The sequence below is a fragment of the Nicotiana tomentosiformis genome, chromosome 5, assembly GCF_000390325.3.
Source record: "Nicotiana tomentosiformis chromosome 5, ASM39032v3, whole genome shotgun sequence".
NCBI lineage: Eukaryota > Viridiplantae > Streptophyta > Magnoliopsida > Solanales > Solanaceae > Nicotiana > Nicotiana tomentosiformis.
The window spans coordinates 27,019,187-27,091,275 of NC_090816.1; the positions used below are offsets into that span (position 1 = coordinate 27,019,187).

The following is a 72,089-nucleotide window of genomic DNA, read 5'->3' on the forward strand; positions in this document are numbered from 1 at the left end:
TATCCATAGACTGTATATGCATCATAATAATATTGTAGTGAGGTAAATCTTCTTGATCTATCTACTCAAGAAAACCTTCTAAAACAACAAAAAGAAAGATAGAGAAAGGCTATCTGCATGAAAAGAGGAAGGAAATAGAGCGATAACTTTAACACAATATTTGGTTGATAATGAAAAAAAATAGTATTTGAAGTTGAAGTTGAAAAATTGTATTTGAGAGCTGATTTTGTACATAAATTTCGCTTGAAATACTCCTCAAACAAGTATTTCTGAGCAAATACTAATAAAACTCCTTTTTCACTTCAATATTTCACAAGTATTTCACATAACGAGGTTCTAACATATACAAATATTGAAGTTCAATATTTACAAATACTAATGGACAAATGAGACTATATTTCTACTTATACTGAAATATGAAGAGAGTAAAATGAAGGAATCATCACCTTGATAAACTCAAGGGGAAAAAGGGATCTAAGAGAAGTAAGAAGATTTGCCATTTCTTGCCTTCTATGCCTTTCAACATTTCTGTGCACAACTTTCTTGGAATCATCATTACTACTTATAGTAATTTCTTGCCTTCTATTGACAGAAGACGGAGTTGTTGGGACTGAGGCGTAATTATTATTGTTGTTGAATGAAGAAATTTCGCGAGGACCACCTATAAGATCTTGATTAGGGATTTGGTCTTGTTGGCAAAATCCATTTAATTGGAAATTAGGAATCTGAAGTAGCTGGTGATGATGATGATCATGATCTTGTTCAATATTTTGTTTACAACTAAAGATCTCCCAAAGATAATTATCCATTGAACTAAACCTATGGCTTTTCCTCTTTTGGGTATTCTAATGGAAGATGTTAAAGAACAAGATACGTTAGTTAGGGTTCTGAGATCTCCACAATATCTTCATAATAAAGGAGATGACACACTGACCTACGCTAACCACACTAATTGTTTATTCAAATTTTCTAATGGTTACTATTCTTATCTACGCTCCTAAAGTTCTAGTCCCACCATTTGCTTTCACACTAGCCTTTTAGTTTAGTGCTTCATTTTTAATAGTTATTATATATATAGAATGATCGTGTAAAAGGATTTTATACTAGCTTCTCTATAACAAAATTAATGTATAACAACCCCTCATTATAAAAGCTAAGTGTATCTCGAAACCGATCTTTTATATTATGTTATAATATATGTCATCTATAACAGCACTTCATTATAACATCCAAAAAATATCAAAACATATACGGTTATTATAGAGGTTTGATTGTATCAAGCAAGGACGGAGCTAGAGGGGTGGAGGGGAGTCTCAACCCCCTTAGTCAAAAAATTACAATACATATCTCATTGCTATCACATTATTTAGCGCATTACAAGTTATGCTGGATTAGTAACCTAAAAAATAAGACAGGTTGCCTGCTAGCTGATTAAAATATATTGGTAGTGCACATATGAATAAATTCCATTTTCAATTATTTGTTGAGAGATTGTCTTATTTTATTTGTTTATGTATTTTGGCTAGTCATTTCCACCTACATCGGAAAAAACCTCCTCGTGGTCAAAGTCGCATCGTGTTGGTTTATTTTTTTTATGAAAAATAAAAGAAGAATTAACCCAAATAGCCATCCAATTAATTGCTTTAAAAAAAAATAGCCGGTGAAGGTATAATATATGCATAATTTATGTATTATATGTGTATAATTGTGTATAATCAATGTATAAATCATGTATATGGCTAGAAAAAGTAAATAATGAATATGGACGGCTATTTGTGTAAAATCCCAAAATAAAAAGCTAATCGCAATTCGTGGTTTTTTAAGTCAACAAGATTAAATAGACATTATTTGATTGTTTCTTTTCATTTTTGGAGACTTTTCATTATTTTTTTTTGCTCAAGCAGAAATAATATAGTAAAAAAAATAGTTATTATAAGTACTGTTGTATGTCGGGTTTCATATGGCATTTAATATGAAAATTTAGCTCTTTCAATAACATATCCGTTCAAAAAATAAAAAACAACAAGATCAAATATTTTCTAGAAGATAACATTGCATGTGTACTATTTCTTATTATGTCACGCATACCTGGGACATGAGTTTGGTCATAATAGGATGAGATCAAATACCTGAGTTTGACAACCTTTTTCAGACATTTTGTTCCAAGTTAGAGACAGAGGTAGAGCCAGGATTTCAAGCTTATGGGTTCGAGATTCTAATCGTTTTAAGTTATTGAGTTTTAAATTAATAATTTATATATTGAATAAATTTTTAAAGACAAATACATGGTACCGCTCCGCACCTGGTTAGAGAGTCATTTCATAATATGGTGGGTCTGCAAATTATCTCATATCTGGCCTATTGCATTACAATCTTGCTGTCCAATTCTTTTTAGTCAGTGATATAAGCTTATGTCCTAACGTGTTCCCCAACTTCCGGATTGTGAAAATTTGGGTAATTTCTTTTTTAAATAATAGTGGACTAGTGGTTTCTGGATCAGCTTTTACCACTACTTAAAAAATAAGAATTAGTGATAATTTATCAAAAAATTATGTTAGTTACGAGCAATTTAGCGATAAATTAGCGATAAAATTCGTAGCTAATTTATTTTTGGAATGTATGTACTTTGTTACTTTTCACCATTTATCTCTATCCACCAAAAATTGTACAAATGAAATTGTGAGTAAGTTTCAATTACCGACACTTTTATAGCACCTAACCAAATCTTGGGAATCTAAAATGTCTAATATGAATTTATGAAGACTTAATTTTGATTCTATGGATATGATTTTACTAGCCCTAAAACAGACCACCCGTCGTTACAAGGTATATCAATCACAATATATTTTTTTTCCCAAAGAAAAATAGATAAAGGTTGGGTGTCGATATTTAAGTTAATTGTTTAAGTTGATCCAAAAGCAAACGATCCTCTAATTGATTAAGTCTTCCGCCAAATAGTAAGATCAACACCACTACTATGTTTTGGGTAGTTTTCCTTCTAATGTATCCTTTTATATTTATGCAGAATCAATATCCACAAAAATCTTTTAAAAAAAGAAAATAAAAGAAGAAGCCAAAAAGAAAGCATTTTTTTAGAAAAAAGACCAAAATATCCTTCAAATAGATCTGTATACTATATAGATTGTCTTATGTACAGGTGTAAGGGAAAAGACTGTTCCTAGAGAGATATGATAAGAGAATAACAGTCCAAAAAATAGCAAAATCATGACATGTTTCGCTCGGACCTTCATAAAATATAATATGGTTAATTAATGAACAATTTTAGTGATAATTTTAAGCTTTGAATAACCTTTTCTTTTGACGACAAATATGGATAAAATTTTCGAAATCGGGTATATAACTTGAATCTTCTAACACACACACACACACACACACATATATATATATATATATATATATATATATATATATATATATATATATATGTGCTACCTTTTAGTCTTTGGTATTTATGGTTAAATAGGAACCAGAATTCTTTCAAAAATTAACTATAAAGAACTTGTAGCTACATTATACTACTACTCCGAAGCAATCGAGTTTAGACTTTGGCCACTGTGGGAAATAATTAAAGAAGACTTCAAAAGCTAGTTGGTAAAAGGACTAATGCAAATTTTGTGGGAATCACCAATAATGACATGCTTTTATAATTCTAGAATTTCATAACATTTTTATGACCATAAGATTCAAAAATGATTCTTTTCCTTCGTGTACAAGTCATACCTAAAGCTATGCCTCTTTTACATCTTTTATCTAAGGAGACACTATATTTGCACACATTGTCACGAAAGAGTAGTAAGTATAATGATGTTTTTCATTCCTACTGATTTAAAATCCTGAATCCGCTTAGTAGATAAATACTTTTAAACCTTGATTATAAGTCCATTTTTGCTTTAGTTCATTACAAGTGAAACTATAGCGACCAAGGATAGTATGTATTACAAATCACATAATTTCATCACGGGGAAATGTGCATTTTTTACAATATTGATCCAGAAAACTTACACAACCCATAAAATTAAAATTTCGATTCCGCCTTTATTAGTCTAGAATCTAAATAGAGCATTGAATTGCAGGGATTCATCAATCATCAGATGATATGTTGTACGCTCAGAGCCATTTTTGAATATACATGCAAATTCTAACCAATTTATATATCCTTCAGTTATTTTTAAACCATCAAAGATGACATGAGTTTACCCTCAATTTTAGAAAGGTTAACTTATAAACATTTAACCCTCTCTATAACAACCTCGTTTGTTCCAATATTTTTTGGCTTTTATAATAAATGACTGTTATACACCTATAACAACATTTGATGTTTAAATATTTTTTGGCTGTTATAGATAAAAATCATTCAAAAATCAATTATTTTTCTTTTTTTAATGTTACATTTAAAAGATAAAAAAATTATTCAAATTTAAAATCTCAAAAGATATAAATATTGCACTAGTTAAATATTGAAGAAAGCTAATACATTGTTAATAAATTCATAACTAAAAGTATAAAAACTTAAACTCTAAAGCAGATATTTTAAAGCTACCTAAAAAATAAATTTTTTTCACGATTGATGGAAAAACTTTATAATTATAGCTTGTTTCGTAGATTTCATTCTCTTACTAGCGATATAACGCTTGAATTGACGAAAATTCATGTCCAAATTTTCAGCAAAAAAGTATCCTATAGTTTTTCCTTGAAGACGATCTAAGAGCTTATAACAGTTAAATTTTCTATCTAAATATTTTTTGGAATTTATCCAACGAAAAATATATCATATACAAATCTTCAAATCTTATGCAAGATAGAAACTTTGTTTAATGAAAAAGATTGTGTGCATCAGTGGCGGATCTAGGAATTTAAGTTCGTGGATACTTAGCTTTTTTAACATAAAGTTATTAGCAATCATATGACATAAATGCATAACTATTTGAACACGGTGATGAAAAAAGTTAACGAAAAAACTCATAGTATTAATATTATGGACGCCGTAAAACTGTGATGGATAACGTAGCTGACAAGAAAAGAGATTGATGATTTTGTCCCTTTGGGAGGAATTGCTCGTCTTCAGAAGGGCCGAACTTTGGAGTCCTTTTTCTTTTTCTTTCTTTATAGTGAGTTACATTTTGTAAAATAAGAAGAGATAAAACAAAGTCAGATTCGAACCCTCACCCATTCAATTTTTGTAAACTTCTAGCATCCTCCCTTAACCAAAGCACCCATTAAACTTTTTGTCTCATGGGTGCTTTAATTTCTGCTCTTTTATATTCATTTCCTCAAATTTTCTATACAATTATATATATTCGGAGCTGAGGTTAATGGGTGTTCGAGCACCCAAATTCAATGAGTAGATCCGTCCTTGGTGTGCATATTTTTAGAATTATTATTAGTAATCTTAAATATTCTATATGGCTGTTATAGAGGGGTAATTTTACAAAGAGTGTTCTGCTATAAATATGGTTGTTGTTGTTATAGGTAAAAAATTATTATAGAGAGGTAAAATATAACTTTAAACATCCGCTAAAGCCCATGCACGGGATAAGGTTTGCAGATGCGATCATGAATCGAACCAGATCGAAACATTCAGCTATCGACGGACAAAGCCGCAACGTCGATCGCAAACAAAGGATGGCAAGGTCCCGGTTCCCAAATTGTCAATCCCTGGGCTTGGCCAAAGACATGAGAAGAGAGTTTCGAAGGTCATATCAGGTTGCCTTGGCTGGTAAAGCTTGTGTTCCAGGTCAATAAAGACTACAAATTAAACTAGTACTACTTGGCTTTTATAATGAATGATTATTATATAGAGATGTTGTTATAGAGAGGTTTGACTGTACATTGATAATGAAAAGAATGTTTACACTATTTTAGCATATTGTAACAAGTTATCTAAATTATCTTCCATGTTAATAATCCCTCTTATTATGAACGCTACAGTTACTTGTAATTAGTAGAAAATCTCAGGTCTTGGAATAAAGTTTTAGTAGAAACCAATACCTAGTAATCTGAAGTTACTCATGAACCACCCATAATGACAACAAAAACCCAGTGTAATCAAACAAGTGAGATATGAGGAGAGAGTAGTGCGTACGTAGACCTTACCCTTACCTTGTGAATATGGTAGTGAAGAAGCCATGAAAAAAGAAACCAATAACAATAGCAAGATAATAAGATTATCGAAACAAAAGAAACAACTGGTAGTAAAAGAAATCTAAGAATAAAAAAATACGAGAATAATACTAATATTACTGGTATGCAAAAGAAATATGCTCGAGTACCTATTAATCTTCTACCCTAATTTTCGATTTCATATTTTTAAGTGTAGTGTCCTCGGTAAGTTGAATATATGACATGACTTGCGTAACCACCTCTTCCCAATACTTCTTCTGCCTACCCCTACCTGTTCTTATGCTCACCATTGCCACCATTACTCATGAACCTCCTCTTAAGACAAATTAAGCATCATCTCGGCTAGCTTTTCTTCAAGTGTAGATACATCCATGCATGAAACATCGGTATCCTGCAAAGATCAATTGTAATCCAGGCGAAATATTAATTAATGAGATAAAGACAGCCACATACCTAAACCCTGGATTGAGTGAATTTCTATTTTTACTATACTAACTCGTTGTAACAAGTATTCTGCCTTATTTTCAAGTTACTAAATCTTACTTTTTTATGGATACTACCTATAGTTATCTTTTAAATGACATGATAGTTAATACAAGAATGAAACTTTTTGCCACCAATATTTTCGCTTGATAAATTTTGAATTTGGTCCATGCAACAAGAACTAATGTTGTTGTTAAGGGCTAAGTTAACACAACAAAACATGTTATATTAATCATGTCTTCTTGTTAAAAAGTCATGTAATTGTGGCTTATAAAAGCATTTTGCAAAAAATAAAATAAAATTGTATGTCATCTTTGTTTTTTTCAAAACAAATGTGCTCATTGCATAGTATATATATACCTCAACCTGAATTTTGTGGAGGGATGTTTCATCTACTGTAGTAGAAACACAAGTAACAACATTTAATTTTCTCTTCATGAGTTCTTCAAGCACTTTTGAAAGAGGAAGCCCTTCTTTTCCAAACTTGTTTTTGATCAAAATCTCCAGACCATCTTGACAAGAATTCACTGTCACATGCTCTTCTAAATTATATTTATGGATGCTTTCCTTATCCTCCCTGTTGGAATAATGGGCAAAAAGATTCAGCTTGTCTCTCTTTTTTTCAAAATCATTAATATTATTCTCAAGGTGTTGGATGTAATTCATAGCTTGTTCCAAATGATCTGATGCCGAAGGTTTTCCCTAATTAAATAAATAAATAAAAAAGGTTAGATCAACATATATAGCTAGGTTTTATGCAAGAAGTTATGCACAAGCGATATCGACATATTCTTATAATTCAGCTTGTAACTTTCTTTCTTGTACTGCACAAACGGTGTTGGTATAAAAAGGGTGGCCCGGTGCACAAGGTATTCCGCGTTCACGCAGAGTCTGGGGAAGGACCGCAACCCAAGTGATGTAGACAATCTAACCTAATGCAAGCATTAGTGACTGCTTCCACCAGTGGCGAAGCCAGTTATTTCATTTAGGGTGTTCAAACTTGAAATAAGTAAAAATAATTCCCGATAAAGAGTGTTCACTATATGTTATATACCATTAAAATCTAATATTTTATTTATATATACAGTGTAATTTTTCGACGAAGGGTGGTCAGTTGACCACCCTTAGGGGCTATGTACCTTCGCCCCTGTCTTCCACGGTTCGAACCCGTGACTTATAGGTAATACGAAAACAACTTTACAGTTGCTCTAAGGTTACCCGTCTCTATATTATTTTCTAGCAGTGTCGGATGACAGCCCATATAGTATATAAATTTTTAACACCATAAACTCTCTCTAGCAAGAGTGATAATTAAAGAGAAAATAGGGACTTAGATAATTACCTTGAGAAATTCAAGAGGAAGATGTGATCTAAGAGAAGCATAAAGATGAGCCATTTCTTGCCTCCTTTGTCTTTCAATATCTCTATGTGCAATTCTTTTTATGAGCTTGTTTTGATCCATGATCTCATTACTAGTACTGTCTTTTGAAACACTTGATAATAATCTTCTTGATCTTTTCTTTTTATTAGTATCATTTCTTGCCAAGGAATTAGTGCCAACCTTGACCAAATCTTGTTGGGGTATTTGACATGGAGTAGAGGGGATCTGAATCTCCTGATGATAAAGATCATAATCTTGGATTTCATGAAAAGAGAAGATTTCTGAGAGAGGATCCATATAGACTTTTTATTTTTCCTAATTTTCTTTATATAAAGCAAAAGATATGTTGGTTAGGGTTTGAGATCTTCAGTGGGGCTATATATATATATATATATATATATATATATATATATATAGTAGTACTATTTTCCATAAACAAAGAAAAAAACAAATGATGTGATATGTAGTACTGGTCATTATTCTGTTCCAAGTTCACTTCAATATCGCAGTTCACACTTTGGAGGAGCAGTTTTCTTCTTTCAAATAATAAAAAATATTATTATTAGGGGAGAATGAACCCTCATAAAAAGGAGTTGCAAAATCCGAGGTTTATGAGTTCTTAAAGCGATTTTAAGTTAATGTACAATAATAAATTAGGTTCACAATTAAATATTTATAATTTTTATTAAATTTATCAATATAAATATAGAGTCGGAAAAGATATTAATGTGATTCATATAAGATTGATCTACCCCTGCCCATGAATAGGACGAAGGGGAAGAAATTAAGAGGATGATGCCTTTGGTAAGATTTGAACCCTATCCAAATTGATGCAACTTATTACTATAAACTTTTGATTTAGGTATTATTTACTAAGCTTTAATTTCTTTCGGTTCGCGTATTAAACTATACGTATGTAATTATGTATGTATATCTACTAGTATTGGAACAAGCGCGTTACGCATGTATCCTATATTAATTAGTAAATAATTTAATATATCACATAAATATTAATATAAAAAAATATTTAAGCTATAAATAAAAATAAAAAAATATAAAGGAAGAAACTTTGCTCCACAAAAGTCCTTAGATGCTTCATTTCTTGAATTTTTATTAAGGATAAACCTAGATTATTATGTTGATATTCATTTATCTATCTTAGAATTTAGACAGATCTAATCAGTCTCGATATTGCATGTAGATAAACCAAAGCAGACTTTCATTTGCTATACACGAGGCGAAACTGCTACCTGGATTGTTATGATGACCCAAAATGTCATCTTTAAATTTAATAATTAATTCTGTGTTCTAAGACCTCGAAAAGTACTATTTATCATTCCTCGACTTGCGTGCGCAGTCCGTAAAATTTTTCGGAAAGTTTTCAGGTGAAAAATGGATTAAAATATGAATTAGAGGTTTAAAACTCAACTGAGTTGACTTTGGTCAATATTTTGAGCAAACGGACTCGTATCAGTGTTTTAACAGTTCTGGTAGGTCCGTATCGTAATTTGAGACTTGGGCGTATACCCGGCATCAAATTCTGAGGTTCCTAGCCCGTGATATAAAATTTTAATTAAAAATTAAAAGTTTAAGTTTAAATAGTGACCGGATGTCGAATTTTGTGCAAACGACCCCGGAATAGAATTTTGATGATTTTAACAGTTCCGTATAGTGATTTTGGACTTAGGAGCGTGATCGGAATTTTATTTGGAAGTCCGTAGTGAAATTAGGCTTGAAATGGCTAAAATAGGAGTTTAAAGTTTGGAAGTTTGACCGGGGAGTTGACTTTTTGATATCGGGGTCAAAATCCAATTCTGGAAATTTTCATAGCTCCGTTATGTCATTTATGACTTGCGTACAAAATTTGAGGTCAATCGGACTTGATTTGATAGGTTCCGGTGTTGTTTGTAGAAATTGAAAGTTTCAAAGTTCATTAGGCTTGAATCTATGTGTGATTCGTGATTTTAGCATTGTTTGATGTGATTTGAGGTTTCAAATAAGTCTGTATGATATTTTAGGACTTGTTGATGTATTGGGTTGAGGTCCCGAGGGCCTCGGGTGAGTTTCGGATGGTTAACGGATCAAAAATGGGACTTAGCTGCTGCAATTTTTCTGCTGGAAATGCTGTCAAAATCGGGCTGCCTGTCAAAATCGGGCTGCCTGCCAAAATCGAGGTCCCTGTCAAAATCGAGGTCCCTGACAAAATCGAGGTCCCTGACAAATCGAGGTCCTTGTCAAAATCGAGGTCCCTCACAAATCGAGTTCCTTGACAAAATCGAGCTCCCTGATAAAATCGAGCTCCCGAGATCGAACTGGACAGATCGAGCTCCCAAAACCGAACTGGACAGATCTGTAAGTTATAACAACAGAGGCATTCAACCCATTTGTCATTTTTGACAAACTTGAGCTTGAACAGAGGCGAATTTTGACAGATTTTCATGGAAAGACATTTGGGGTAAGTGATTCCAACTCGGATTTGGTCTATATACACAAATATATCATTGTTTTCACCATTTAATTAGTGTTTTGAGATTGAAATTTGAAAAATTTTAGAAAATCTCATAGAAACGAATTTTTGAAATTTCGGTATCGATTCGGAGTCGGATTTGAGTGAAACTGGTATGGTTGGACTCGTAATTGAATGGGTTGTCGAATTTTATGAGTTTTGTCAGATTCTGAGGTGTGGTCCCCACAGGCAATTTTTGAGCTAATTTTGGATTTTATTGAAAAATACAGTATTTTCTTATGAAATTGATTCCTATAATTTTTGTTGACTGTATCGAATTAATTATGACTAGATACGAGTCGATCGGAGTCGAAAAATTGAGAGAAAAGCATAATACTTAGTTAAATTGGAGCAAGTCGAGGTAAGTGACTTGTCTAACCTTATGTGGGGGAAATTTCCCCTAGAATTGATATTAATGTGATTATTAAAATGTATTGAATATCGTGTACACGAGGTGACGAGTGTGTACATGGGCTAAATGTGAAAGATTATATTTTTAAATTGTGTAAATCATTGTTGCGCATTTATTAAATTATTTTATCTTGTTATATTTTTCATCATTGATATGTGATATACATTTTAAATTTGTTTGACCTTTTTCTGCTAATTGTTTTACCTGTTTAATTGAAACTTGATTTCTTTTATACTGTGCATTATTTGAAGGTTGATTTTCTTTAAATTAAATATTATTAATATGAAGTATTTGAAATTTTTAAATTTGATATTGAAGCAACGTATTAAAAATTTGAAATATTATTTTTCTGAATTATTTATTCTTGAATATTTTCGTAAGATTTTTTATTGGTACTCATTGTGATGGAGCCGTGAGCTCTTTATTGTGGAAATAATATTATTGTTGGATTATTTTGGCATAAGCCGTGAGCTCTTTATTATTGAAAAAATATTATTGTTGATTTATTGTGAAAAATTGAAATATTGGGCACTTGAGGTATAAATTGTGATATATTATGATATTAATACGCATGCGGTGAGATAAGGATGGCTTGATACGCGTGGCTAGTAGGGGTGACTACTAGAAGTCATACAGTGTGATAAGGGTGGCTAAAACGCGGGATGCTATTTCGGAAAAAATATTTTCTTTAAATAAATCGTGAAGGCTCCCGCGGTGGTATAAGGAAATGAGATATTGTGAAATTATTTATAATTTGGAACTGCGAGGCGGTACCTCGGTAGTGCCCTTGTTGATATTGATTTATGGCCATAGTTGCCTTCGATTAATTGTTGTGATTTTCATAAAGTTGAAGGAAATTCTGTTTTAATTCCACGAGATATTATTTGCAATTATTTGGTGTCATTAAATGTGACATACTATTTGATTAATTTTCAATGTTATTTTATTTTACTATATTGTTAAACATTTTACTATGCCATTATTATATTCCAGTAGGGCCTCACCTGATCTCGTCACTACTCTACCGAGGTTAGGCTTGTCACTTACTGGGTACCGCTGTGGTGTACTCATACTACGCTTCTGCACATCTTTTTGTGCAGATCCAGGTACATCTTACCAACCTAGACGTCAGTGAGTTACCTGCGCACGAAGACTTCGAGGTATATCTACCAGCGTCCGCAGACTCTGGAGTCCCCTTCTATCATTTTATGTTGCTTCCTTATATTTTATTTAGACCTTGATATATAGAGACATTGAGAATAAATTCTTAGAAGCTTGTGATTTATTTCTACCGGGTTTTGGGAGTTAAAATTGTTTGAATTATAGTTTATTTATTTCAGATATTTATTATTATTCCGCATTGATAGGCTTACCTAGTCTTAGAAATTAGGTGCCATCACGATATCCTACGGAGGGAATTTGGGATCGTGAAAATTGTGTAATTAGTAAATAGAAAATAAAACAATAATAATACAAATTTTCTATGATCATGGCAAAAAGACTAAAAAAAACCATGGCTACTTGGCAGGCTCATCATGTGCAAAGTAATGTTATTTCGTATCAAAAGGGAAATCTATCGAATAATTGACTTAGCTAATCTTTAGCCGCAAGATTTTACCTTCAAATGATATTAGGACTTAGGTTTCAGAATTCATATGTAAAATCTATTGAAATTATAGAATCATAATCTTCCGCATAAGTTAGAGATATCCATCTAAGATAAGAAAATAATTTTGTCATTTAAAAAGAAAAAGGAAAGAAAACATGTACTATGGGATCAAACCAATGAGATGACTAAAAGGTACTAAATATACAATGAGTTCAAACCTCTAAAGGAAAAAAGAAAGTCTCCAAAGCAGCTAAACGAACAATATATAGAAGACACTAAAGGTCTGTTAGGAAAGATATGTAATTGAAATTGGTGTAATTATTAGGGTAGTTACATAATATAATAATTATGACGGCATGTTTGTTTGTCATAACATAATTAGAGTATAATTACAAGCGTGTTGTTTGGTTGCACAAGTGTAATTATACAGTTAGATTAAATTTTAAATGAAGTAATTATCAAAATTTAAAAGTTAATATAATAATATATGCCTATACAAGATTTTTATTAAGTATAAATGATATTAGATTTGGTATTTAAGATGCATCTTTTTTCTTGAATATACATTAATTAGTAATCATATGTTATAACTAATATTGTAAAAATAATTTTTATATATTTTCCAAATTAATAATATTTAGTTTAATTAATTATAAAAACTAAAAACATACATTTTGTAAGAACATCATGGAATGCGTGTTTGATAAAATAAATTAATATTTATAAATATAATATCATAACATTATTCAAATATTTGACAATTAATTTATCAATTCTAACTAAAAAAGAACAACATGCAATGTGAAATAACAAGGCAATACTACTAAAACAAGTAAATTGGAATAATAAATATAACACAATTTCAAAATTGAAAAAAAAAAAGTTTAACATATGTCAAATTCCAACATAATAAAAATAAGTTCTAATACAACTTAAGATTAGGAAATATAATACGTTTATAACCTCATTTAACAACGAAATTCTACTTTAATGACATCATTCATTATATGCCAAGTTTGTTTATGACTCATTATTTACAATATTAGGAGGTGTAGTTTCAAAAACTAGAATAATAACGCAGTTACGCTAAATGAAGAAAATAAAACAAATAAGAAATAAAATATAAGAGCAGCTACATGGATTTACAAGAAGTAAAGGGAGAGAAATAAAAGATAAATAATATACAAAAAAATATGTTTTAAAATTTAAAAAGAAATTAAAATGTAAAAAATAAATAAATAAAATTAAAATAAAAAGAATTAAAATAATGGAAATAAAAAGTTATAAAGAAAATAAATTAAAATAAAAACAAAAAGGAAAGACATTAAAAAATAATAATTTTGTAATTATACAGTGTAATTACCACCGATTCTCACTCCCTTGAAAATATCTTAAATATACATTCACATAATCACATCTTCGATCAAACCGAATACAGATCGATCCAAATCATGTTAGCAATACTTTTAGTAGTAGATCTGCAAACCTTATTATTAAGCAAAAATAGGTCTTAAATCTTAATAACTATTACGATTTCTTGTGGTCAAGACAAATATTGATTCTCGTATAAGAAGATACCAGTTTGTTCCTTTAGCATCTGTTATGGCCTACAAATGAATATAAAACTTACCACATTCTTTTCTTCCAAGTTAGTCAATTGATTCAATTGGTGGTGACTAAAATATTAAAACTAATGCAAGTGCAGGAACGGTTTTGGGGTAGACAATGAAAGAATGATAGAAAGAGAATATGCTAAATTGGTTAATACAAGTCTTGAAGTTGGTGAAATCAATTGTTTCGACTCCCACAACGTATATTAAAAGTTTTAATGGAGTTTAAGCATTACCAAATTTGAGTTTGTCCGAATACAATGTATCTACTTTATTGTTTTCAAAGGGGTAATTTACTATTTTGTATTCCTTTTTAATTGAAAGTATTCACTTGTATAGGAATTCTTGTAGGAATTAAATTGAGTTTAAAGGGTAAAAAAAATGGTAGCTTAATTTTTTATGAGTATTTTGGTAATTTAATTCTCTAACTTAATTAGTATGATATGATGTGATATGATATGATATATTTAGTTATCCTTTTGAAAAAGTAATTTTGTTTGAATATGATTAACTGTTAGTTGTCTATCCTATGATATTATTCATATGATGATAACTGATAAGTGTATATTAGAAAACACAATTTCGATTTATCCAAGTCTATAATACTAGTAACACTTGGCTACGTATATAGGTATAAATAATGGAATTATACGTACTATCCGTAGTTGAACTTGAACAACAGATTCCTCCCCCTACTTATGAAAAACGTAAATAAATAAATAAATAGGAGCCTAAACTCAATATCAACAACCATATCTTTTAATTGACACAACATAACATAATCAATTAGAGAAAATCTTATTGATTTTGTCCCTAAAAAGCATCCATGTAAGCAAAGATTCCGAGGTTTAATCAAACCAAATAAATTGTCATTTTTAAGCAATATCGAGACCACTATACATTTTTTAATTTTCTTGGAAAGATTTGTTATCGTGATCATATTTTATTTTTCTTAAAACCATTATCGTATTATATGATGGAAAAAGATTTTGCAGATAGATGGAAAGGTGTATCTTAACTGGTGATCTGGATTTGGTTACAAGTGCAATATTAGAAATTGTTTGATATGTGTCTAGTTGATGGGATCCATACAGCTTTTAATTAGGGAAAATGACACTATATAACCGCTATCAAAATAATAGTCGAAAAAAATATATATATTGGATATTATATAAAAAAATTATACAAATTTTATATACTTTTTCGGCTATCGAATGTAAATAATTTTTGGCGCGGGCTAAAAGTGATACATTGCTATTATAATTTTGCAAAGACTCATATGATTATGGCTTTTGTATGCAGCCCCTTATCAACACATTGGTTTCTTTTTCTCTGTTCTTTTATGCATTAAGAATAGGTAAACCATTACATAAAATTGAATAAAAGTGATCGAACAATCTCAACTCAGAGCAAAAATTGAATAAACATAGAAGTTAAATGTGTACTTTTAGCCAACTATTGATACATCCACGTACCATTAAGGCATGTGTGATAGAATGGTTCAGATCCCTTCATTACTAATCGGAGGTTTTTTGTCTTTGATTTCGAGTTTCGGAAAGGGAGAATGTTCATGTAGTGTGTATATATGTACCAAAATAGGAGAGTTGCTGAATCTTGGAATAAATACTCCTCTACGATCTTAGGCGGACCTAGAGTATTAGGAATGCGTTCAATTAATTAAAATCATTAATCATTAATCATTAATCATAAATATGTGTGAAAAATATTTTAAAAATAGTATATATTTTAAGTTTCGAATCCTTATTTTTAAAAACTATTAAAATAATTTATCAAATTTAAATTTTAGATTTGTCCTTGTCGTTGATTAATTCAATAAGAGAGGAAATTGGACAAGGTATTTGAGAAAGGAGAAAAAGGTACTAATGGAACCTTCTAATATAGAAGATATTTAATGATATAGGTCACCAAGAACTAATGATGCATTGAAAGATTCAGTCACCCCTCGTGGGCTTAATTATAAAAGTAAAAATAAAAATAAAAAAATAGATAGAGAAGAGATTGTTGTTGTATATATTATTGGATTGGATGATACAATAATTAGGTGGAAAGCGATAAAACACAATATTTTAGATGGAGCTGCAATTCAATTATATATAGTAGTAGATGTAGATCAGATGACAGGTATTTATGAAACCTTGCATCTCTCTCATTTTCTTTGAAAAGGTAAAAATAATATAATTTCAAGTATCTTACATCAGACTGAAAATACTACACCCTCAATTTTTTCTTTTCCTTTGAAGTAAATGCAAGATATTATGATTTTGAAGACTCACATTAAATAAATTGATTTTTTGCCTTTTCAATTAAGCTCTATGGACATCTTTATTCTTTTGGTTCTTGTGGTGGAATTTGTAAGTGCTAAGTATTCATTTTCCTTAATTATGAGTTTTGTGTCCTATTATTCTAATAACAAGATCAGTTATGATTTCAGTGTTGTTGCAGGAAGAAATACTAACTATGAAAATGTAACGACCCGGCCGGTCGTTTTGAGTATTACAACCCCGTTTTTTCATTTACTGCTCAAATTATACTTTACAGTTGTTGTGTGAATTGCCGGAGTAAATGGTTCAGGTCCGGTGAGGTTTTGGAATGAATTGGAACACTTAGTTCCAAGGTTTAAAGCTTAAGTTAAAATAGTGACTAGATGTCGACTTATGTGTAAACGACCCCGGAATGGAGTTTTGATGATTCCAATAGCTCCGTATGGTGATTTTGGACTTAGGAGTATGTCCGGAAAATTATTTGGAGGTACGTAGTGAAATTTGGCTTGAAATGCCGAAAGTTAAATTTTTGGGAAGTTTGACCGGGGGTTGACTTTTTGATATCGGGGTCAGAATCCAATACTGAAAATTGAAATAGGTCTATAATGTGAAATGTGACATGTGTGCAAAATTTGAAGTCATTCCGGATTGATTTGATGTGTTTCGACACAAGATATAGAATTTGAAGTTTCAAAGTTCAATGATTTCGAATTGAGGTGTGATTCGTCGTTTCGATGTTGTTATGTGTATTTTGAGGCCTCGAGTAGGTCTGTGTTATGTTATGGGACTTGTTGGTATGTTCGAACGGGGTCCCGAGGGGCTCAGGTGAGTTTCGGATGGTTAACGAATCAAATTCGGACTTAGAAGAAAAAGCTGAAGTTTCTGCCATCTGATGCAATCGCACCTGCGGAAATTCCATCGCAGGTGCGAGCTCGCAGAAGCGAGCCTGGCGGTGTGAGGAAAATTCCGCACCTGCGTGAGCGCAGATGCGGAAGGATGCGCGCAGAAGCGAAAACTAGGCAGGCGAGTGAAGTCCGCAAATGCGACATTTTTCTCGCACAAGCGGAGGCGCAGGTGCGGAAATATTGTTCGCAGATGCGGATTAACTGGACAGAACCCCTTAAGTTCGAGGGTTAGCGATTTTTCACCCATTTTTCGGATTTAGGAGCTCAGTTTGGGCGATTTTGGAGAGGAATATTTCCACACAACTTGGGATAAGTGTTCTTGACTCCCTTGTGATTATATTTCATGAATTAATCTTCATTTTTTGTGTAAGATTGTCGAATCTTCAAGAGAAATAGAAGGAAATTTCTATAATGTCACAAAACGAATTTTTCGAGTTTGAATACCGATTCAGAGTCGGATTTGAGTGAAATTAGTATGGTTGAACTTGCAATTGGATGAGTTATCGTATTTTGTGAGTTTCGTCGGATTCCGAGACGTGGACCCCACAGATGATTTTTGGGGCGTAATTTTCGGATTTTGTAGAAAATATTGGTATTTTGATATGGAATTAATTCCTATAAATTTTTTGGGCTGAATCAAATTAATTGTGACTAGATTCGAGCCGTTCAGAAGTTGTTACGCGCAGAATGGAATTTCTGGAGCATTGTTTAGCTTGCTCGACATTGGATTCGGCTTGTTCGAGGTAAGTAACTCTTCTAATCTTGGAGCTGAGGGTATGAACCCTGAATATATGTATTATGTGAATTGTTGGGAGGTGATGCACATGCTAGGTGACAGACGTGTGGGCATGCATTATAGAAATTATGACATAATTTTTTCTGTGAAATTTTATAGTTAAATAATCTTGGCATTTTCCATGCGGTTTTATGTGTTAAAGAAATTGAGCTGAAAAGCATATTAAAAATCATGTTGAGGCTATGTGCCAGTATTATTGGGACCCACAGAGGTCATATTGCTGTGAATTATTTATTTTAAACTGAAAATTTATACTCAGTCATATTCATGTCATTACATATCATATCTCAGTCTCTGTTATTATTTATTGATACATCATATCATCATTTTGGGCTATTTTTATGACATTGTGAGCCCATGAGAGAGAGACTGGAGAGATTGATGACTGAGTGAGGCCGAGGGCCAGATTGTGAGGATTATTATGTGGATCGGGGCTGCCCGCCTGCAGCAGGCCTTATAGGCTTTATTATAGCACGTGAGTTGTCCGTGCGGATCCAGGTATTATTATAGCACGTGAGTTGTCCGTGCATATCCAGATATTATTATAGCTAATGAGTTGTCCGTGCAGATTATAGCGCTTGGGCTGAAGGAGCCCCTCCGGAGTTTGTACACACCCCCAATGAGCGCAGGTACCCACTGAGTGCGAGTGCGGAGTGCGAATACTGAGCGATTGGGAGGACTGAGTGACTGGGAGGACTGAGTGAAATGATTCTCTGGGAGTATGCATATGATTTTATCACTGAGTTGCATCGCATTGGCATGCACACATGACATACGTGCATAGAGATGTATTTTCTTCATGCTGTACAGTATCACATCATTCATGATTTCTCACATATATTGACAGATGGGCATAGTGATACATTTATTTTACACGGGTTATCTAGAAAGGAAATGAAACATCTCATTTATTATTGAAAGGATTTTTGGGAAAATTATTGCTTTCAAACTTATTCATATTTTTGGAAATTTCGGTAAACGATTTGGGTTTTTCACTGATGTACTTGAAAGGAAGAACTATTTTTAGAAATCATGATTTAGCTGAGTATTTTATTTCTGAGTTACTTCTTATATTATTGGCTTTATGTTGTTATGGACTGTGGTGAACTATTGATTTTGGACCCGACCTTGTTAAAAGCTCGTCACTGCTTTCAACCAGGTTGGGTCTGTTACTTACTCAGTACATGGGGTCGGTTGTACTGATACTACACTTATGTACATTGCGTGCAGATGTTGGCTGTTGTTGTTGCTATGCTCGATGATTGCCGAATTTGAAGATGTAATTGCGTTCCTGTTGTAGCTGCCTCTTGTTCATGGTAGCCTTAGATTTATAAAAGCTTTGTTTATGTACTATTCAAACAGACTATGTATTTATTTCATCTCCGCTTTGTAAACTCTATTCTTAGAAACTCATGATTTGTATTACCAGTTCTTGGGGAAAGTATAAGATTAATATCTTTACTTACTTAAATCGCTTTAATAATTGCTATTGGAATTGGATAATTGAAAGTTGGCTTACCTAGCAGGTTGGATTAGGTGCCATCATGACTAGTTGAATTTTGGGTCGTGACAATGTGGTATCAGAGCTCTAGGTTTATAGGTTCTATAAATCATAAGTAGGTGTCTAGTAGAGTCTTGCGGATCGGTATGATGACGTCCATACCTATTTTCGAGAGGCTACAAGGCATTTAGGATATATACTTCCCATCTTTCCTTCCTTATCGTGCGGAATTGATTCAGCTTGAGACATAACTCTTTGGATTCCTTCCATGTATTCATATGCGCATGTGAGCGCTCGGTATCAGTTGTGCATCGCCGGCTTGTGATTCTATGAACGAGGTTCGAGATGTGTATTATGTGTTTTGGTGATGGGTCAGTCTGGAGGACTTGAGGCCAGGTTTAGACCGCAGCTTAAGCTCGGTAGCTTCAGTTGTAACTTGTGCAATTGGACTCATATGTCCGGTAATTAGCCTACAGTGGAATTTATGGCTCGATGAACGGTGTAATGGATTTGTGATGAGTATGATGTAACTGCGGGATGCGTTAAGATGATTTGTATGTGACGAGAAGTGTTTTTGTGAAATGTAAAGGAAAGGCCATTGGGTGCTTGATTTTCGTTTTGATGTGACGTACAGTCTCGAGTATGAATGTTTTAAATGATCTTTCACATTGTTAAATTTTGGGATAAATTAAATTCTCATGTCTGGTTAATGAGTTTGGACTCAGATAGACTAAGTGATCTCATAGTAATTGTAACTGCAAAAGGTTATAACGAGATACTAATTTAAGGTTAAGCATGTGGGTTATTCCCTGCGGAGTAATCTACGTAGGTGTATTCCTTATGATGTGAGTAGAGAGTTTCTTTTCTGCCGACGGGGCGTATGTGTTGGGATTTGAATTTGAGTCTGGTTGAGAAAGTTGACATGAGTGTTAAGAGAATGAATGCGAGTCTAGCGGGCAATTTGGGGTATTTTTATGGTTGGCGTTGCATGAGTTTGAGAAGAAGTTCGTTGAACTAACTGTGGCATTATGACAGTAATAGAGTATTGGTACTGTGAGTTATGGAATGTTTTAATCTATGGATTTGAGCCAAGTGGGGGAGCCTGCTATTGATAATTGAATTTCATGGTTATATGTAAAGGTTTAGTATTGGGTTGAGGCATATTGGTGGGTTAATTATGACTTGCAGAAGTTGAGATCGGGGATGACTCGAATAAGAAAATTCCTGGTTACGGGTTGTATTGCACGTATGAGTATATGAAAATCGTGGGATGAGTGAGTTGTTATTGGTGAATGAGCACGGAGTATGAATTTGATATATGGTGTTAAAGTAGAGTTACTTTTTTGAGTGTTGTTGTGCTAATGGGGAACGTGTCTTTTGGCCCATTTGGGCGGTGCAATTTAGATTTGAGCAAAGTGGGTGACTCCCGAGAAATTTCTAGTGGGTTTGAGAATTATATATAGCAATTGAGAATGTTTCCGGACTTGCGTATGGGTAAAATCTGAGATTTGCATTTGATGGTGCCTAAACTTGCGAAAATTCTATATGACTATGGATTCTACATTTTAGTATAAGGAAGGTAAGAAGAACAATTTCAAATTCACATAAGGTATTCTCAGAGTAAGGGTTACAGTTGTAGTATTTTTTAAGGTGCTTAAGAAGAATACAATTTCTTATGGGCCGTAGGGCGTTGTGGTTCTATGCTAGGTTTGTGGGGTGAGCTATGGCTAAAGATCATGGCGTTTTAGCAAGGAGAAATATCAATCTAAAGACAGTTTCGGAAGAAACTCGGAGAAAATAAGACAATTGGGTAATAGGTTGGATCAGTATGGTAACAGATATGATCGGTTCTTTGGGTGCTTATGATGTGAGGGTTTCTACAGGTGCTTTGTGGTAATATACCTGGGTTTGGCGACCTGTGTGGCTTGGTTGAGCTAGGGAGATTCAACTCTGATGGCTTGATTATGTGCAAATGGATTCCAAAGTATTCTTGATGGTTTCTACCAGTGTGGAGAACGTGTTGTGTATTGTGATTTTCTCCTGGAAAGAAGCAAGAGAAAAGTTTCTAACTAAAAGGGTATGTAAATTATTGGTGACTCAAAGTTGATAATAAGATTCTTGTGCTTTTCACATGATGGCAAGATAGATGTTATGTGTTGTGCGAAAGCTAGATTTTCATGTACAAGGTGGCAGTACAGTCTTGAAGAGAAGGTAACGAATGTTGGACAACATGGGCGGTTCCAAATAAATAGATGAACACTATTACTACTTGGTGTTGTATGAGAAGGGGGCGGATTTCAGAAGGCACATTGTATTTTGACTTACGGATGTATAATTAGAATTGCGGTACTCACATGGTTGATAGACTGTTGATATTCAAATTATTGCTATGTGGCACAGAAGAATTATGGGAGTACTTCTTGTGGAATGATCGTGCATGAAAGATGTGTTAGTCATTCGAAGGCTAGAATTGGGATCAGTTATGATGATTCACATGTCCTATAAATTTGGAATTTGGGAGTTTCAGGAGCAGATTGTTCATGGTTGCGGACTGTGAAGTCGTGGCCGAAGCTAGTCAGATGATAGGATGTATTAGGAATCAATCGCGGTAAATTTTCTGAGGGTTATTTGTCTATTTGTGGGTGACCAGAGTTGATTTGGGGGTCCATTGGTAGGTCCAATTAAGATGTGTATTCTACACCGAGCCAGAATGGTTAGCTCCATACTGCTATTTGTTGAGGGATGTGCCATTCAGTTGATATTGAGCTTATTCGTGTTCTGAGATGATCTGTGAGTTACTCATTTATGCTACGAGGAGTTGTGATTCATTGATTATGTGCACACATGGTGTGGTTCTATTGGGGGCTTTATGGCAGAATTTGAACGAGATGAGCATTTGGATAGTGCATGATTGATTGCGTATTGGTTATGTTCTTTCAGGGTTTGTGTGGCATTGTGTCATTTGCCTATTCGTGGTTATTAATTTTGAGCAGGATGGCTCGGGGTATATAATATGGACCAACGTTTGGATGGGGTCACGCGTTGCAGCGGAGTTATGTTAAGGTATGAACCTTGTGTTAGAATCGTGTAATGGTTCTACGGTGTGTGATGTATTTTCAGCATTTTGTTATGGCAGTACTTGTTAATCTTGCGGGGCAGTTCTCTCATTTGAGTCATTTTCCATGATTGAGTACATTTGAATTATTGCGTATTGGTGCACTGATGGCACGGTTTGTGGCTCTGAGTTATATTGGTGTGGCATGTCTGTGGGATAGTTGTGTTTAATAATATAAGGTCATTGGACCCAGAATGGGTACTGTCAGGTTTGATTACAATATATTTGGGAAGATGATATTGAAAGTCAGCTAAAAAGGGGATTATGGTTCTGGTTGGGGCGAGAGAGCTCCATGACTTGTTGATCTGATAAAAGGTTACGAGATTCTGCGTGTTTCTTTTATTATCAACAGTGTACGAAGGTTTTGGGATGAGGTTTGGTTCGATATGGGTTTAATACTAGTATTTGGTTGGTTTTGGAGTAGTCACTATGATCAGGAATGGTGCTACGAGCATGCGAGTTGGGTAATGTGTTAGATGATTATGTCTGTGGTTATAGTTATGGTTATGGCTTGATAGAGCTTGTTCAAACTCATACAGTGTGTAAATGTAAGATTCGTGTCTTGAAAGAAATTTTAAAAGTTGGAAATTAAATTCCAAGGTTTATGGGCTAAAGTTAAATCAATGATTTCAGTTGTATTATGTTATCAAGCCTATATGGAATAGGGTGACGTGTGTTCACCCTCGGATACGTGTATGGTAAGATGGAACAGTGATTTGATGGCTTGGAAATAACTCTTGGCACGTTCGAGGACGAACGTATGTTTAAGTGAGGGAGAATGTAATGACCCGACCGGTCGTTTTGAGTATTACAACCATGCTTCTCCATTTACTACTCAAATTGTACTTTACAGTTGTTGTGTGAATTGCCAGAGTAAATGGTTCGGGTCCGGTGAGGTTTTAAAATGAATTGGAATACTTAGTTCAAAGGTTTAAAGCTTAAGTTAAAATAGTTATCAGATGTCGACTTATATGTAAACGACCCCGGAATGGAGTTTTGATGATTCCAATAGCTCCGTATGGTGATTTTGGACTTAGGAGCGTGTCCGAAAAATTATTTGGAGGTACGTACTGGAATTTGACTTGAAATGTCGAAAGTTAAATTTTTAGGAAGTTTGACCGGGGGTTGACTTTTTGATATCGGGGTCGGAATCCGATTCTGGAAATTGGAATAGTTCCGTAATGTGAAATGTGACTTGTGTGCAAAATTTGAAGTCATTCCGGATTGATTTGATGTGTTTCGACACAAGATATAGAATTTGAAGTTTCAAAGTTCAATAATTTCGAATTGAGGTGTGATTCGTCGTTTCAATGTTGTTATGTGTGTTTTGAGGTCTCGAGTAGGTCCGTGTTATGTTATGGGACTTGTTGGTATGTTAGGACGAGGTCCCGAGGGGCTCAGGTGAATTTCGGATGGTTAACATATCAAATTCGGACTTAGAAGAAAAAGTTGAAGTTTCTGCCATCTGATGCAATCGCACCTGCGGAAATTCCATCTCAGGTGCGAGCTCGCAGAAGCGAGCCTGGCAAGCGCAGATACGGGCATGGGGCTGTGAGGCATTGGTCGCAGGTGCGAGGAAAATTCCTCACCTGCGTGAGCGCAGATGCGGAAGGATGCGCAGAAGCGAAAACTGGGCAGGCGAGTGAAGTCCGCAAATGCGATGTTTTTCTCGCACAAGCGGAGGCGCAGGTGCGCAAATATTGTCCGCAGATGAGGATTAACTGGACAGAACCCCTTAAGTTCGAGGGTTCGCGATTTTTCACCCATTTTTCGGATTTTGGATCTCGGTTTGGGCGATTTTGGAGAGGAGTTTTTTCACACAACTTAGGATAAGTGTTCTTGACTCCCATGTGATTATATTTCATGAATTAATCTTCATTTTTGGTGTAAGATTAACGAATCTTCAAAAGAAATAGAAGGAAATTTCTATAATGTCACAAAACGAATTTTTCTAGTTTGAATACCGATTCGGAGTCGGATGTGAATGAAATTAGTATGGTTGAACTTGTAATTGGATGGGTTGTCGTATTTTGTGAGTTTCATCGGATTTCGAGATGTGGGACCCATGGGTGATTTTTGGGGAGTAATTTCGAATTTTGTGAAAAATATTATTATTTTGATATGGAATTAATTCCTATAAATTTTGTGGGCTGAATCAAATTAATTGTGACTAGATTCGAGCAGTTCGGAAGTTGTTACGCGCAGAATGGAATTTCTGGAGTATTGTTTAGCTTGCTCGACATTGGATTCGGCTTGTTTGAGGTAAGTAACTCTTCTAATCTTGGAGCTGAGGGTATGAACCCTGAATATATGTATTATGTGAGGTGACGGGCGTGTCGGCGTTGTAACGACCCGACTTGTCGTTTTAAGAAATTACGCCTCGTTCAGTGACTTAAGGTCTCGAGAAGTTTCGCAATATGTATTGTGACCCACGTATATGGTCGAGTTTGGTTTTCGGAAGATTTGGAATTTAATTTAAAGAAAAATTCTCATTTTGAAGCTTAAATGGAAAGAGTTGACCGGGGAATTGACTTTTGAGCAAACTACCCCGGAATAAAATTTTGATGATGGCAATAGCTTCGTATGATGATTTCATACTTAGGCGTATGTTTGGATTTGGATTTGGAAGTCTGTAGGACAATTCGACACATTTTAGCGAAATTTGGAAAATATAAGATTTTGGAAAAAGTCCGACCGAAGGGTGAATTTTTGATAACGAGGTCAGATTTCGATTGTGGAAATGGGAATAGCTCCATTATGTCAATTATGACTTGTGTGCAAAATTTGAAGTCATTCCGGATTGATTTGATACGTTTCGGCGCAAAATATAGAAGTTGAAGGATTTGAAAAACTTATAATTCGATTCGATGCGCGATTTGTAATTTCGACATTGTTTGATGTGGTTTGAAGCTTCGACTAAGTTCGTATTGTATTTTGGGACATGTTGGTATAATTGGTTGAGGTCCCGGGGACCTCAGGTGGATTTCGGAAGGCTAACGGAGCAATTCGAACTTGGAAGAAGCTGCTGAAAAATGGCAGCAGCTGTTGGAATCGCACCTGCGAAATTTGGGCGCAGGTGCGACCAGCTCGCAGAAGCGAAATTGTCTGGGCTGGACTGAGGCCACAGGTGCGAAGAATTTCCCGCACCTGCGTGAGCGCAGAAACGGAAGCTCTTCCGCAGGTGCGAGGGCAGTGCCAGTGGACGTCGCAGAAGCGAGAATTGGCTCGCAAAAGCGAGCTCGCAGGTGCGAAAATATGTCCGAAGGTGCGGAATCTGGGCAGAACATTTAGGGCCAAAAATGGTCATTTTGCCATTTTTCGTTTTAGATTTTTGGAGCTCGGATTTGGGCGATTTTGGAGGGATTTTTCACATGCTTGGTTGGGGTAAGTGTTTTATATCCTAAAGTGTTTATATTTCATGAATCCATGATTATATTTATCATTTAATTCGGATTTAAATGGAAGAAATCAAGATTTTTGTAAAATCTTCCAAAAAAATTTTTTAAGATTTGGAAGTCGGGTTGTTATTGGAATTCAATAAAATTGGTATGGTTGAACTCGTATCGGAATGGGTGTTCGGATTTCATGAAAATTATATCGGGTTGCGAGAGGCGGGTCCCGCGTTGACTTTTGTTGACTTTTTGAAATAAATTTTTAAGTCGACATATTATTATCCAGAATTGTTTCCGATGAATTCTAATGAAGTTATACAGTTAATTTGGATAGATTTGAGCTGTCCGGAGGCCAATTCAAGCAAGAAGGCTATTTTGGAATATCGGCCTAACTTCAAAAAGGTAAGTGTCTTGCTTAACCTCGAGTAGGGGAATTACCCCTTAGGCATTGAGTCTTATGTGCCATTTGTGAAATGTGAAAAGCCGTGTACGCGAGGTGACGAGTACGTGCTCGGGCTTATACGTACAAAATTCATTGAATTAAAGTCTTAGGCATTATTGCGTAGTAAATTGAGAAATTGTGGAAAAATTTTAAATCATCTGTTTGCCATGCCTAAATCCTTATTGTTGAATTTGTTTTTATATGATAATTTGATGTGATTGTTACTTGAAATATTTATGAAATTTCGTGAGTATTGTTGGTTTAATATTTCTTGGAAATAAATTCCAATATGAATCTTCTTATGTAAATAATTAATTTAAGCGAGCTTAAGAATAAGTGTTAATATAATTATCTAAATTTGCATTAATGAAGATTTTGCTTTATGCTGAGTAATTTCTATCTCTATTGATTATTTTTGGATGTTATATACATTGTGTGGAGCCTTGGGCTATTTGTTGTGAAATTAATTGATTTTGTTATATCTTTAAATTTTGGTTGTGGCCATTCGGCAAATTATGATATGAATTGATTTTATTATATTGTCGTGTTAATTTTTCGTGTAAATTATTGTGTTGTGTGAGTTACTATATTGGGGAGATAAGGGTGGCATTTCACGGGTATAAGGGTGGCATTTCACTGTTGTTGTGTTTGTTGGAATATTATCTGGGCGGAGCGATGAGGGTGGCTATAGGAACGATAAGGGTGGCAATAGGAGCGATAAGGGTGGCTATAGGAACGATAAGGGTGGCTATTGATATTGTCTGGGCTATAGGAGTGATAAGGCTGGCAATAGGAGCAATAAGGGTGGCAATAGGAGCGATATGGGTGGCTATTGTTAGGGACGATATGTGGTGATGTGGGGTTGTGGTGTTGATAATTTTTAGGTGATGTGATTTTCTTGTGTTTATTTCTACACCTTGTGCAACTTGTCTTGTTGTTGGTAAAATGATAACAATATGATGTATGTTGAAATTGAGAGCCTCTGGCTATTGCCAGGCGGATTATAAAATGAAATGTGGGCACGAGGTGCCATGAGTAAATAATGAGAATATTTGGCACGTGAATTGTCCGTGCAGTTGTGATATGAAATGTGGGCACGAGGTGCTGTGATGAAATGATAATGATAACTGGCACGTGAATTGTCCGTGCAGTTATGATATGAAATGAGGGTACGAGGTGCGGGGGAAATATGATGATTTAATTATGGGCACGAGGTATCGTGAAAATATGAAAATGGGCTGAGACCCGTGTTTACGAAAAATATGAAAATGGGCCGAGACCCGTATTTTTATGATTATGAAATGAGGTGTCACATGGTGACTTTTTAATTGAAAGAATTATATTCAAAATATTTATTTGGAATGATTTTTACTTAGAAAGTATTATATGAAAGAATTTTATTTAAAAGATATTTATTTGAGGAAATTATATTTGAAAAAATTTATTAAAAGAATTATATTTGAAAAATAATTATTTGAGAAAATTATATTTGAAAGAGAGTTATCTGGAAGAATTATATGTGAAAGACATTTATTTGAAGGACTTGATTCAATTGGGTGTACTTGTGTTTATTAATTATTGAGTGATATTAATGGTATTCTTGTTGTCTGCTGTGCATATCACTGGTTGTTCCATGTTGTCCTATTGTTATTTGTTTCCTATAATTTTTTATATTATGTTACACAAGTTATTAGACTAGTGAGTGTCTTGACTGTACCTCGTCTCTACTCCATTGAGGTTAGTCTTGATACTTACTGGGTACCGACTGTGGCGTACTCATACTACACTTCTGCATATTTTTGTGCAGAGCCAGGTATTGAAGATAACGAATTTGAGCAGAGTTAAAGCGGGATCGTAAGGATTCAAGGTAGAGCTGCTTGGTCGTCGCAGTCCCTTGGAGTCTTTTCATTTCATTGTACTGTTAACTTGTAATCAAACAGTATTGTATATTCGGTCCTCGTGATCATTCTATATATTCAGTTAGAGTCCGTGACTCAGTACTACCAGTCTTGGGAGGTTGTACATTCATATATTGTAATTATTTCCGTTGTTATTTTTTTTTTTTTTAAATGGCTCCAAATATGTAATGGAAATCGGCTTACCTAGTCTTAGAGACTAGGTGCCATCACGACTCCTGTGGTGGGATTTTGGGTCGTGACAGGCGTGCACTATAAAAATTGTGACATAATTATTTATATAGAGTTTTGTAGTTAAATAATCTTGGCATTTTTCATGTGGTTTTATGTGTTAAAGAAATTGAGCTGAAAAGCATATTAAAAATCATGTTGAGGCTATGTGCCAGTATTATTGGGACCCGCAGAGGTCATATTGCTGTGAATTATTTATTTACTAAAAATTTATGCTCAGTCATATTCATGTCATTACATATCATATCTCAGTCTCTGTTATTATTTATTGATACATCATATCATCATTTTGGGCTATTTTCATGACATTGTGAGCCCATGAGAGAGAGACTGGAGAGATTGATGACTGAGTGAGGCCGAGGGCCTAATTATGAGGATTATTATGCGGATCGGGGGCTGCTCGCCTGTAGCAGGCCTTATAGGCTTTATTATAGCAACTCATTATTATAGCGTGAGTTGTCCGTACGAATCCAGATATTATTATAGCACGTGAGTTGTCCGTGCAGTACGTGAGTTGTCCGTGCGGATCCATATATTATTATAGCACGTGAATTGTCCGTGCAGATTATAGCGCTTGGGCTAAAGGAGCCCCTCTAGAGTCTGTACACCCCCCCGCCCTCCCCCCACAGTGAGCGCAGGTACCTACTGAGTGCGAGTGCTGAGTGATTGGGAGGACTGAGTGACTGGGAGAACTGAGTGAAATGATATTCTGGGAGTATGCATATGATTTTATCACTGAGTTGCATCGCATTGGCATGCATGCATGACATACAGGCATAGAGATATTTTTTTTCTCATGTTGTACAGTATCACATCATTCATGATTTCTCACACATGTTGACAGATGGGCATAGTGATGCATTTGTTTTACACGGGTTATCAGGAAAGAAAATGAAACATCTCATTTATTATTGAAAGGACTTTTGAAAAAATTATTGCTTTCAAACTTATTCATATTTTTGGAAATTTCGGTAAACGATTTGGGTTTTCACTGATACACTTGAAAAGAAGAACTATTTTTAGAAATCATGATTTAGTTGAGTATTTTATTTCTGAGTGATTTCTTATATTATTGGCTTTACGTTGTTATGGACTGTGGTGAACTATTGGTTTTGGATCTGACCTTGGTAAAAGCTCGTCAGTGCTTTCAATCAGGTTGGGTTTGTTACTTACTCAGTTCATGGGGTCAGTTGTACTGATACTACACTTCTACACATTGCGTGCAGATGTTGGCTGTTGTTGTTGTGCTCGATGGTTGCCGAATTTGAAGATGTACTTGCGTTCCTGTTGTAGCTGCCTCTTGTTCATGGTAGCCTTAGATTTATAAAAGATCTGTTTATGTACTATTCAAACAGACTATGTATTTATTTCATCTCCGCTTTGTAAACTCTATTCTTAGAAGCTCATGATTTGTACTACCAGTTCTTGGGGAATGTATAAGATTAATATCTTTACTTACTTAAATCGCTTTAATAATTGCTATTGAAATTGGATAATTGAAAGTTGGCTTACCTAGCGGGTTGAGTTAGGTGCCATCACGACTAGTTGGATTTTGGGTCGTGACAAAGTCGTAATTTGAACTTGTAAATTGTAATTACTTGAGGATATTTTTTTCCCTTCCAATTTTATAAAGGAAGGATAGTAGTTGATTGGCGATACAGGATAATTTTGATAAAACCTAACAACATGCTATTGGCCTTTTATAGGCAAGATACTGCTCTAGAATGAAAGGGAGCCTTGGCGTAAGTAGTAAAATTGCCTTCATGTGACCAGGAGGTCACGGGTTCGAGCCGTGAAAACAAACACCTGCAGAAATATAGGGTAAGACTGCATACAATAAACCCTTATGGTCCATCCCTTCCCTGGACCCGGTATATTGTTCTAGAATAATAAAATAGCATACAAACATTTGAAAGAACACTAAGAATAAAATTCCAAGAAATTTTATTTGGAAACAATAGCAAGATATAGAGCCCGTTTGGATTAGCTGATTTGAAGTAACTGATAAGCATTAAGTGCTGAAAAGCACTTTTAAGTGCTGAAACTGATTTAATAAATAAGTAGTTACGTGTTTGGATACAAGTATTGAAATTGATAATAAGTTTTTGCAGTATTTGATAAAACAAAGTACTAATAAGCTATTTTTCTGTTAAAATGACTTAAATAACCTTAGAACTGTTTACACTTATAAGGGCGTGATTTCTTCAAAATTTTAGATTCAAATCGATCCAAATACAAAATACTCATTTTGTCATTTTATTTTAAATACAACTGTGCTTAGATAAGATAACTTCTATGATAAATATAATTTATTTTATGATAAGCATATAATCATAAATTATAATAATTAATAAATTGACAAAAATTTCTCAATAAAAAATAAACCTAAATGGGACGAAATATTTGAAGAGAAACAAACATCATCTTCATCACCACAACACTTAGAAAGCAATACACCAAAAATTTGATATATCCTCATTTATTACATACAATTCAAAGATTAATATACAATCACATAGATACAAATATGCAAAGGAATAGAGAATTTGCCTATCTTAAATAGTCAATGAGAATTGCAGACTTGGGAGGGGGTTTAGGTTGAAACAATACTTGAGGCAGTGAGTATCGATGTAAGAGTTTTGTTCTAAAAAGGAATAATTTAAAGATAAAATAGTAAAAATCTTGGTCAAACTTAAAGTGCTTATAAGCTAAAAATTCATAAGCTGAGGGTGACCAGCTTATGGCTTTTGGCTTATTTTTGACTTATAAACACTTGGCTTATAAGCACTTTTAACTTTACCAAACGCGTAAATAAGCCGAAAAGTGCTTATAAGCTAGTTTGACCAGCTTATAAGCTTAGCCAAACACCCTCATAGTAGGCCATATCTCATAGTTTTTTAATATAATCTCTCACAAGCACATGCGTCAAAGAAAAATATGTGATTTTTCACTACTTCATTACCAAAATACGAGTATACTATTGCAACTGAAACTAATCAGTAACATCGTTTCCATTCGACAATCAGTCTACAAAGAATGCATTATGTGCCCATCTATCTCGAGTCCAAACTCTTTACCTCATAACCAAATCACTGCTTATTGTCTGATGAACTGCTGAAACCCAATGCAGTGCCCCAAAAAATTCAAGGCCTTTGCTACTTGCAAAGCTTAGAAATGTCTCATTGTATCTTGAATCGGGTCTTCAGACTCTTCACGAGCCTCCAATCTTCAACAGACAAGTCGTTCTGTAGAGTTTTAAAGACGCAGCAAGTAAATGTGAGTGTTGGCCTAAACAAAAGGGAGCAAGAATCTAAAGCTGCCTCTGTGAAGGTAAATTTACGTACCCGAAAATTGGCCTTGAGAATGTCAATGGATCTTCTAGATATTTTGCTAACAAGCTCGTCTTCAATATCAAAATGCCGACCAAACATCTTCTGTTGCTCCTCTGGGTTAGTTCCAACTATCTGCAATTTAAGGCACAAGATGAGAACCTATGTGCATAGAAGCAAAAAATATCCAAGTTGCTAACAACTCATGAAGTAAATTGTTAGCACATTTCTATCAATTTATGCAAATAGATATCAACCGACATATGGCTTCATACCTTAATGGCCACCTGTTGTCCTTTCTTGGCATAATCAACAGGCTTATGGTTGTTCTCGATGGATGCAATCCGGCCAATATCAATGAATTCCCTCTGTGGAATACATATTGGAGTCCCGACCTATTCAAATTAAGTTCATCAAAATGAGGATTCGAACATTAAGAAGCAGATGCATTCTGGCACTACAACTGTCAAATATGATAACAGTGGAAAGCTTAATCCAGGTAAACCACTCAACAAAAGAACAACAAAAATTGAAACGCAGATGTGAATGGGAGAACAGTATTGCAGATAATTAAAAAAAGGGAAAAGAGAATTAAGAAAATTCAATCAACTCTTGATTGCGATAACTTGTTAAATGCGCAGCAAAGGTCAAAAGTATGAGAAAATCAATGACAGGAAAATGGCAACATTGGCTACAGTATTCAAAAGCACTTAGCAATTAGAAGGAAATCTGGCAGTACCCTGTAAATTAAACATCTCTTAGACAAAACAAAGTGAAACCCTCAAGCTCGGGCATACAAAAGCAAGGTACAAAAGAACCGGCAGTAACATGACAGAGAATAACATGACACAATAAGAATAAGAACCGGCAGTAGGCTAGATTGTATCGATCCACGGGCTCATGGAATCTCATTCACCAGCTTAAAAAAATAACAGATTCTCTGAAGCCTGTCCACGAAATGTGGTAATATCAGCAGGCCGATACGAGCAAACAATAGGTGATTTATATTTGTTTGCTCTGAATTGACACTTCCATTGGGTTGGGATAAGGATCTTGCATGCTAACATTTATTTCCTGGTTAAACGTGTAACTTCCTGTTGTCTTATAAAGCTGTTCTGACATAAAAACAGGCTTATGTATCAGTATCTCTGTAAATATGCCCTACTATTTTATTAGCTGAAACTATGCTGTGGTTATGGTTCAATTTTGGACTCTTGATTTACTCTGTGTTAGTTCGGAAGTAATTTTCTTAAATTAGTTGAAGTTCTCTTTGATTTCTTATAAGTGATTTCCTTTCTTCTTTTCTTTGGATTGGCTAACACATGTAAAACTTATGTTTGCATATATCTGTTTCCCTGTAATTCTTGTGAAAAGGTAAGTTTACGATTTTGATTACATAAGCTTCCTTTGGAGCCATAGAACCAAGATATAGGGATGCAAAAGTTAATACCTTGACGATGCCCTCAATAACATCAGCTCCTAGAACAATTGGATCCTTCTTGTTGAAGACATGATTAGGTACGATCTTGAGCAGACAGGGGAAGACTGCTTCTTCAGCAACTTCCTTCTTTTTTTCTTCTTTGATATTGTCGATGTAGGCCTTAAACTGATCGAACAGGTGATAAATAATATCAGCAATAAAAATTTTGACTCCAACTTCATCCGCAAGTTCCCGAGCTTCTTGTGTCACTTTCACATCAAAGGCCAAGATTGTTGCATACTCTTTCTTCTTCTCAAGCATTACACTAGCTTTCATGACATCCTTTTTATGCACAGGGCCTATGCCAATTCCACTGACAGGTATGCTTACTTCGGGAGTTTTCAAGAACTCCAGCAAAGCTTCCAATGATCCAAGTGTAGACGCTTGAACATAAACTCCTTCCCCTCTTTTATCAATCCTGTTCATCACCGACCTCATATCTTCCATAGCTGCTTCTTTGATGTCTTCTACGTCATCATTAGGCCCCACAACATATAGACTAGTTCCAGCAATTGCATGCTCAAGCCCCTGCACAAGAATGAAAGAACCAAGTGGAAAAGGGGGGGAATGCTTTCAATCACACAACTTCAAGGAGGAACCACTGTACACTAATAATAAAGATTCTAAACGGTAGATACTAAAATGGTAGAAAATGATTGCATCATCCCCAAAAAACAAATAAAGAGAACTCTTATGAAGTGGCTCACTAGTTTTTCTCAATGTCAAATATCATTCAGCTAACAAAATAGACACAAGAAAAGTTTAATAATATCTGTCAAAATCAGGAAACTATTATCAACATTTCAGACAATTAATTCCAGTAAACATTCATCAGAGATATTCCCAAAGTTAAACATATGAAAAAGTAAGGCGATCTCTTCCCTAACCAGGATTTTTTTTTTTTTTTTTTTTTGGGGGGGGGGGGGGGGGGGATAAGGCCCTAACTGCGATAATATTCTCATTTTCCAGCAATCTATTTCATAACAAATTTGTTGTAGATCTATTTATGGACAGAAGAAAACCAGTAGAAAAGGAAGCAATGAAACGTGAAAGAAATGACTCTTTCGCCTACCATTTCTTAGTGCAATTTAAGCATCCTCCAAAATCCTTATAAAGTTGCCCGTTTTAGAAGTAAACAAGATTCTAACCAATATCCAGTAAATCCCCTCCTCAATCCCAGTTATGCCGGGGAAAATATACAATTTTTTATTTTTAAAAGAAAGGAAATCAACTTAGGCTCCAAGATATAATATCGTCTAATCCTAATTCCTAAAATAACAGCGGTTCCAAATTACAGGCATCATATCCAATTATCCATGCACGACAAATCACTCAACATATTTGCCGGTGCACCAGTTTTCTTACCCAATAACCATTCCATGCTCTGAACGTGACAAAAAGCATAACTTAAAACAGAAAGAAGTAAAGAACACACATTTAAAAGCAAATGACATTACCTGAGCATTGATCTTTATTCCCTGTGCAGCCTTGATTTCTTTGTGCTGCATATATGAACCCTGAAACAGAATATTACGAGAAAATAAATCCTTCATCATTACTTCATATGACAATTTAACATGAAGACAATGACTTCATTCTCGAGCACGACAACATATGTTAAAAGTTAAAAAAAAGACCTCATTCTCGAGAGTTCTTTTAATATTCCATGCACAACATCAAATTACTGAAAAATATACTAGGAAATAAGCAACATATATTGACTTTTATCCTATGTTCTGAAAGTTCAAGTAGAATAGGTGGATTTACTGATTGCGAACAAACCAAGGGTAGAAGGGGCAATTGGAATTGGAGAAATAAATCTGAGACCCATATACTTCTTGTCTACCCAAATATAAATGGAGAAAGTCTAAAGTGGCAACTCCAAGTTCTGCAACTATATCAGCAATTCAGAAGCACCTTAGGAGCGCAACAGCATTGCATCCGGAGGTGTGAAAAGATTTACACAATTCAAAATCAAAGAGCCAGTCACCAATACCTAGCAAGTCCTATCACCAATAGGAGAAGCAAAAAAAACACAGACTCTATGAACGCAACATGCAGAGACAGCCACATCTCTAAGTTGAGCTAAACCCTCTGCAATATAGTCAACCTTCTACTTTTCATTTGACAAATTTAGCAATTAGGGACATAATTAGTTAGCAACCAAAAACAAAATTTGGTTTGCAACCAAGAAGATCTTGAGATACCGATTTTAGATATTACTAGCATGAACGCTACACCAGTATTACTAACAAAGCAGTCATGATGGAAACCAGTTTTCACAATCAAAGCACAAAAGTTGCACCACAATGAGTCCATGACTATTTAGACTTAACAGAGTTCAAGAAAAAAACAAATATGATTACATTGCAGGGAAAAAAGGACCCAATTCTTTTATTAACACCTGTACCCCAACTGACCCCCTTCAAATTTTTCTCTTTACTTTTCATATTTCAACAATGACAAACTGCTTGGGCATATATTTAACTGAGGTTAAAGAATATTTCAACTCAAAAGGAAGCTAACTAAAGGGAAGCTCGGTGCACTAAGCTCCCGCTATGCGCGGGGTCCGGGGAAGGGTCGGACCACAAAAGGTTTATTGTACGTAGCCTTAAAGGAACACATAATGTTTTTTTTTTTTGATACAGAGAAATCTTCTAGGGCCAAGGAGCACATAGTTTCATACCTTTACTCGAAGTTCCTTCATTGGGTCAGGCGTCAATAACGCTCGAATTGAGGTGACAATAGGGCCCTACACCAAAAACAGGATAGGAAAAGAAGAAAAACTTTAACATCAGAAATTCACAATTACCAAGGAATCTTACCGTAACAAAAAGAAATAATAGAAGCCTACCTGCATGCCACAAACTACTATTTGATCTCCTTCATGTAGCACACCATTGACCAATACCACATCAATGGTTGTTCCCTGGCCTTCAACAACCTTAACCTCCAAAACAGTACACTGCAGTAGAGTAACAATAGTCAATCATAAAATATTCACCATCTCCATGTAAGTAAACTGACAACGGTATGTAAAAAACATACTTGGACTTCATTGCTGTAAGTTAGTCTCCCAACCATTGTCTTTTGTGTCCATTGCACCAGTAATAACAATAAGTCAGGAATACCTTCACCACTGTAACATCAAACCCATAGCCGAATAATTAGCTAAAATCAAAAGTCTTATAGGAGTGCTGCAGAAAAACATAATCCAGCAAAAGAAAAAAGGGGATAAAGTGTATACACGCACACACCTGATTGCACTAGTAGGTACAATGCTAAAAGTATCCTTTCCCATTTCTTTGTTTTTATAGTATAATTCGGTATTTATACCTTGTTCCTTGAACTGGGTAATGACCTGCAACAGTTGAATAAAAGCTTGTTGAGATGAGGTAGCACAAAGAGAGGAACCGTTGAATTGAGACGACAGCGGTTATAAATGACCTGAGTAAGCCTCGTATTAAATTCAAAGTGAACATCTTTGGACTGTTGCTTCATTGCCTTCACAATAGGTGCATTGCGGCAAACTTTCCATCCATAAAGCCGATCTACCTGTACCGAGTAAAATCGAAAAAAGAAACAAAATAAGAACTACAAAGAAAAGAACAAAATAAAAATTCAAATAAACCATCAACTATCACAATACTCTAATAAACCTCACCTTGTTCAGAGCAACAATAAATTCTGTATTCCTCATCTTTAGAAGATTAAGTGACTCGATTGTCTGCGGTTCTAACCCATGCATAATGTCTACGACCAAAATTGCAATATCACATAAACCTGAACCTCTAGACCGCAGATTAGTGAATGATTCATGTCCAGGTGTGTCAATGACCAACAATCCAGGGACCCTCAGTGTAGCATCAGCTCTAAGTTCTTTAGTTCTCTCGCGTATATTCTCAGCTGGAAAATAAGTTGCACCTATCTGCTGCGTAATCCCTCCAGCTTCACCTTCTTGAACATTAGTGCCTCGTATGCAGTCAAGGAGCTTTGTTTTACCAGTATCGACATGGCCCATGATACAGGAAATAGGAGACCGGAGATTGTATTCACTCTGGCTAGAAGAAGCACCACATTTTTCTGTTCCTTCCACTGCAATCCCAACCTCAGGCTCCCTCATCTTACTTCCATCATTCTTAGTGACAGCTGGTACACTTGCTGCAACTTTTTGAGTAGGAATCACGGACTTGGCAGCAACAGGCAGAGGCCCTGCATCACTAGCAGCTGACCTTGCAGCCTTAATCTCTTTCTTAATGATAGGTTGCGGATGTGAATCTATCTCTTCATCTTCAAAAGCACTCTTGCCAGGCAATTTAAGATTGGCATCATCCCAACTTTTCGCATCCCATTCTTCATCATCTTCCTCTTCTTCAACTCCATTCTCTTCAGCAGCAGCTATTTTTGACTTCTTCTCTACGCTTGCTGAATTAATATCCTTAACCTTCTCAGATTCCATGGAATCAACCTCAGAGACAATGTCTTGCTGATGTTCTTGCACTTCTGTGCTTTCAACAGACTCTTCCTGGTTTTTTCCATTAGCCTGAGCTTGTGGCTTTGACTTCATTTTTTGGTAAATAGGCCGTTTGGTTGCCTCTTTTGTACTCTCGCCAGTTGAGAGTGGCAAACCCCCGCCATTAGCGAGAAATTGCTTTCTCATTGCTTCTAACCTTCGAGCTTCTTCCTTTTGCTTTCCTGTAAGCAATTTCCCCTCTTGTTTCTTCTTCAAGAGCTTTTCCTTCTCCCTCTCCTTTTTCAAGCGTTTTTTCTCCTCTTCAAGTCTTTCTAGTTCTTCCTGTCGATGTCGTTCTTCTTCTTCCTCCCTTAACCTTTCCTCTTCTTCCTTCTTCTTCCTTTCTTCAGCTTCCTTCATTTTCTTAAGTCTCTCTTGCATCTCCCTAACCTGTTTCGACTGTTTTTTATCTGCCAATTTTCCTCTAGTGTCATTCTTTGTTTCTTCCTGCTTTTCCTCCATCATAGAGGCAGCTGCAGCTGCCTTTTTCTCTTTTTCCTTCTCCTTCTTCTTTTTCTTCTTCTTTGCCGCAGCAGACTCCAGAGTTCCTTCCTCAACTGCTTCCTTCTCTCGTGAATCATCTCCTAGTTGAGACTGCAATTGACTTTTCTCTTTTTGTGGAAGAGAAGCATGAGCAGGTGTAGATGTAGGTTGCCCTTCACCTATCTCTGCCAGAATCTTGTCGATCTCATCCTCATCTAGTTGAGCAGTACGCCCACCCTTCTTTTTCTTGGCTTTGTTCTTTGAAGTTTCGGACACATCTGTTGCCTGCTTTTTGCCTATATTGTCATCAGCTTCTTCCCGATTAACCCCTGCGCTAGCTTGGTCTTGATCAGCAACATTGGACGAGTCAGTTCCTACATCAACGTCCATTGTACTAAACACATTTTTATTCTTCTTCTTAGCTGACTTCTTTTTACCTGAAAAAATAACTTCTGGTGCATCATCTCCTTCAATTGCCTCTGCCTCCAACTTAACAGATGTATCTGCATCATTTTCTTCGTCAAGAAGATTAGCACTAAAAGAAATGCCATTACCCTTCCCGGTAAAGGCAACTGCTGGATCTTCATCTTCCTCAGATAGCTGCCCATCTTCGTTATCCTCATCATCAATAGTGTGAAACACAGATGTAGTAAACAATCTTGCACTGCTCTTCCCTTGCTTCGACGAGGCAACACTTTCAGTCTCTTGGTAACTATCACCAACCACTCCGTAGCTAGACTCCCTTTTCTTCCCCTTTTTACTTTTTCTCTTGTCAAATGCCAATGCTGGTGCTACTTGCTCTTCCTGAATCGTAGGCTCGTCAGAAATTTCAGTCGCCATAGAGTATTCATCATCATCAATCACCTTATTATTCTTCTTTAACTTCCCTCCACCACCACCCTGCTTGGAAGATATAATGCTCTCTTCTTCGCGGACTGTAGGCTTCTTTCCCCCCATTGAATTTTACCTGTGGTTTCGACTGATGTACTAGTCCAAGAACAACTGCAAGCATGATCAAACCTCCAAATCCCTAATTCCAAATTTAAAAAAAAAACATATTATAATCATATTCAACACATTAAACTGTACATCAGAAGACCAGCCAACTATAGCAAATTAAACAATCTACCCCCCATTGTAGCAGACTCATCTATCAAATTGATCAATCAGTCAATTAATCAACTAGTTCCTTTGAAAATCAAATAATTTGTCTTTTAACATCCATTAATAAAAGCAGCAAATTAGAAAATCTACTCCAAAAAATTTACTGAGCAATCGATCAACCAATCTACTAAACCTCAATCTCGAACTAGTTGGAGTCTGCTATATGAATCATTTATTCTATTTCCAACAATATTCTGGCCAACCTAGATAATTTGTCTAGTAAAAGAAAAAGTAGCAATTTACAAAATCTACTCTACGACATTAACATAGCCAAATCCAGTTCAGTTAAAATTTAAAAAAACAAAAATAAAGCATTGGAATCACTTGTATTTGAAGTCCAACACCATCAACTATTCAACACTTTCCAAAAACAAATGCTACATTATAACTATAATTGTAAAGACTATCAACAATCAACACCTCATTCTCGAACTAGTTGGGTCGGCTATTATGAATCATTTATATAAGTTTTCAACAATACTCGGGCCATGAGGTCTTAGGTTCAAATTCCAGTAAAGACAAAAAATACTAGGTGATTTCTTTCCATCTGCCTAAGCTTGCGAAGTGGCGATGCCTTACGCAAAAAGGAAGAGAATCATAGAATGGCAGAAGCAAAAGCTAGGTAGGAAAAGTTATGTTGTGCTAGTGGGAAGTAGCAACTATCCGGTGGAGATGCGTGCATGCTGGCCCTGATATCGCAGTCATTTAAAAAAAAGAAAGAATACTAGGGCCAACTTCGTTCCAAACCTAGATAATTTGTCTTTTAACATGTACTGAAAAAAGAATAGCAAATTACAAAACCTACTCCGCAACATTAATGTATCCCCAACTCCAGTTCAGTTCAAATTTGCAAAAATTTTATAATAAGACATGGGAATAACTTGTATATGAAATCCAACACCATCACAAAAATACTTGCTGAAACATAAAAAAAATATATATAATTATACACACATTAAGAACGTTTTCAATATATAAAAAAAACGAATTATGATCATGAGAGGCAGGTTGATATACCTGGACAGATGGGTGATAAAGACTGATACGTATGTGTTTTGAGTTATTTTTATATATGCAAGTATCAAATATGAATATATTCATGTATGAGAGAAGTATATATACTCACCGTTTGGTTCCTTGTTGAATTAGGAAGAGGAGAAAACAAAACCGAAAATAGAACTAAAATTGGACACAAAAAAATTGGGCCGCGGCTTAAAAGCTGCTTCGGGCCGGGTTTCCTTTTTTTTTGGGGGGGGGGGGGGGGATATGGATTCTAAATATTTTCCATAATCTACAACTAGTAATACTGTAATAGAATAATATATTCTACAAAAAATGTATAAAAATATACTCTAAAAATAGGGTATATATTCCCTAATAAAGGGAAATCCCATTCTGAATACATTCGGTTAGATATCATTAACCAATTATTAAGAGATGTTAGGTGCCATTATGATCATTATATATATTCACTATATATCATTCTAATTAGAGAAAAACAAGCTTCAAGAAACAATCATGAGTCAATATATATATATATATATATATATATATATATATATATATATATATATATATAAAAATTAATTAACACTTTGTAAAAATTCTACATGGAACAATTTTATTATAGTATAATATATTGTATACACCTTTATAAGTATATATTATCATGTACTTCATATAATACATAATATTTTAATGTGGTATATTATATTTTATGTTAATGGAGGTCAGTTATGGAGTCGAGCAAATGAGAGACTGGGAATGAGAAAGCAGAGAAGGAGGAATTCATTCTCTCTGGTTTAGTATTGTGCTTCAAAGCTGGAAATGAAATACAACCTACTATTTGTACACGTGAACTAACTGACTAACTAACTTGGCTTAATTTAATCCTAACTAACTCCAGCTCATTGATAGAGCTGGCTACTGCTGCTTAATAGCTTCTAACTAACCGCCTCAACACTCCCCCTCAAGCTGAGGGATGAAATATGTTCTTCATTCCCAGCTTGCTCACCGGATAATCATGTTGTGATCTGCAAAGCATTTTGTAAGTAAGTCAGCAAATTGATCCTTAGTCCTAATATGTTGAGTTTGTATCTGCCCTTCTTGAATCTTCTCTCTTACAAAGTGACAGTCAATATCAAAGTGTTTTGTTCTTTCATGGAATATTGGATGAGTTGCAATCTAAATTGCAGCTTTACTGTCACAAAATAGCTGCATATGCAAGTTTACTTCCACTCCAAGCTCTTTAAACAGCCCAATTAACCAAGTGATGTCAGCCACAGTTGATGCAATGCTCCTAAACTCTGCTTCAGTAGAGCTCCTGGAGACAGTACTTTGTTTTTTTGATTTTCAGGATACCAAGGCCTTTCCAAACTTCACCATATAGCCAGTTACTGATTTCTTAATTTCTACACATGCTCCCAATCTGAGTCACAATATGCTATCAATTATGTGCTTTTACCTGCTGGCATAAACAATCCAAGACCTGTTGTGCCTTTGATGTATCTAACTACCCTCATTGATGCATCCATGTGAGACTGTTTAGGGGCATGCATGTACTGACTAAGTGCTTGGACTACAAAGGCAATATCATGCCTAATCATTGTAAAGTATAATAGTTTGCCAATCAACCTTTGGTAGTTGCTTCTATCCTCTAGTTCTTTGTCAACTGAACCATCATTAGTATGTAGAAACTTGTCTAGTTCCATAGAAGAGAGCTTGTGATTGAACTCAAGAGGAGTAGCAGCAATTCCACTCCCTGCTAAGCCCATTTCAGACACTAGCTCAAGTGCATACTTCCTTTGATTCATTAGAATCCCTTCCTTGGATCTAGAGAACTCAATACCAAGGAAGTACTTTAGTTCTCCCGGATCTTTTATCTTAAACCTAGCTTGTAGATCTTTCCTTATTTTCTGAATGAGTTCAAAGCTAGTGCATGTCACCAATAGGTCATCCACATATACTAACACAACTACAAGACCACATCCTATCTTGTGTATGAACAAAGAGTAATCATAATGAGACTAAAAAAAGCCCATGTCAGCCAATGCACTAATGAGCTTCAAGTTCCACTGTCTGGGAGCTTGTTTAAGCCCATACAATGATTTATGAAGCCTGCAAACTTTCTGCTGATGTTGTAACTCCCCCTGGCTGGCAAAGCCATCTGGATGTGCATGTATACTTCTTCAAGGAGGTTCCTTGAAGAAAAGCATTATGTACATTCATCTGAAAATGTACAAACCAGATGTTGCAGCCAAAGCCATTACATACCTCACATTAACCATCTTAGCAACAGGTGAGAAGGTTTCCTTGTAATCCAAACCTTCTAGTTGGCTATACCCTTTGGCAACCAATATAGCCTTATACCACTCCACCTCACTAGTAAAATTATACTTTACCTTGAACACCCACTTACACCCTATAGGAACCATACCTTGAGGAAGGTCAACAATAGTCCAAGTTTGATTAGCTTCTAAGGCTGAGATCTCATGGCCTCAGCATAACATATTGGCTCAATAACGGCTGAATAAGATGCAAGAGAGGCCATGTATGCAAGTGGCAAATGACCATGGGAAACACACTGAGAGATAGGATGAGGGCAAGAATAACCCTTGTGTAAGGCCCCCTAAACATTTTCCTAAAAATTGGGATTTCCGGGAAACACACTAAGAGATAAGATGAGGGCAAGAATAACCCTTGTGTAAGGCCCCGTAAAACTTTTCCTAAAAATTGGGATTTCCGTGACGCCGAAATAGGCATAGAAGTGCGCCGGGGAGTTGAAGAAAATATTAGGCAGAAGTAGGCATTTCTGCGGCCTATTCTGCGACCGCAGAACCACTTTGTGGACCGCAGAATAGTCGCAAAGTGGGTCAGTTTTCTGGGTCATTTTGATGTCAAATTTCGCGGCCATTATGCGACCGCATAACCACTTCGCGGGCTGCACTCTTGTCGCATATCCCGCTTTGGGAGTTTTCGGAGGGAGGTTTTGTGGTGCACTATGCGACTGCAGAACCATTGTGCTGTGCATTATGCGACCGCAGAATAGGTCTGTGGGCCGCATAGTGACCGCAGACCGAGTCAGTCACGCCCAGCTTTGGAGGCCCGGCCGATATGCGGACCGCATATCAATTATGTGATCGCAGAACCTGTTCCGGAGCTTCATTTTTGAAGTTTTTAACCCGACCCTATTCTGTTAAAACACCTACCTTGGGCCATTTTGAACCTATTTTCTGATATTTTTATAGTGAGAGAGAGGGTCCTAGAGGGAGAAAGTGATCTTCATCAAATTTCTCTTTAATTCTCACTTAAAACCTTGAAGATATCTTCCTAAGAGGTAAGATTCTATCACCCAAACTCTTAATTTCAAAATGTAACTAGAATGGGCCATTAGTAAGGTAATTCATGGGGATGTGAGTGCTTACCTTGCATGTATATGTTCCTAAGGTATGTGGGGAGGTTGTGAGTTAAAGATAGAAAAGAATGGGGTGTGGGTTGGTGGAGTCTTTCATAAAAAGGGGCATGAAACTTTAATACACACATAGTGTTTAATAGAATGCTCAAGTGAGCTAGAATTATGATTGTTTTCCTAATTTTGGGTTCAATTTGCTATGTTGCTAAGGCAGATTGAAGTTGTTAATATTCCGGAACGTCTTAGAGTTTTAAGAGGCTCAATTGAGGTATATTGGATAAACCCCCTTCTTCTTAGAATCGAATCCCATGGTGTTCAGGTAATTGGAGTAAGTCCTTGATCATTATTGAATTGGCTATTCCTAATGTGGTTGTGTTGAAGGATGTATGCTCAATACTTATTCTAAATGCTTCATCTTGTCATTTGAGGATGTGTTCAAAATTTGGAATAAGTGTTAGAAATGTTAAGACTTCATATCAAGATCGAAATAAAGATTGTTATGCCAAATTGTATGAAAAGCCTCTATGTGCCTAAGATTTTTCCAAATTGCTCATATGTGAATTTAATATCTTGAATGGGAAGCCCTATTATTGTTGATAATGATAATGATATTTGAATGTGGAAAAGGGAACTGGAGCTATGAAATACGGCCAAGTGCCAAGAATGACTTTTTAATCATGATCACTAGTGCCAATGAATTGAAAAGATATGAAAGAAGTATGCTGTGAATTGATTAACTGAAAAAGGTAATGTCTTGGGTGAGACGGCCTAGCCGATTGGGTTGTGATCGGATGCCATGTTGCACACATGGTGGTGACTGTGCTGAGAAATGATAATTGAAATTGTGGTTATGGTTTATGTCTCAAATGGGACGATCTAGCCGATCGGGTCGAGATCGGACTCCGTGTAAGAATACGGAGGTATTGTGAATTGTGGTATATCGGCACTAAAGATCACCCAACCTAATAACATGGAGATTGACTTGAGAACTTATGTGATCCTTATTTGATGTTTTAGTATTGTTTGAAGCCCTTATTGAACTCATGACTGTTTTTTCCTTGTATTATTATTCATTCTACTGAGATGGTGTTTAGCTTTACATACTAGTACTATTCGACAGTACTCACGTTCCTTAGCTCCGTGGATCAAAGGAGCTAAGATGTTGTGAAGCATGACCTTTAACATCTATGAATTCCAAAACAGGAAATAAAGGAGAAGAAGTTGTATGCATATGTTTGAAAGGAAAGATATCCTCTTTGAACATAGTGTCTCTGCTAACAAAAATAAAGCTGAGAATACAGGTCATAGAGGACATAGCCCTTCTGAATAGATGAGTAGCCTAAGTGAATAGCAGGAACAGCTCTAGGACAGAATTTATCTGTTTTCCTCATGTTAATTGCATAACATAAACTGCCAAAAATCCTCAAGTGTTGTAAAGATGGAGTCTTGTGAAATAACCTTTCAAAAGGAGCTGCCCCCTTCAATACAATAGTAGGTAGTCTATTGAGAATATAAACATTAGTGGTGACATATTCTCCCCAGAATTGGAGTATAACAAAGGCCTGAAACCTCAAAGCCCTAGCCATATCAAGAATGGACCTATGTCTTCTTTCAACTCTGACATTCTGTTGAGGGGTATATACACAGAAACTTTGATGAACTATGTCATGCTCCTGTAACAGATCTATGGCATATCTGTTAAAAAATTCAGTGCCATTGTCTGACCTTAGACACTTAATACAACTATTGAACTGATTTTTGACCAGCAATAAGAAGTTTCTCAGGATCACAATAGATTATGCCTTATCATGCATTAAGAATAGCCAGGTAAATATTTAATAGTCATCCACTAAGGTCATGAAATATCTCCTACCATTATGAGTAGAAACTCTGTGTAGCCCCCAAACATCAGCATGTATATGATCAAATGATTGAATAGAACAAGCATTACTGAGTGAAAAAAGAATTCCGGTTTGCTTAGCAACAGGTAATACAGTATAAACGTGTTCTTTCAACTGAGCATTATTCAAACTTCCTTTCTTCTTCAGAACTCTTAAAGGTGCATGACCTAGTCTCTTGTGCCGCAAAGAAGTATCATCTAGATTATCAGGAGAATTCTTATTTTTTGCAATATTATTGTTTCCATTTTGTTCACTAATAATGGTATTTAAAAAAGGAATAGAATGAACATGACTAAGATCTAACAACTGCCTGGGATCTTCTTGTTCCTTTGGCTTCAGAATGTACAGACCATGCTCCTCTTGACCAATCCCTATCACCTTCCTAATGAAGAGTTCCTAAAATATACAAAAATCAGGAAAGAAAGCAACCAAACATCCTAACTCTTTTATAACCTTTGACACTGACATCAGATTAAACTTGAAATCTGGAATATAGAGTACATGGTGTACTGACTTATCCTTGAACAATGAGAGATCACCAGTATGGCTAATAGTAACTTGTTCACCATTAGGAAGTTGAACTGTATTTTTGTTACTTTTTGATAGTTTTCTAATATTGCTCAACGGATTCAGATTATGAGCCATATGATTAGTAGAACCTGTGTCTATGATCCAATTACTGCTTACTAGGTGAGACATAAAAGATGTTATTGTACCTGTTGTATTCATTATTGCAGAATTAGCCATAGTTTCAACCTACTGTCCCAACATCTGCAGGATCTGATTATATTGGTTCTGAGTGAAGAAATGTGCTGAAGGGATACCAGATGTTGAAGAAGCGCCAGCTGCTGAAGCATGAGATGGAACCACACTAGCAGCCTCCTTGTGGACTGGATGAATCAGAAGTTATACTAGCACTATATGCATACGAACCTTTGGAATCAGGAGGACCTCCCCCTCCTTTCTTTCCCTTAAAGTCTGTGGGGGCATCCATGAAGCTTATAGCAATAGCAGTTATCCATAGTGTGACCTTTGAAATGGCAGTAGTCACATTAAAGAGTTGACTTTCTAAAGTTCTTTCTGGGCTTAAAACCATGATTATAACTACCAGAAGAAATTTTGTTGCTCAGCAAGGTTGTAGGCTCACCAACACCAACAGTAGCATTATTTCTCCTCAGTCTCTCCACATTAATGATCATTGCATATACTTGATTTATGTTAGATACTGGTCTGGTCATTAGGATCTGATCCTTAGCATTATCATAACAATCATTTAGTCCAGTAAGAAATTAGTACATCTTTTGAAGCTGATAATGGTCTGCATTCTGCTTAGACTCTGAACAATCACATGAGGGAGAAGGAACTAAATTCTCATATTCATCCCATAACTCTCTAAGTCTTGAGAAATACTTAGACACATATAACAAGCCTTGTGTTAGCTTCACAAATTATTTGTGTAGGTAGAAAGATTTAGATGCATTAACTTTATCAAATCTCTCTCAAAGGTATTCCCAAACTGTGTGAGCATCAGAAGCATAGATTACAGAACTAAGTAAATTTGTGGCCACAATGTTCATTATCCAAGAAAATACAATAGCATTATACCTATCACATAGCTCATGCAAGTTAGGATCAAACATGTACTTTCTACAGGTTCCTAACATAAAACCTAGTTTGTTTTTGCCATGCAACACAATTTTCATTGATCTTCTCCACAAGGAATAATTTTCTGAACCTCAAAGTTGAATTGAAATAAGGACTGCACCTTGTGTGTCATGGATAAATATAAAGAGGATAATTATGGTGAACTAGGTCTACATTCTGATTGTGCACTGTCGAAGTGGATACAGTTGTAGCAGAGGAAGCACTTTCTTCAATTGTCATTGTAGTAGTCAAGTAGCAAATATACTTCAATCTCTTCAGTTGAGATCGAAAATTTTATAGTGAATCGAGATCCTCTTAGAGACGAGCAATCGCCCTAGGTCTCTGATTTAAATACGAGCTTGATTTGCGAGAATTCTCCACTTGCTTCTCTTCTCATCTTGCTTCTCCTAATAGCTGAAACATGAAGTATAACCGAAGCTCTGATACCATGTTAATGGAGCTCAGTTATGGAGTCGAGCAAATGAATGACTAGGAATGAGAAAGCAAAGAAGGAAGAATTAATTCTCTCTAGTTTAGTATTGTGCTTCAAAGATGGAAATGAAACACAACCTTTATACACATGAACTAACTAACTAACTAACTTGACTTAATTTAATCCTAACTAACTTCAGCTCATTGACAGCTGGTTATTGTTGTTTAACAACTTCTAACTAACCGCCTCAACATATTACTATATATATTAACACTTTGTACAAATTCAGCATAGAACAATTTTATTATAGTCTATCTTTAATTTATAGTATATTCTATATCCCTATATAAGTACATAATATCATGTATATAATATATATTAATATATCTTATATTAGTATATCTTATATACATGTCTCCGGCAAATCTGTCGACGACGACGGTAAACACATTATCTCTGAGCTCTTAACAGTACGATATTATGATTAACAGTACTGCCACTTCTACTCTTCCAATACTCTTTAATGCTCTCAAAATTTATAAAGAGATATAGTTTGCTATATAGACAACAAGAAAATATAGTGTGGAGTGAAATAAAAGAATTTTTCATCAAGAAAATCGAAGGCCGATATGGAGAATTGTGGGTTGTGTTCTTGTTGTACCTTATTCTTTTTTTAAGAAATTTAAACAAAACATAGTCTTTTAGGGATATGGATAGATATGTTTAGGCGAGAGAGAATCTTAAGAGAGGTATATTAGGGATATAAAAGTTGTATATAATTTAATAAAAAAGTTAAAACTTTAAAATAAATTTTATTTTTGTAATTTTTTTAAAGTATTTGTAATTCTTGTAAATCCCTTTTAGAAAGGTTGTATTTTGTTTAATTTCTCTTTTTTCCCCTTCTTCTTAAGTTCTATAAATCTCTATCTATCTAGGTGTCAATTACAACATGTTAAATTAAATCTGGACGAGTTTAAAATGAATTGAGTCAATTAACAAGTCTTGATCTGATCAGTTTAAAATGTGTTTGGTTTAGGAAAGGTTGCTACTGTATAGGCCAAAAATTATCCTAGTTGTATTTAGGCCATGTTAGCACTAAGTGAGCCTTCGAAGGCTGCCACATGTCATCAGTATGATTTCAACAAAAGACGGATACAAGGTCGAAATGATCTAACGAAAGATAGGGTCTAGGTCAAGGAGTTAGCAGAGATCGAGGTCGAGGTCGAGTACCCTCCTTAACGGAGCAGTAACGGCTAGTTTTGGGGATCTAACTTTAAAGAGAATATTTTAGTGAATATTCCTAAAATCTGTACTATTAGGGTTTTATGGAACATATCCTCTTATAAATAGAAAGAGACATAGTTATAGGGGAGATTGGATACTCATTTGTAAAAGAACAACACTTTGACATTCTCTAAAGATTCTTGCTTTATTATACAAATACAAAAGACATATTTTTTTGAGATTCTAATCTAAATTTTCTCCCACGATCCAAAGACAATCCGAATACTCAAAGGCTCATCAATCATTTATCATTGTCAGAGGGAATACCACACGATTTCATCTCTTTTCGGTCATCTCTCTTGCATTTATTTACAATAATACCATCATATACCATTTATTGATATTTAATGCTATTCACTTTGTATTTGGGCCATTAAATATTGTTTATTGTTACATATTCACTGTTGTTCCTATAGACCATAGGATGTTTTGCCACGGTACACATTAAATAATCTTCTGAATATTAATATTAGCTAAGATTAACTTTATTTCATTGAAAAATCTAATTGTTTAAACATAGATCTAAATTATGGGTCAAACAGTTTGGCGCTGTATGTGGGGATTTCTTAGCTAATCTCTTAGTTTCCATTAGATATACAACTCACGTGACTTGATAACCTAACAAGCCACAAAGTTTATCTCTCCTCTCTGTACGTACATAAATTTCCATGGCAGGTAACCAAGAAAACGGGACTGGGGCAACAGATGACGTTCCCCTTAACCTCATGAACGCCATCAATGAAAGCTATGAAACACAAGGCGAGGATGTGACGCCCACTGCCTCCCCCAGGCGAGAGAGATCGCCTCCCTCTTTTTGCAGTACAACGAAACTAAATGGGAAATGAGCTTCCACGTCTACAGGAGAAGGAACGCCACCTGCTATAAAAAAGCTCCTCGAAGCATGGCTAACCAATACCCTAGTAAGCGTGATCAACAAACAAGCTCCATGCACGACCACACAAACCACAAGAGCCCATACGGTACAGCAAGGGGACGAACATGGCGATTAACCAGACCCCCCAACTCCATGTAAAACTCACAATGTTACTGACAGTGCAGGTGACAGCGTCCTCGCCGTTGTTTTGAAAAGGATGAAAGAACTGGAGAATGAGAACAAGGCGCTTATAGACCAAATGAAAGAACACCAGGAACGAGTAGACAAGATACCAGGCGCCCCTAAATTACTGCAGAAAAAGGGACGCCGATAGATTCGTAGAATAATTGTATAGCGAGAAAGTGGCCCCACATGCCATATCAAAGACCTTCAAAATGCCACCGTATCTCAGAATATATGATGGGACAACCGACCCCGAATACTATGTGACTCATTACATCACTGCTGTGAAGGGCAACGATCTCACCAAGGAACAGGTGTCCTCCATTTTGCTGAAGAAATTTGGTGAAACCCTCACTGGAGAGGCATTAACATGGTATTCACAGCTACCAGCCCGCTCCATAGAAACATTCGAAGAAATGGTCGACAAGTTCGTGACAGCACATACCGGGGCCAAGAAAGTCAAAACGGAGAGTAAAGGACGCCATCAAGAAATCCCTAGTAGAGGGACTGAGGGACTTCCTCGCCCGATTTAATAGGGTAAGGATGACCTTACCAAATATATTCGAGGGGATGACAGTCGCAGCCTTTCAGAACGGGTTGAGTAGAGAGGGTTCAAAAGCGACTAGAAAGTTGTTGAGCCGATTAATAAAGTATCCTCCAACCACTTGGGATGAAATCCATAACGCCTACTGTGCGAGGTCCGAGCAGATGATGACGACCTCAACAGACCAACTCGACGACTCATCTCAGTACAAACCGAGCCCAGGAAAGAACGAAGAGATAACATGAGGAGGGATTACCCAATCTCGCGGACAAATAGGGAACGCCATCAGCCCTATGTCAGGGCAACCACCCCTCCCTCCTTTCGCTATGATGATGGCCAGTCTAGGCCGAGGATGTGGACTCACAGGAATGAGAGATGTATGCCCCTTTGTTATCTGCTCACAATTTTTGTGTTTCACCTACTGAGGTGGTCTACGCCCTTGAGAAGCTTGGAACAAAGGAAGGTTCACACCTATGTGTTACAGGTTCACAAGCAAACGAGACAAGGCTTAACAGGGCAAATTTGTATAGGTTTGATATCAACCAAAGGGTTTTCCACTTAATATTGAAATTCTCGTAGAGCATAGGTCCCTCATTATTAATCTTCTTATTGCATCGCACATAACCAAAATGGATTTTTTAGGGATATTATATCAAAAATATTATTTTTAATAAATGTTACTTTCTCTTTAGGTTATAAGTTAACGTGGAAAGGGCTAAAGTGGAGAGGTATAAGGCACGTAAATTTGTTTTATGACTTCAGAGAGTTTTACTATTGTATGAGTATTGACGTTTCTTTTTAAAAAATGTGTTTAAGTTCTTTGTGTATATAATTTAAATCTTCATTCCAATTCCAGTTCTGTATAATCTAATTCAACTTGAATTTAACTGTCACTTAGCTCCAAGTAGAAGCAGCAACTTGTAACTTTTGTTCAAAATCTCATGAACCATTGTGGTAGATAGAATTTCTATTAGAAAATTTCAAAAATTTCAATAATTAATATCATTGTCCTTTGTATATGGGTGAAAACGATCCCGTGGGATGCCTCAATTTTTGATAAAGTAAACGGAGCAAGAAACGTGACTGCAAGGAATCGAAATCGAGGCAAGGAGCCCTCAAGTCGGGGTCCGGGAAAAACACCTACCCTCGAAAGCATCGGGGCCACGACCCCCAGGTTCAATTCGAATCACAAAAACCTCGGAGACCATTACCAGATAATCGAGCATGACCAACAAAGGGTCGTGATATCCGTGACCAGCCGGATGTCACGGCGTGAATCTCGGCACGTATCGGCAGAAAGTCGGTGATTAGTAAAACGGAAGATTTTACCTTTTATGGAATTGTACTTAGGGTAAAACTCTCCTACTATATAAAGGGGGTCTGATTATTCATTAGAAACGTTGTAACACGTATATCAAGGCAATATACTCTTATTTTCTCTATTATTCAAAGTTCTTACTTTTGTTCATCAGTTCATCATTAACGTGAGCCCAGGATTGAAGGCAGGCATTTCATTAAAGGTGTTACTGAGTCCGAGATCACTTCCCTTAATTGGTTTGATAATTTATTACGTCCTTTATTTGTTTAATCTAACGCAATTCGTCATCTGTATTGAATTAATTCGTGTATCTTTAAAATCACTTATAAATTTAATTGTTATCCATTTTTTAGGGTAAACAGTTTGGCGCCCACCACGGGGCTAAGGATAATAGTGGCAATTTGATACAAATTTTTATAACACACTCTATTTTACACTTGTTCTTTGAATTTTTAATTTCAGGTAAAAATTAAAAATGTTGAACTCCCAATCTGCCTATTTGAACGTAGATGCTGAGTCCGACCAGCATGGCGAGTGCAACAGCGTGGTACCAGGCAACGAGGTGCCTCCTGTTGACCTCAACATAGTCCTAGTCGCTGATCCGATCGATGCTAACTCACACGTGGCTATGAAGCAAACTTGCCTACTGACCCCGAAAACAGCATTCGCGGGGGAGCTCGGTCGATAGCCCGGAGTACACACGACAGCGAAGGTGATGGGATCAATTTGCGCGTGATCTTAGAAATGTTACGGGGTCAACAGGCACTGATAGCCCACTTGTAGAACCAAAGTCGCGCCCCCAGTAGGGTTGAGCCCGAATCATCCCGAAAAAATACTCGCATAAAAGAAAAGAAAGTAGAGACTTATAACTCAAGGGTCGATCAAATCCCAGGAGCACCACCGATACTGAAGGGACTGGATTCCAAGAAATTTGTCCAAAAGCCTTTCCTTCCCAGCGAAGCTCTGAATCCAATCCCAAAGAAGTTCCTTATGCCCGAAATTCCGAAGTATAATGGGACAATTGATCCGAACGAATATGTGACCTCCTCCTACACATGCGCTATCAAAGGGAACGACTTGGAAGACGATGAAATCGAGTCCGTTCTACTGAAAGGTTCAGAGAGACCTTGTCAAAAGGTTCTATTATATGGTATCACAACCTACCCCCTAATTTTATTGATTTATTTTCTATGCTTGCAGATGCCTTTGTAAAAGCGCACGCCGAGACTATCAAGGTCGATACCAGGAAGTCAGACCTTTTCAAGGTAAAGCAAGGAGATAACAAGATGCTCAGGGAATTTGTATCGAGGTTTCAAATGGAACGGATGGATCTGGCTCTGGTTGCAGACGATTAGGCCGTTCAGGCCTTCACCCAAGGACTCAATCCCCAAAGCACATTGGATTCACAGCAGTTGAAGCAAAATTTGATAGAATACCCGACGGTAACTTGGGCTGACGTCCATAACAGGTACCAATCAAAAATCAGGGTCAAAGACGATCAGCTCGGGGGCCCTTCCAGGTCCGTTTATCCTGTCAGGACTAGTGACAAATCCAAAAGGTCCATCGATCATGAACCAAGATCGAACAGAGACCGGTATCAACTATACAATGAAGATCGAAGGGGTAATAGGTCTGGACGCAACACTATGAGAAGTGAAAGAAGAAGTGACCGAGGTCCTAATAACCGGGGACTCATAAGCAAAAACGATTTTGACAGACCCATCGGGTCTAACGAAGCACCAAGGTTATCAGAGTACAACTTTAACGTCGATGTTGCCGGCATCGTATCAGTCATCAGACGCATCTAAGCTACTAAGTGGCCTCGACCATTGCAATCCGATCCTTCTCAAAGGGACCCCAACCTAGTGTGTAAATATCATGGCACTCACGGCCACATAACCGAAGACTGCTGACAACTGAGAAAAGAAGTAGCCCGGTTATTCAATAACGGATACCTCCGAGAATTTCTGAGTAATCAAGCCAAAACCCACTTCAGGAACAGGGACTCCAACAAGGAGATCAAGCAAGAGGAACCTCAGCACGTCATCAACATGATCATTGGTGGAGTTGACATCCCCCAGGGGTCGATGTTAAAGCACACTAAAGTGTCCATTACAAGGGAAAAACGGACTCGAGATTATGTATTAGAGGGAACCGTATCTTTCAACGACGAGGACGCTGAAGGCATCGTGCACCCACACAATAATGCACTAGTAATATATTGTAAGGCCCGTAAACATTTACCTAAAAGCCAAGGTTTTGTGGTGCCGAGGTAAGCAAATGTGTTTGAGGATTGTAGAAGCTCTCCGCGGTACGGACTTTTGGGGTTGCTCAGTGCGTCGAGGAATTGAAAGAAAAGGTTTGCAGAACATGGCAGTTTTGCGGTCCACTATAGGGTTATGCATAATTTGGTAAATACCGAATTACCCTACCGAAACCGAAAATTTTGGTATTTGGTATTCGATATTTTAGTATTCGGTATGGTATTTGGTTTATACTTTAAAAAAGAATTGGTATTAGGTATGGTATTTGGTATTTTAAAATGAAATACTGAAATCCTAATACCGTAATGAAATATATATTATATTACACAATACACATTTTATTAATTATAACATCAGTATAAGAAATCTAAAATTTTACTTTCCTTTATTCTCTAAGTTCATCAATTAACTCTAAGCAAGTAAGAAGATATTTTTCTATGTTATCTCTCTCTAGGTTAGTATATGCTGGTTTTGGACAAAACTTTTGTCAAAAACGTTTTTAGTTTTCTACTTTTAAGTACTTTAATTAAGAATATTATCTTTTATGACTCTATGCACTAGTTAGTATTCAAACCGAATAAACCAAAGTTACCGAATTGAATAAACCGAAACTGAAAGGAGAAAATGAACCATACCGAATTTAATTAGGTATGGCATTGGTATAGCAATTTACGAAACCGAATACCAAAACTACCGAACCAAAATGTCTAAATACCGTACTGTACTGACCGACGAACACCCCTAGTCCACTATAGGACCGCATAACCAGTTTGCGGATCACAGATCGGCCGCGGATTGAAGCAGATAGATTTGCCAATTTTGAGGACCATTATGCGTCCACGGAACCGTTTTACGGGCCAAAGATCCCATCGCAGATCCAGCATGAAAAATTTCAGAAGGAGGTTCTGCGGTCCATTATACAACCGCAGACTTGTCGCAGAATGAAGCAGAAATGCCCAGTTCTAGAGGGCCATTATGTGGACCGCAAAGGTGTTATGCGGTCGCATATGCGACCGCAGATCTGCGCCGGGGCTCCATTTTTCCAATCTTATAACCCGACCCCCATTTCATTTATCTAGCCTAAGGGTTTATTTTTGGGGGATTACGGGATTACTTGACATTTTAGAGAGATGAGAGAGCTATTCTAGAGAGAGGAAAGGGAGGACTAAGGATTTCACTACTCTACTTTGATCAAACCTTGGAATTCTATCAAAAGGAACTTTCTAGGGCTCAAAAAGGTAAGAATTGCTTCCCCCAATTCTTCAATTTAGGGTTTGGGTTGATTGTGGGTGATGAGAGTAGGTTTTATCACATGCGTGAGCTAATAGAGACTGCGGGAAAGTTGTTGAACAATCTTGGGTGGTTTTTTTGAGTTGAGGAAAAAGTCGGGTCATAGTTGTAACAACCCTTGCCATGTGAATTCCTCTAATCGTGCTTATAATTCTCTCCTCTTTGATAGATTGGCATCGTTAGGAGTGTTGGGACATTATTTTGGCACTACGAAAAGCTCTTTTGAGGTATGAAGGCTAAAATATTTTTCTGGTATTGGAATTCCCGTGTTCTTACAAAACTCCATTGTGTGAAGTTCGAACATAGAACGATGTTGATGTGGGGTATTCAAACTAGTAAAATTGATTCCCGATTGGCATAATGTATTAGAACCCTCGTGTGTTAATGATTCTCTATTTTTGACTTAATTATGCTATACCCTTTTTGGGAAGAATATCTTGTATGAAATCAATGTGATTAAATATTTATTTCTCATATGATGAAACCTTATGAACTTACACTTGCTAAGGCCAAAGGTGCCAAATGGTTGATTTGAAAGGGATCTCTTTTGTACAAACTATTATCGTTTTGGGAATCCGTAGTGTGGCATTGTGAATACACCTCCACCCACATACATTGGGGTGAGGCGATATGGCCGCTTTGTGTAGAGTTTGAGGTATTGTGAATACACCTCCACCCGCATACATTGGGGTGAGGCGGAAGGGCCGCTTTGTGTAGAGTTTTTGGTATTGTGATTGCACCTCCACCCGCATACATTGGAGTGAGGCAGCAGGGCCACTTTGTGTAGAGTTTTCGGTATTATGATTGCACCTCCACCTGCATACATTGGGGTGAGGCGTCAGGGCCTCTTTGTGTAAAGGTAGCTGCAGAGGATCCCCGACTTAAAAATTTATAAATGTTATTGAAAGATCTTAATGAACTTGCTATGGCTTTAATGGCTATCTAAGCCTTTTATTGTTACCATGATTCATCATATTCATGTTGTATTTCCAAGTCCTTGCATAGGTGTTTAGTTTTCATACTAATACTATTCGACATGTACTAACGTCCCTTTTTCCGGGGGCGTTGCATCTTTAATGGATGTAGGTGGTTCTACAACGGAAGACATTGACTAGTGATAGCGGTACACTCTCTTCCCAGTTGACTTGGTGAGCCCCACTTCATTTCTGGGTCGTGTATCTTTTTTGTGTGTATTATGTTTTGAGGTATAGCCGGAGCCTTGTTTTCAGCACTATCATTGTACTCTTTTATATCTATTAGAGGATCCGTAGACATGGTGTGGGTTGTGTATTGGTATTGGAAAAATCAAGATAGTAATGTTATATGTGTATTACATGTTCTACTCCAAACTATGAAAGTGTATGTATTTTGAGACTTTATAAATAAAGTAACTAATGGTGATGGAATTAGTATTTTTCATGAACCCTCTTGGTGTTAATTAATGAAGTTTATCTTCTCTTTATTTATGGGTGAGTTGGGTAGAAGGCAATCTAGTAGGCTTACTCGGCCGGGTTATCTCGGTTGAGTGCCGGTAGCGCTCTCCAAGGTCGGGGCGTGGCATATATGTACTCATAAATAAATCTCGAGTTAAGTGTGTGTTAATTGATCCAGGTAGCTCGGCCAATATCATCAGATCGAGGGTCGTGGAACAACTGGTTCTACAAGACCAAATTGTGCCTGCAGTCTGAGTTTTAAACGGGTTTAACATGGCATGTGAGACCACTAAAGGGGAGATAACCCTGCCGGTAAACACTACTTAAACCGTTCAGGAAACAAAGTTCTACGTAATCGAAGGAGATATGAGATACAATTCTCTATTCGGGAGGCCATGGATTCACAACATGAGGGTAGCACCCTCGACACTACATCAGGTGTTGAAATTCCCCACACCGGGAGGGAGCAAAACAGTTTACGGAGAGCAACTGGCTACAAAAGAGATATTCGTGGTCGATGAGGTGGTCCCGATATCACATCAAAGAAACCGAGTTCGGTCACCAAGAAAGAAACCAAATAGCAATCACCGACACTGACCCCGACCAAACTAGAAAAGCAGGGGACGGACGAGGATGATGATTACAGAGTCCCTAGGTCTTTCATAGCCCCTAACGATTCCGATGCCACCAAGTCAATGGTTTTGGAGCAAGTCATATTGATCGAGCACTTGCCCAATCGGAAGATATACCTGGGCACGGGGCTAACTCCCGAGCTCAGGAAAAAACTCATTAAATTCCTTATAGCTAACATAGATTGTTTCGCTAGGTCCCATCTTGACATGACAGAGATCCCGCTGAAAATAACTACTCACAAGCTGAGCTTAGATCCTAAGTTTTACCCGGTTAAACAGAAGAGGAGGCCTCAGTCTGAAGTCAAACATGCATTCATCAAAGACGAGGTATCCAAACTCCTTAAAATAGGTTCCATTCGGAAAGTTAAGTACCCGGACTGGTTAGGAAATATAGTGATAATGCCTAAAAAGGGAAATAAGTTAAGATTGTGTGTAGACTACAAAGACTTGAACAAGGCATGCCCTAAGGACTCTTTTCCTTTGCGTAACATCGATCGCATGATCGATGCGACGATCGTCCACGAGATACTCAGCTTTCTCGACGGCTATTCCGGGTACAACTAGATCCGGATGGATCCGGGCGACCAGGAAAAGACTTCCTTCATCACTAAATATGGCACCTATTGTTATAACGTAATGCTATGCGGATTAAAAAACCTCGGTGCCACTTACCAACGCTTAGTAAATCGGATGTTCGAAGAGCAAATAGGAAAATCAATGGAGGTTTACAATGACAACATGTTAGTTATGTCCCTGCGAGCAGAGGGCCATTTGGAACATTTGTAGGAAACCTTCAACATACTGAAGAAATACAATATGAAGCTGAACCCGGAGAAATGCGCATTCGGAGTCGGGTCCGGGAAGTTCCTTGAATTCATGGTGTCCAACCAGGGGATCGAGATCAATCCCGACAAGATCAAGGCCATAGAATACATTACCGTGGTGGATAACGTCAAGGCCATTCAAAGGCTAACCGGACGCATTGCCGCCCTGGGTCGGTTCATTTCGAGGTCCTCCGATAAGAGCCATCGGTTCTTCTCGTTATTGAAGAAGAAGAATAGCTTCTCGTGGACCCCAGAGTGCCATCAAGATTTGGAAGAACTCAAATGGTACCTTTAAAGTCCACATTGGCTTCATACTCCAAAGGCACACGAATAGTTGTACATGTACTTAGCGGTATCCGAGATAGCATTCTCGAACTGGCTAAAAGACTTGGGGGCCGAGGTGATCGAAGCTAAATGTGATTCCCTCCTTGTGGTGAATCAAGTCAATGGGACGTTCGAAGTGAAAGAGGAACGAATGCAAAGATACTAGGATAAACTACAGGCAACACTACATCGATTCAAGGAGTGGACCCTGCAACATATACCTCGAGATAAAAACAGTGAAGATGATGCTCTGGATAACTTGGGGTCGTTTGTTGATGATGATGAATTCAGTTCGGGAATGGTCGTACAACTCATGAAATCGGTAGTGTAAGAAGGCCACACTGAGATAAACTCGACAAGCTTAACCTGGGACTGGAGAAACAAGTATATAGATTACCTGAAAAACGGGAAGCTGCCCTCGGAGCCTAAAGAATCGAGAGCTCTGCGCATGAAGGCGGCCAGGTTCAGCATATCCGAAGAAAACACCCTGTTCACAAGAATGTTCGATGGCCCACTCGCCATATGTTTGGGACCGGGAGACACCGAATATGTTTTGAAGGAAGTTCACGAAGGCATCTGCGGGAACCATTCGGGGGCCGAATCGTTGGTTTGTAAGATAATCAGAGATGGCTATTACTGGATCGACATAGAGAAAGATACGAAAGAGTTCGTGCGAAAATGAGACGGTTGTCAGAGGCACGCACCGATGATCTATCAGCCCGGGGAGCTACTACATTCAGTCTTGTCACCTTGGCCATTCATGAAATGGGGAATGGACATCATCGGTCCCCTGCTATGGGCACCCTGTAAGGCTCAATTTATATTATTTATGAGTGACTATTTTTCTAAATGGGTTGAGGCTCAGGCATTTGAGAAAGTCAGAGAACAAGAAGTTATTGATTTTATTTGGGACCACATAATATGTCGGTTCGGGATGCCGGCCGAGATCGAATACGACAACGGGAAGCAGTTCATCGGCAGCAAGGTAAGCAAATTTTTCGAGGACCATAAGATCAAAAGAATCTTGTAAACACCCTATCACCCTAGTAGGAATGGGCAGGCATAGTCTACAAACAAGACCATACTCTAAAACTTTAAGAAAAGGTAGATCGATGCCAAAGGAAAATGGAAGGAAATTTTGCCCGAAGTCCTGTGGGCATACCGTATGACCTCAAAGTCTAGTACCGGGGCCACTCCATTTTTGTTGGTCTACGGTGCCAAAGCACTAATAACTGTCGAGGTAGGAGAATCAAGTTTCAAGTTCCGCTATGCGACCGAATAATCAAACGGTAAGGCCATGAGCACGAGCCTAGAACTATTGGATGAGAGGTGCGAGGCCGCCCTGGTCCAGTTGGCCGCCCAGAAATAGCGGATCGAAAGGTATTACAACCGGAGAGACAACCTCTAGCACTTCAATATCGGGGACTTGGTGTTAATAAATGTGACAATAAACACTTGGAACCTGAACGAAGGGAAGTTGGGACCGAATTGGAAAGTTTCGTATCGAATTATCGAGATTACCGGTAAAGGTTCGTACAAACTCAAAGCAGGGAACGGTGAGCGGCTACCAAACAACTGGAACGTGACCCACTTAAAATGATACTACTGCTAAGGTACGACCCCATTTATTATTTCTTGATATATATTGCGAATTGGACTAACAGTTCCAGGCAATAGCCAAAGGATGATGTAGTTGTTAGGCCTAAAAGCATGCATTGCACTCTTTTTCCCTTGAACCGGTTTTGTCCCAAATGGGTTTTCCGGCAAGGTTTTTAACGAGGCAATAGTGGATCATGCTAACTTATAATCGAAGACCAGTTTTGAATTGACATTGATGGTCACCTCAATAGTATCCGATCCCTCTCGACGATCGACCTCGAACACTGGGGGCCATCATCCTCGGGTAATGATTTTTAGCAAGGAAGGAAACTTTGTGCTTGAACAGTCTAGGCTCGGTGGATAGGATTTATTGTAAGGGCCAAACGGTCAAATGAACCGTGCCCGCATAGACCACCTAAGCCATAACACGAAGCTTGTACACACTTACAATCTTGTATATTACACTCATGAATGAAAGAAAATTTCTACCTTGCAGATACATATTTTTTCCCTTAAGACTATTACATTTTGTCCCTTAAGAATATCGAGCCCAAGGGCTGCCTCTATCCGGATCTGATAGATTGCCCCCACTCGGGAACTGTTGTCCAAGACAAAATCGGATGGCTCGGGATATCGAAGCCCGGTGGTACAAAGCCTATTAGGCAGTGCCTGAACTTAAAAGGCTATGGTCACCCCCACTCGGGGGACTGTCGTCCAAGACAAACTCGATCGGCTCGGGCTATCAAAGCCCGTAGGTACAAATCCTATTAGGCAGTTCCTGAACTTAAAAGGCTACGGCCACCCCTAAAAATGGTTCGGAGACGTCCAAAGCCAGTAATTAAAACATAAGGCCTTCAAAATTCCAAACCGATTCAAAGGTTACCCTCGGCAAAATGATGGTCTAAGAATATTTAAACAAGCACTTTGGGGAAAGCTTATGGTCATACCGAGCCCCCACAAGTTTCAAACAAAACTTACATCGAGAACAAGTTTAGTTCGGACCTCCGAACAACAACTTATTACTACGTTTTACTCCGTGCTAAGGAATTTGAAATCTTTGCAATTGTAAAAAGGATGTTAAAGGTAATAGACTTGAAAATTACCAAAAGGGAAAAAACCTTATATATACATTTCAAAATATCTTTGCAAAGGCCAATAAAAATGGTCTTAACAAAATAAATGTACAAAATGCAAAAACAAAGACAAAAATTCCTAAGGCACTTATGCCTGATCTCCATCGAAACCCGCCTCGTCACCACAGCCGTCGGGGTCTTCTCCATCATCGGGTTCGCCAGAGCCCTCAGAGTCTTCTTCACCCTCGGGTTCAGCCAGCTTCTTGGCCTCTACCTCGAGCCTTTTCGCCTCTACGATCTCGGCCAACAGGTCGAAACCTCGGGCATAGATCTCCTCGAGGGTCTCCCTTAGAGAAAACTACTTTACGTACTTATTAGTAACTTTCAGGCGGGCCTCGGCTGCCTCAACATCAACCCTGTACTGGGCCACCATCTCTTCAGCATCAGCCCTAGTTATTTCCGACTCAGACCTTATTTTTTCGACCTCCTTGCCAAGGGCATCCCGTTCAACAATGGCCGAGCCCAGTTGAGCTTGGAGGTCCTCGATTTTTCGAGCATGTGCATCGACCTTCTCTTTTGCCACTCAGAGTTGGACCTCTACCGATGCCAGCTTCTCTCGGGCGGTTTCCTTCTCCGAAGCCAGTCGGTCCATTTTTCCCTTCCAAACATCGGCCATGGCCTGGACCTCGTTCATTTCAGCTTAGAGCTGGTCGATCCGATCAATCTTTTGCTGGACCTGCGAAGTTTGGTCGTTAGTCGCCATGGCTAAGTCGTCATTGCTAACTTCGAAAATCTTTACCTGTTACACCAAGTCGGCATGCTCCTTCTGAGTCGCATCCAACTCGGCCCGGAGACTCTTGACGGCACCTTTGTTTTGCTCATTGAGAAGCTTATACGTGTCCCTCTTCTCGGCAAGCTCCCTGGCCTCAGCCTCGAGCTGGTTAACCTCAGCCCGATAGTGGAGAAAATTTTTATAATGGAGTACAGAGGCCTGCAAAAAGATATAAGAGAGAAGACATGAGAAATATCAAAAACTAAGTCAGAGGATGGAAGAGCGTAATGATGCCTTACCCGGTTCAGCGCCTGCTGCGCTTCGTTGAACAAGCAAGACACATCCACCTCATTCATTCTCACCTGGTCTTCTTCGGTTACCAGGCACCAGAGGTAACTCGCTACTCCAACAGGGGCAGAAAGAACACAAGCATCCTCCGAGACGGTGATGATTATTGACCTCTTACGGCCGGGATCCATGCTCGGGGTGGGGAACTGGTTGATTAATTTTGGGCTCGAGTTCAGCCCGCCGACCGTTTAAGACGGGTATTTCCTCGGCACCTCCAAGTCGTCCAACCCGGAGAAGTCTTCCAGAGCGGTCGAGTCCACACCTTTGAAAAAAGAACGAATGGGATCGTTCGCTCTATGGGCCCCTTCGTTGGATCGCTCCTTCATATCTTGGGCTTTGTCAAACATGGACTCAGTGAATGAAGGCGACCCTGGAATCTCTATGACACCGGGCGGAGCAGAGCCGGCATCTCGAGAGGTGTCAACCCTCATCTCTACATCGGCCTCCCGAACCTAAGGGGGATTAGCCTTCGTTGTTTCCCCGTCGACTGTCGCCCGCTCTTCGGGGAAGGTCGGCTCACGGGCCACAAAAGTATCATCTTCCTCAGGCTCATCCCTGAGCCGAAAAAGTGTGTTCGAGTCAGGTGCTCGAGAGCTAGAACTCTTCTTTGGCTTACAGGCCAACTTTCTCCTTGGCTTCTTCTTCTCTGAGCTCGGGGAACCCATAGCCTTCCTTTTCTTCTTCTCTCCTACTGTAGCCCCGAGCTTCCCCGAAGCGAAGGGATCAACGGACAGGTCCTTGTCCCCTACTGAAGGCCTAAGCTCAATGGTCTTAGGCAAGCCTGCGAAAAGAAAAGAGAGGAAATGAGAATAGAGTGCTAAAAAGGGAGCCTAATGTTACTTATCCGGGAGAGAGATCTTACCATGAGAACGGGCCTCCCAGCGGCCCTTCGAGAGTTCGTGCCATGTGCACTCGGAATAAGTCATCTGCGAACAAATGCCTTTGATCTAATCCTTGAACCGAGGAATGGCGTTTGGGACTCGAGTAGCAGCTGCACCACCACAAATACTGGTGAGGAAAAAGGAGATGAACGTAAAATTGACATTTAAAGGAAAGTTGTGCTTATGTGATACATTCCACTTCTCGGGGAATGGCATAAGCTCGGAAGGGATCAAGTCTGCGGTCATCACCCGGACGAAGCGTCCTTGCCAGCCCCGATCCCGGTCTCCATCGATGCTCGAGAATGGGACTTTGCTTGCCCGGCGTGTGAGCTTTATCAGTCCCCTTTGGAAGATTCGGGGACTGTATATGCGGAGTATGTGATCGATGGTGAACCGACGAGATTCGGTCTTGTTCACAAAGTATCGGAGAAAGATTACGATCCTCCCCATCGATGGGTGGATCTGACCGAGGCATACTTCATACCTCTTGCAGAAGTCCAGAATAACCGGGTCCACCGGGTCCAGCGTGAAGGAATAAGTGTAAATACTTAGATACCCATCCACATGGGTAGTAATGGCGTCCTCGGGCCTGGGGACTACTACGTCCTTATCCACCCAGCCGCAGTCCTTTCGAACCACAGGAAGGACGTTTTCGGTGATGGAGCAAATATACCTAGATACCGCCTCACATCGGTCCTGCACCGACGAGGGCTTTTCGACCTTAAAGTCATCGGCGACCGAGCACCCCCCCGGCGGATCTCTCGAGGACGACCACATCGGGAGCGGTCTCCTCGACTTCGGTGGTTGGTTGTGAAGAAGAGGAAGCGACTTTTTGGGGAACAGTTTTGGAAGTTTTAGCTATTGTTATCTAGAAAAAACTTGAAAAATATGAAGAAAGGTTGGAAGATGAAAGGTCAAGTCCGCTGGTTTGGGTAGAAAATAAGTAAAAGCTTGCAATTTATTGAGAAATCTTGAAGAACAGAGGTAAAAATATTAGAGTACGAAGAAAGGCAGTGATATCTTGAAGAGTCGAAGGTAGAAGCTTGGTCAAAAGGTAAAAAATGAATGAATGAGGGGAATATTCATAGAGGCTTCGCGCCGTTTCACATCGAGGGATGACCTTCCGATGGCTGACACGCGTTTGAAGTCATAATGACACGACTGACGGGACGTTTCAGATTCTTTGTCGTTTCTCTCACGGCGTATTGAAGAAGGAATCGAAGTGCACATGTCGTTTCTCGTCGTTTCCGTAAACTTACTCTCCGAGAAACGAGGGGACTATCTGTATACGGGTGAAACCGAGCCCGTGGGACGCCTCGATTTTCGATGAAGTAAACGGAGCAAGAGACGTGACTGCAAGGAACCGGAATCGAGGCAAGGAGCCCACGAGTCGGAGTCCGGGTAAAACACCTGCCCTCGGAAGCATCGGGGCCACGACACCCAGGTTCGATTTGAATCCCAAATACCTCAGAGAGCACTACCAGATAATCGAGCACGACCAACAAAGGGCTGTGATATCCGTGACCAGCCGGATGTCACGGCGTGAATCTCGGCACGTATCGGCAGAAAGTCGGTGATTAGTAAAATGGACGATTTTTACCATTTATGGAATTGTACTTACGGTAAAATTCTCCTACTATATAAAGGGTGGTCTTTTTATTCATTAGGGACGTTGTAACACGCATATCAAGGCAATATACTCTTATTTTCTCTGTTATTCAAAGTTCTTACTTTTGTTCATGAGTTCATCATTAACGTGAGCCCGGGATCGAAGGCAGGCATTTCATTAAAGTTGTTACTGAGTCCGGGATCACTTCCCTTAATTGGTTTGACAATTTATTATGTCATTCATCTATTTAATCTAACACAATTCATCATTTGTATTGAATTAATCTGCGTATCTTTAAAACCACTTATAAATTTAACTGTTATCCATTTTTTTTTTTAGGGTAAACAACCTTAAAAGTCAACAACACGTAGAAGTTCCTTAGCAGCTAATTCCCTAATTTATTTTTCTCTATTTGGTGACTAATAATAATATTTTTTGCTTAACTGGCATTTTTCTTGCCGACCAATATTTAATTGTCAATACACTATTCATTTTCTTCACAGCTTTATTAAAGGCTCAAACTATTCTTTTGCCTTGATTTGATGGCTATTATACATAAACATTGCCAACTATTTTGCCGACTTTGTACTTTATTTTATTATTATTGTTTAGATTACTCATAGTAAGATAACTTAATTATCATTGGATTGTTTAGTCATTATATATTTTTTTAAATGAATGTTCAGGTTTGCATTAAACCGTGTATAATGTATAAGTTTACAAATTTATCCTTACTTTTAAAGTAAATAAAAACTAGAAAGATGAAATGAAATCAAGATTTTTGGACAAGCTTCTAAAATTAATTTATTTTAAAAAAAAATTTCTCAAAAGTGCTTTTCAAAAAAGTATTTTTTGGTAAGAATCAATTTGTGTTTGACTACTTAATTTAAAAAGTACTTTTGAGCAGCAATTAGTGTTTGGTTAAACTTTAAAAAGTATTTCTGAGTGTATATTTTTCAAAAGTTCTTTTTTAAAAAATACTTATTTTTTTGGTTCTCAAAAATTGCTTCTGCTTTTACTTAAAAGTAATTTTTCTTTTAAAAACTTGACCAAACATCTTAACTTTGAAAAAAATACTTTTGGCAGAAAACAAAAGGCTTAGCCAAACATGCTATTATCAATGTAAAGCTAATACGCGTATAAGCTAACCCGTGTCAGATTCTGTCACTACTAGCAATTCGATCAAAATCGACTGATATCGGTCAATAATTGGCAAAAACTGACCGAAAAGGCGACCGATTTGTATCGCTCATAAATCACTTGTTCGATAGAGCTAACTGACCGATTTCGGTCGGTCAATTAAATTCAACACCTGATCCAAAAGAAAAAGGACGACCGACAAAATCGTTCGATTTCGGTCGGTCTTTTTAAAATTATGTAATTAAAAATACACCATCTAAAAGTCAAACTAGGGTATATACTGTGACAGGATACTATTCTAGTACTAGACCATTGGTGCTTTTTAGTTTAAGATTTTTTAAAATTTTATTTACACTCTTTAATCATATTTTTGCGCGAAAATAGCCGACCAATTTCGTCGATTTTGTTAAAACAAATAAGACTACCAATCGACATTAGTCGGTTTTTTTAAATGACCGACTGAAATAACTGATCAATTTTCGGTCAAATTTTTGAATATTAATGTTATGTTATTTTAAATGGAAAACCAGCCGAAATTGATCGGTTTCTTGAAAAATAAGCTCTCGGGACGCAAAAATAATTTCCCGCATTTTGACGCCAAAGAAAAACAATCGGATTTGGTTGGTTTTGTAAAAAAAATTAAAAAGAAAATATTTTCAAAAATCAACGGATTTCTATCGATTTTTTGGCAATTTTTTGCGATCGGTCGTAATCGGTCGGTTGACCGCGGACGATTTTGACCGAATTTATAATAGTGTGTACAAAATGATACAAAATTGCAGTAAAACAATTATACGGATTTTGTCTAATCACAATAACCAATGGTGCTTATTACTTGAACTTATTCAAGTATGATATTGTGATATTCGTAGTGAGGTATTAAATTTATACTAGTACTGTTTAAAAATGAGAAATCAACTTTTTGTCTAATATTACAGTTATTTGTTAGAAAAATGTCTTTTTTTTTGCCATTGACCCCTAGCGGAGCTCCAACTAATCAACTATAAGTATAATTTCAAACCACAACCAAGAGTTAAGGAATAAATTTGAACTTATTTTTCATATAAATTTGAACATTTGAGGTCCACCTCAAACTAGAGCTATGCTAATTGCAAGAATAAATACAAAACGATTTACTAATAGTAAGAACACAGATTGTATGAACATACATATGCTCACAAATCTCTCTTCTCGTTAACAAGTTTTTATATTCATTGAAATTTGAAAGCAACATATATAAACCTTATTGTATTCAAGAACAACAATTTTGAAATGATAATTGACTTAGAACGGGCTACATTAGGTAGTTGTTAATAATTAGTTTCTCAAAAGGATCATAATCAAATCATTTTTGCTCCAACCCTTTTTAATAGGGCTGCTTATCGGGGGGATTGGGCGGTTAATTACTCTTAACGGTTTGGCTTAACGGTTATCGGCTTTTAAATGTATTAATCCGCTAGCCATCCGATAAGATATCGGGCAGATTGGTAACGGTTTAGCTCTTATCGGGCGGTTATTGGGCGGTTTATCGGCCTAATTCAATCTATATTGCGTTCATTAATTGTTTGTTGACCGCCTAACATACAAATTCAGAATAGAAAATTACACATTGAGTCCAGACATACATGTTTGTTAATGCCTACATAAGAATGATGTAGTGTGTCATGTGTTGTAGAGTGAAAAAAGTTATGGCACAACACTGTTGTTCTTCTATTAAACATAGACAACATGCATTAGTTTTAAAAAAATAAAAGCAGAGGTGAACCATAGACAACATCTTAAACAATCTTGTTGTAGGGTGGGAGAATAAGCTAAGCTAAGCCAAGCCTGGGATCTTCTGATGCATAGTACGTAAGGGTTCTGATTATTTAGGAATTAGGCGTTAGAACTTAGAGATGGAGTACTGGAAGAAGTGGAAGGGTTTTTGATATTTTATATATATATTCTTAACGGATTAACGGATTATCCGTTAAGAAAATTGAATAATCCGCCCCTAAACCGATAAGCCGTTAATAAAAATATTTCAATCCGTTCCCCGTCCGTTAAACCGTTAACCCGATACCAATAAACCATTAAGTTTCGGTTTCGATTTGGTTTTCGATTTCGATTCGGTTTTGAACGCCCATACTTTTTAAGCTTTAAAGAAATGCTTTTTGAGCAAGTTGAGATGTCCTTGTACATTGTAACGTGAGTCATGTGGTAATCAGACATATTACTAGCGATACATAAAACTAAACATAATCATCTCTCTTTAAAAAGTTCAAACTTTTAGTAGTTTTTCTTTAAGCACTCGGTATTCGAAATTAATTACTAATTTGGTTAATCTAATTTTATGTCGTATAAAACACTCCTAACGAAAAGAGTCTATTTTTAGGACTTGAATTTGAGATCTCGTACAGAGTAGAAATCATCACATCACACCCTAGTGGTGTGTTTGTTTTGTGTTTCCTTTTTAGTCCCTTGTAGAAAAAGGAAAGAAAAAACTAACCAAACATTGACCATCTTTTTGGAAAGAAGTGGTTCTATTTTAATGAAACGTCACCATCTCTAATATCAAATGAATCTTAGATATTTTGTGTTTATTACGTGTTCATACTTACTTGCAAGTTGCAATTTTAGTTCATGAGTTCTCCCTCCAACCAAATTTGTTCGTTTAAATATTTGTGTTTCTATTTCTATAAGTAACAATAACTTAAGAATTATAATCAGGCTTCTCTTGTTCTATATATATATATATATATATATATATATATATATATATATATATATATATATTATTAGTTTGTAAGTTAGCATATGCATGTGAATTTTTGTACTCCCAGCTTCATTCAAATCTTTACTTGCAATAAAAATAACTAAAATAATCAACATAGTACTTCATCCTTGATCGCATCAACCTAAAATTTAAAATGTCTTTCCCAAATATCCAATCAAATAGTTGCATACATAATCGTGATCATAAGTCTGACAAAAGCTCTTTTTATAAAATGATTTACTTTGTTTAGAAGTTTGACTATCTTTTAAAAAAAATATTTTAATTGAAAATATATGCTGTCATGATGATCTCCGCATAACAATTTTAAAATATCGTTTGTGTTTCCTCTTAATTTTCATTAAAGTGAAAAAATAAAAGTGAAGAAGAACACCTCTGATTAGCAATGCAATTAGCAGATTACATCACCAAGTGCTTAGATCTTTTGCATTTAATCAAATGTCTTGAATTTCGAGCTTTATGAATAAAATATTCTACAATGAGAGAGTTTCTTCTTTTGAAACATCAATCGCATAAACTATCAAGCTAGGTGGAGTTAAAAAAAAATAATTAATGCAAGGTTCATATTAGGAAAAAAGAGTGAAGTAATTAAAGAGAGGATAACCCTGAGTTTGAACATTCAAATCGTTCTAATATGCATGGTTTTATAACCAAAGGAACTTTGTTATTTTTGTCGATCCATCAAAGGATAATTCTTTTGAAAATAGAGTTTTTAGGTAAGTAGTATTTTACTTATGTTAATTTGAATTCGACGGACTAATAAATTTTAAAAAATCGAATGAAAAAAAAAAAACTTAGAAAACCGCAGTTTTGTCGACGGGTGAAGACAAACAATTTTAAGTTTGTAGATTTTTGAGTCACACGATCGTAGTTCTTGTCCTATTATGTGTTAGCTGTGCTTTAACTTAAAAGTATATAAAATAAAAGATTATGTTTGGATACTGTTGTTGAGGGTCCTTCGACGTACTTTGCCTACTAATTTTGGGACACATAAACACCTGTCAATCACATGCAAAATTATTGCAATCCAATAACTTTTTAGTCACTGCCAAATATTTGTGGTGGGATAATTTGACCTTTTGTTTTTACGTCTAATCATAAGTCTTCAGTAAGGAATAATTTGTTACTATGTATAAGAACAATACTTGGTATGATGTATTATTAATGTTAGAATTAGTTATACTCGGATTATATATTATTGATTATTTAGTTTGGTGTGTTAAAGGTTTTGAAAGTAGAGATGGAGCCAGAATTTAAAGTTTATGGGTTCGAGATTTCAATTATTTTTAAGTTATTGTGTTCTAAATTAATAATTTGTACATGTTTAATGAATTTCATCAAATAAATACAGGGTTTAAACTAAAACTACTGGATTCGGCCGAATCTGTAACTCACTCTCTAGCTCCGCCCTTGTTTGAAAGGACAATTCTATCATTGTACATGCCTATCCTTGTATTAAAACTTATGATATTGCTAGTCATGATTTGCTATGTATAAGAATAGTACTAACTAGAGTGTATAAATTATACATAAATTAAAAATATTACCAAACAAAAAATTAACAATATCAAATTAATACATTTATTATTTTCGCTAATATATCCTACAAACATTTTGTAAGAGTTCTTGTCAACAAAAAGTACTTTACTATGGTATCAAGCGTTGTCGCCGTGAATTTAAATTAGTCACTATTAGTCTGATTGTTTTATATGCTAAAAAATCTAAGTATTGTTTTGTTATAAAACTACAAAAAAAAAAAAAAAACTATCAAAATGCATTTTATTTGTACAAACTTTCTTATCTAAAAACATTTTTTCAATTCGTTCAAAGCAGCGTGCGACCTTCATTATTTTCCACACAAAGTACAAGTGGTTAGTTTAAACTTTGAAGCTTCAGTTAATTTTTTTTTTTTGAACCTCAGAAAAATCCGCAGCCGCTACGGTCTTTGCCCTTCGGGTGAGCACCTCTGTGATGAGCACTGTGTAAAAATTTTAAACAACACATTAATGGTAAAAATTTACCACTACAAATTCCTTTTAAGACCTTACACGATCAATATGGAAAAAATATATTCTCTGTGACTTCTATGCATGTATAATCTAATTTTAGCATTCACACGCGAGGGCTTGAAAATTTAGTTTCTATATTTTTATATTTGTATTTTTAGTTTGTTTTGTTTATTGGGACTGTTTTTTTTTTAACTTGATAAGTGCTTAAGTTGACATCTCTATACAAGATTTTGTAAAGTCAACTTCTAATCTCTACTTCAAACTAATTAAACATCTCTAGTTGGCAATGCATATAAGTTAAGGTTTTTACCAAAAAATTATACCTTAGCTTCAATACTAAAAGTTTTTCACTTTTATCCATTTGTATATATACATGTTATACAAAATTAAGCTATTTAGCTTTTGAGCATTCTTAAATTATATCAGTATGCATAACATTTAATTATGATTTATGATTAAGTGATTAATGCGTAAAAACTTACACGTATTTTGTTTAAGTCGAATAAATAAATGCGAGATATTTGATTTTTATATACACATTTATTATTAATTAATTATAATTATGTAATATCATTTTTTAACTTCTAATCTGTATTATATACTCTCTCTCTCTCCTGAAAAAAGTCATATCGGCGCCATTTTTGCCGTCTTTTTTCTCTCTGTTCTGTGTGTCACGCTGTTGTTCGTTGCCATTCCTATTTCTTTTCCTGTCCTCTTAATTCCATTAATAATCCATTCACTTTCCGTTTTCCTATGCTCCCCTTTCGCCTCTTATCCATATTAATAATTTTATCCATTTGTTCTTAATACACTTCTAACTATACTGTGTTAATTC

At 36.7% G+C, this 72,089-nt stretch overlaps 3 protein-coding genes across 6 annotated transcripts in view; all 3 read right to left on the reverse strand.

The window, feature by feature from the left end:
• LOC104112507 (transcription factor bHLH118-like) overlaps nt 1-932 on the reverse strand; it is a 2,887-nt gene extending 1,955 nt beyond the window's left edge. Inside the window, exon 1 of the mRNA XM_070175514.1 lies at nt 447-932. Coding sequence (XP_070031615.1) covers nt 447-809 — 363 coding nt within the window. The 5' untranslated portion in view covers nt 810-932. The remainder of the gene's footprint in view (nt 1-446) is intronic.
• A 5,215-nt stretch (nt 933-6,147) lies between these two features.
• Nucleotides 6,148-8,366, reverse strand: LOC104093696 (transcription factor bHLH118-like). Of its 2 annotated transcripts, none has more exons than XM_033655476.2 (3): nt 7,967-8,366; nt 6,991-7,326; nt 6,148-6,532 (listed from the first exon to the last, which is right to left on the reverse strand). In XM_033655476.2, exons 1-3 carry the CDS (start codon nt 8,300-8,302, stop codon nt 6,458-6,460), a joined length of 747 nt encoding a protein of 248 aa, XP_033511367.1. In that variant the 5' UTR covers nt 8,303-8,366; the 3' UTR covers nt 6,148-6,457. The 2 variants fall into 2 exon arrangements, with proteins under 2 accessions (XP_033511367.1, XP_009597785.1); XM_009599490.4 differs by having other exon boundaries at nt 6,985-7,326.
• A 23,277-nt stretch (nt 8,367-31,643) lies between these two features.
• Nucleotides 31,644-40,903, reverse strand: LOC104119355 (eukaryotic translation initiation factor 5B-like). 3 transcript variants are annotated; one of them, XM_009630838.4, is made up of 12 exons: nt 40,818-40,903; nt 37,196-39,557; nt 36,979-37,086; nt 36,789-36,892; nt 36,580-36,670; nt 36,386-36,496; nt 36,218-36,283; nt 34,989-35,048; nt 33,502-34,059; nt 32,327-32,446; nt 32,067-32,186; nt 31,644-31,967 (listed from the first exon to the last, which is right to left on the reverse strand). In XM_009630838.4, exons 2-12 carry the CDS (start codon nt 39,482-39,484, stop codon nt 31,902-31,904), a joined length of 3,693 nt encoding a protein of 1,230 aa, XP_009629133.1. In that variant the 5' UTR covers nt 39,485-39,557; nt 40,818-40,903; the 3' UTR covers nt 31,644-31,901. The 3 variants fall into 3 exon arrangements, with proteins under 3 accessions (XP_009629133.1, XP_009629132.1, XP_009629134.1); XM_009630837.4 differs by having other exon boundaries at nt 40,709-40,846; XM_009630839.4 differs by lacking the exon at nt 40,818-40,903 and adding an exon at nt 40,271-40,373.
• Between the last annotated feature and the right edge of the window lie 31,186 nt (nt 40,904-72,089).

Coding starts and splice junctions, on each gene's coding strand:
- LOC104093696 (XM_009599490.4), bottom strand. CDS start 8,302: ATGGATCCTCTCTCAGAAATCTTCTCTTTTCATGAAATCCAAGATTAT. Junction 7,327..7,966: donor TTCCTCTTGAATTTCTCAAG/GTAATTATCTAA, acceptor TTATTTAATTAG/GGAAAACCTTCGGCATCAGA. Junction 6,533..6,984: donor TCCACAAAATTCAGGTTGAG/GTATATATATAC, acceptor TGATCTTTGCAG/GATACCGATGTTTCATGCAT.
- LOC104119355 (XM_009630838.4), bottom strand. CDS start 39,484: ATGGGGGGAAAGAAGCCTACAGTCCGCGAAGAAGAGAGCATTATATCT. Junction 36,497..36,579: donor CTTACAGCAATGAAGTCCAA/GTATGTTTTTTA, acceptor ACTCTACTGCAG/TGTACTGTTTTGGAGGTTAA. Junction 36,284..36,385: donor TAGTAGTTTGTGGCATGCAG/GTAGGCTTCTAT, acceptor TTTTTGGTGTAG/GGCCCTATTGTCACCTCAAT.